We start from the raw sequence: 71,777 nt of genomic DNA, 5'->3' as shown, positions 1-71,777 counted from the left end.
TAGTGTTACCATCTACTCAACTAGTTGCTTTAAGAATCATACTACTTCTGGCATAAGAATAACCAGGTCTAGAAAAATAATATTGACAAGTTTGGTGAAAGATTTTGAATTGTATAGTATGCAGACCGAACATGCAATGTAGCGCAATTTGGTGGATGATTTAAGTACAAAATATGTATAGGTAGGAGGACAAACAACTATCGTAGATGTTGGCATTAGGTTGAAATATTGGAGCAGGGCTTGAACAGACTACAGAAAAAGGTTCTGAGATAAGATAATTAGATAAATAAGTTCACTTCACAATTCAGATCTTTCAGAAAGAATCATGTAATATATGTCCAGAAGTAAATGATTTATTGTTTCATGTCTATTTTTCAATTGAAAAGTATCAAATCATAATTTGAATTGTATTTCATATTTTAACATGTATTTTGTACTAATAGTTAATAGCTGATATGGTGGTTAATTTTTTATATACACTGTTGCATTGTTAAATATACAAATATATAGACTATTTTAAGTGGGAAAATGATAATTCCTCTCCCATTTTTATTATGACACACCACTTCTGATTTTATTATTATTATTATTATTATTATTATTATTATTATTTTGCATTATGTATATGTATGAATTTGTAGAAAAAAAGAAGTGACATTATCAAAGTAGAAATGACAATATCCATATCTTTTAGTGTTCATAAAAGTATTTTTAAAATAAAAACCTAAGAATAAAGAAAATTTACCATGTCATCTCTTCTCATTCTTATTCTTTCTCTTTCCCAGGTGGGATTGATAAAATACAGCATTTGTCACGGCTACATTGAAAATTTCAAATTATTTGGTTTCTCAATAAATTTTTTCTATGTTACACCTCTTAACAAGTATCCTCCACAAAATTACTAAAAAAAATTCCTACCAAAAACAATAAAAAAGATAGAAAACAAATAAATAAACCAATGAATCGTGAGAAGATATTACGGCCTTATCATAGGATTCTTAACTCAAGCTTTGGATATCCAGCCCGAGCTTTGTGTCTTTCGAATAGATCTTGTAGTGCATCCACAAACTGAATAAGCACTTTGTCAACCTATAAAAAGGTTCGAATAATTAAACCGCTCAGAAACTTCATAACTCATTACACAGTAAAAGAATTTCCATCTAAAAACGATTTTGCGATCAGTCAAAGTATGCTAATATTGGTCATCAAGTTACTAGATCCTTGGAATCATATGCAGCATAAAGCGTCTAACTAATCACATACCTCCTCCTGGGTTGGTTCTGGATTTTTGGGAGGTTCAATTGGTCTGCCCACTGCTATATACATTGGACGTCTGAACGGTATTGGTGTTCTGAAAAGGAGTGGCTTTCAAATATCAGTTTCCGAAATTGCTCCATACAAGTATACAACAGCATCTTACATGCTTAACTATACTAGTGCAGTAGCTATTCTACTCAAATCAATTATTCAAGGCTTTTATAAGTATTTTCAATACATATATGGAGTTGCCTATGTGAATCAGGCAATGCGATGCTATTTCGTTACAAGAATCATCAATGTTGATAGAAAAAAATGTTTGTTAACACAGGCTATTCTTAACCATAAATAGTATTCAGCTTCAGCTGTTGTTGAATTACCCTTGGCCAGTGAAAACAGTTCACATATATGCATAAAAGAAACACACACCCGAAAATCCCCCAGTAAAATATTGGGGCGAACTTTATAGCTCTTGAAAGTTTCATAACCAACGTCCCACTTGGTTTCCACCACTTGTAGACATCTGACTATGGCAAAGTTACACCAAAAGGGGGTTAACTTGATTGCATGAGCAAAGAAAATTGAGTGAAATTAACAGATAAGGAAACTATACACAAATAAATTTTGGAGTAATATATAGTTTTATAAAGCCAAAAGTACCTGACCAAAGCAAAAAGTTGGAACCAAGGGATGACCACGCTCCATTGCTATACGAACAAATCCTCTTCTTGTTTTAAGGAAAGCAATCTACAACATAAAAAATCCATCTTAGATTATTAATCTTTATGAAAATAAATATATGAGTATATACCTATTTTGGTCCTCAAAGAATTTCGGACCAGATACTTTAGTCCCTAACTAAAATTAATTACTCGATTGGTACCTAATAATTAACTCCGTCAGACACTTAGCTCTTTTGCTCTGTCAACTCTAACGGAGAACAAAATGGTCCCTAATAACTCTAACAGAGGACAAAATAGTACCTAACAACTCTAACAGAGGACAAAATGATCCCTGACTCCCTTTGTTCGGAAACAACATCGTTCTCCCCCAATTTTCATCATATCTCATATAGTCTTAACATTCGTACTCTCCTTCTTCACCTTCACAGTCTTCTTCTCCATCTTCTCCTTTTTCCTCTTCAACTCCAAGATCAAGCCATTGTGTAACTGCCACTCGTGTCACACCTACTTCAACATGGACCACACACTTTCCAAATATCTGTGATTAGTATATCCACCTCCTCCCCACTTGCCCACCAAAAGCATACACCTCCACATCCTCAATAACAACATCACTTTCAACTCCGACAACGTCCACCACATTCTCAAGATCAAGCTCTACAACTATCCTAAGAGCACGTTCTACTATCCACCAAGCAATATAGATTGTTGGACACTAGGACATTACGAGAAGATTTTCTTTCGACATCATATTTAAATTCTCATTTAGAATGGAGCACAAATGCTTCATTCCTTCTCTTCCCGGGTCCAAGCTAGTAGACAGCTTCAACCATGCATCCAAGCTATTATAACAAGCAATGTCACCGTCACCGCTCATATGGAAACTGAAGCGATTACTGAACATTAATTCAGATAAGAAGATGAAAGAAGCGATCGGAGTGGTGAATAATGTTGTCATGAAAATAACAGGTCAGAGGAGGAGGAAGATGGCGACAACAACAACGGGTCTTAACAAATCGGACTTGTTGTCTAGATTCATGAGATTTATTGAAGACGATAAGTACTTGAGAGACATAATCATTAGTTTTCTGAGTATGAATTGGTTGAAAACAAGTTGAGGATTTTTCTTCTTGTGAATATTGAAGTTGTAGAGTGTGCACATGTTGCTAGAAGTTGCAATGTTAGACTGTTAGGATTATACGAGATAGGATGAAAATTGGAAGAGAACAGTGTTGTTTATGCACAGAGGTTGCCAGGGACCATTTTGTTCTCTGTTAGAGTTGTCAGGGACCATTTTATCCTCCGTTAGAATTGACGGAGCAAAGGACCTAAGTGTCTGACGGAATTAATTGTTAGAGACTAATCGAATAATTAATTTTAGTTAGGGACTAAAGTGTCTGGTCCGAAATTCTTTGAGAACCAAAATGAGTATATAATCTAAATATATAAAAGTGAGTTTCAGCTTGGAAGAACCGTTTTACAGAGGGTCTGTTCTTTGTGCCTATTTAAACAGTCTAAGAAGATTTTCCAACTCTTAAACAATAATTCTCCAACAGTAACAGTTTAATACATACAGTATAATATTCAAGGAGTGCCATCACAAAATTTTTAGTTTACTTTGTGTATTGATTATTGTGCATCAGTCACAATTTTCGCTCCTCTTCTGCTCTACAAGAATTTAGAATTTAGATAAATTCAAAACACAAAACTTAGCAGTGATTGGTACTTCAGCATACAGGAAATACAATATAGAAAGTAGTTTGAAAATTTGTCCTGGTTATTGATCCCTCAGACAATACAAATGGAGTCACAAATGTTTCTCTCTTTACTCACTCTAAATCTGAAGAGAGGTTATGGATTATAATAGGATACAAAAACTAGTAGACTGTTGAAATTTGAAACAAGAAATTCCTAGGTTAATTGACCCTATGTGCTGGCATAGTTATGGAATTTGCCTACGCATATGCATTATTAAACTTGTCATCAGTCACAACTCAAAATCTTGTAGTTTATACCCCCAGTCTAGGTGAAAATGTATATTTCCTTTGATTATTCAAAGGATAAAAATATGATAAAACTACCGAGTCAGGAAAGAGAGACAATAAACGTACCTCGGAGCCATGCTTCATAAAAAATGTTTCTTGCACTCCACCAGGTATTAAAACGCAAGAGTATCCAGCTGATAACTGGGAGATAAAATTTTTCTTTGCTGCGCGTGTGACGCCAAACCATGTCCATAAGTGTCTCAACACCGGTATGTAAAAAATCTGTTCATTATTAAGTGCCAAGTCAAAAGCTTGGAGTGGAATCTTAACATCATTAATCATCAGTTCATTACAGAGTCTCATGTAAAAGAGCCTTACTGCACTGCTAGCAAGAACTTTCAATTTTGGAAGTGGCATCCAACCAATGCTTTCAGCTAGTGCAATGACACCAATTGGCAAAACCGAGTGTGGTTCATAACCAAAAACTGCATTTTGTGCATACTCTTGTCACTACTAACAAACAGAAAGGGCCAAGTAACTTGGCAAACTGAAGTTAAACCATTTTGACTTTCTAATCAAGCAATTTAAAGAAAAACTAAACTTTAATTGACAATAGAATAATTCAAACTCTCAAATCAATTGACACAAACCATAAGCGCGATTAGGATCAAATGCATTCATATCCTCTACATGAAGCGTGACCGGGAAGTAACTACAAGCATACTTGCTTAAGGACCTAGAAATGAATAATGGTACGTCAATCAAAATGTATAGATTTTTTAATACAGCTGAAAATGGAAAATGTTTCAAACTTTCAATCACAAATTCGAAAACCGTAAGAACATTAAATAACAATAATATTATTAAATAAATAAGGAAGCGAAAGCGACGAACGAAACGCGCTACCTCGCCAACCTTCTTCCCAATCTGCTCTTATCGTCCACCGGAATCACCACCAACACAACCAGCAAACCAAAAAGCCTGAAACACGGAAAAGAAAAGGTTATTTAAAAAAAAATACAAATCGAAGTGCATGCAGAAGAAAATGGAAGAGAAGAAGGAACTAACAAGAGTGATTTGGAGAGAGGAAGGAATATCAACAAGAGAATAAAGAGGAAATTGAGGTGTATAGCTCCGAGCCAAATCAACAATGCCAGAATCATTATGAAGATGTTGGACGAATCGGCGGCGAAGATCTCTTTCGCGCTGAATACTTTCTCCGCCATGCTGCGACGTACCGAGAGTGTGGTCGAACGGCGTCGTTTTGGGAACAACTGCGATAGAACGCAGAATGACGCTAAAGTGATAGAGAGGTTGTTAGAGTGTTAACTGTAAGTTTGTTATGGTCATGGAAACAGGGACGAGGACTCGTTGTGTAAATTGGGGATCCAGCGAGGGTAAAAGCGTCACTTAGAGCCTTAAAGGTGGGCCTGGTCACGTGTTCCAAAAAGGCATAAATGGAAGCGGACTGAACGTTCACTTCGTCTTGAGTTTTATTTCGTAAGACAAGCATGATGACCATCGGTACTGCGGTACATGCGGTAGAGATCTTATTGAATGGCAGGATTGGATCGAACCGAACCAGTGGATTCGACCCAACAGAACCGAAACGATTGGTTCAACTAATTTGGATCGATCAAACTAGTGAATAATTGAATATGACTGAATTGAATCGGGTGGTATGATTAGACCGGCAGATTCTACGGGACCGGGGAATATCACCAAAAGATATGAGATTGAAATTTGAAAATGATAGAAGTAGGGCTGAATCTAACCTGTAACTTTTTTTATATAAAATTTAGGGAGATTCGAATCTGCGACCTCTTAAGTGAATATAGAAAGACTATATCATTTAAACTATAACTTATTGGTCTAATGAGTAACTTGTTATAAGCTTATTTTTTAGCATTAAAATCTTGGTTATTATTGAGTCTAGTCTAACTTAAAACTTGTTAAAAGATTTGATTTTTTACAAAAATAAAAATTTAAAAATATTATTTAAAAAATATTTTTTAATAAAAATTACTTATATGTAATATATTAAATTTAATATTTACAAAAACATATAAGCATTTAAAATATTTAGAATATGTAAAAGTTTTTATAATAAAATATAATAAATTAAAAATATCTAATATACTTTTAATCATAAAAATTATTTATGTTTTAACATGTTCAATCAGACTTAATAAGTTTATAAGACATTAAGACTAACTTGTAAGCTTACATCTTACCTATTAACAAATTTAGGTTCTTAAAATAATTTGTCTTAATTAATTTTATAACATGTCAGAATAGGTTAATTACAGGCAGGCCCAGTTATAATGTTTGGGCAGTGGCAAAACTTCTTTTTAGATTGTTCCTGTTAATTAACTCGATCCTAAAGCTAAAGAAATAACAAAAGACTCAAAATTAATAAAAGTCACATGAATTTATGTCACAATAATTTCAACTCAAAAATACACCAAACATAACACATCAAAATAACCCACACTTATCATGCATACAACACATCAAAGAACAACTCATAAAAAGGCATTGTAAACTACTATAAAAGAAAACTAAAGAAAATATGGACCATTGCCACCATAATTATATCACATCTAGCGTCACTCTCTAGTGTACAAAATATAGCCTCTTAGTTCAAACCCAGTGAAACTGAATTAGTATCTAAAATATACAAATTAAAGGAGAGAGGAAAGGGTTGGGTTCAGTAGTAGTGGTCTGAAATGATAATATTTTTCTTTTTTTTTTATATCTTAATTTAAAAAAAATGTTCAAATGGGACGTAAAGATATCAAGTTGCACCTCTAAATTGGCTTATGAATAGTTGTACCTACTCTATATGAATGTGAATGAGAGGTTAAAACATAAATTGAATTTATATTTAAATACATAAATTACAAGGAGAGAGGGAAGGGGTTTGACAATCATGCCTCCCATAAGGAAGATGGTAGGATGAAGTTTACAGGGAGAGTGGATGGACTAGCAGCAAGATATTGGTGATGATCCATTTCCAGAACAGATTTTGGATGAATTTTGAGATAAAATTGAGATAAATTTTGAATAGATTAGAGACAAAAATTTTGTTTCTAACAAAATTGAAACGAATTTTTTTTGTCTCAAAAATCTTTGTTGCTAATTTACATTTTGTCTACAATTTCGTGCGAAATTTTGTCAGCCGATTATGTGATGGTGGATTTCGAATAGATATTTATTTGCTAGATTTTTAACTATTATGATGTATTTTAGATAAATTTTAGATCGATTAACCAACATAAAGATAATGTATTTCAGGCAAATTTTAAATGTAAAAATATTTTATTTTAGACAAATTTCAAATAAAAAATATACTTCATTTTAGACAAATTTAGTCAAATATAACCGATTTTTTTTAAACAAATTTTAAACAAATCAAATATTTCTTTCTAATTAAATTTCAAATAAGTTTATTTTAATATAGTTTACATATTTAAAATAAATCTCATACAAAATAAAAAATTATTTTTACACAAATTTCTTACAAATTTAATATAATATTTCAAATAATTTCATACAAAATAATTTATTATTTAATATATAAATATTTTAAAAAATAAACTGTATACCATCTGTTTTTTATATTAAGACTATTATAATAAATAAATTTTTTATATTATATAGTTAAAATTATAAATCCATAATAAAATCATAAAAAATTTAATTATAATTGTAGCATCCTACCACACAGAGCTTTACGCTTAAGTCGTAAAGTAGAGGTGGTAAGGTATGACAACCTCTAAAAGAAAAGACATATAAATATAGTCGAAAGAAATCATATTTAGGACTAGGAGCTTTGAAGAATTAGCTAATCAAGAACGATAAATAGAAAATTGTGTGACTCTCGCATGGATATTCATTAAACGGATAGGTAAGATGAAAAAAGAAACTGAAAATATATACATATAAGAGTCCAAAATACAGATAGCAAGCTATAGACTTGACCTGCAAAGCTAAGGTCGGCCAGAGTATATAATTATATATTTATATACAACACAAAATAAAACTCAAATTACAAAATAAACACCTGTATCTCCAAGTTAACCTCTAGGAGGGACAAAACACAAATATGTACATGCGGAGATTTTATAAGCATATATACATAGCATAAAACAAAAATATGAGAGTAAAAAAAGTAGCTCTTCGCTTGTAAGGAGGATACCCAAACGCTTAACGAAGTGTCTCTCGACCTGCATCTGAAAAATAACAACATAGTATGGGATGAGAATCGGAGGTTCTCAGTATGGTAAAGGTGCCCGCATAGTTAATATAAAAGGTCCCGAAAAAGTCAGAGGCATTCCTAGAACTTCGACACTCAGACTTCATCTTAAGGATTCAACTAAACCAGAATTAGGTAAGTTATCTAAAGTATTCAAGTTCTGAATCTAAATTTAACCTAACATTCTACTTTCTGTCACTTCTAATCCTCTGAATCACCCGTAGGACAACCCTCTTCACACGTCTGCCAAGAGGAGTTTCTCAGAAAACATACACATACAATTCAAGTAAGGAAACACAGATAGAGAAGCATTTACAGCAAGTAGAACAAGTAGCAGATAAGCAGAATTTAACAGTTAAGCAAACTAAAACAACACACACTCAAGCAAAGCAAACAAATGCATATGATGCATGCTTGTCCTATGGCTGATGAGTCTCATCTGTCGGTTATACAGTCAACCCGACAAGTCCTGGTAGTTAACCATTGAACAGTCCATCTGTGCGCGCATCCCCAAGCTCAATAATATTCAATGAAGTCAAACTCCAAGCTCAAATATAATATTCCATGGAGTCACACTCCAAGCTCAATAATATTCCATGGAGTTACACTCCAAGCTCAATAATATAGTATTCCATGGAGTTAAACTCCAAGCTCAATAATATTCCATGGAGTCAAACTCCAAGCTCAAATATAATATTCAATATTTATATATATATGCATGCCCATGGGGGAATCCGAGAAGTTAAAGTGCCCGGTCACATCTTGCGACAGAGGGTCAACAAATAGTCTCAAATACACAAGCCACATAATAATCTCTTTCTTTTTTAAAATAACGCCTCAAACCAAACCTCTAATTCTTATAGAAACTTTGGCAGTATCTCTTCTAAAACTCGAATTACTGCCACCCTTCAAGGGTCCCAACTATCAAATCAAACTCCTCTCAATCCTTCAAATCATTTCCAGTAATAAATTATTTCAAAATCAAACAAATACCAATATTAAATCTTTTTCCAAAACCAACCAACTTTAGCAGTAAATTATTAACAACAGCTAAACCACACATTCCATTCCACATACACAATCTATCAATTATACATTCAGTTCATTCCTATCTTATGGTCTTCTAGCCTAAGTTTTCACGTGACATTATACATTAACTACGAGAAACCAAAACCATACCTTCGTACGAAATCAAAATATTCAAAGCTCTGGAGAAGCTTTCTGACCGAGCTATCAAAGAAAAAAACGTCCAAAATCGTCTGTGTCTTCTAAAACTTCCGTTGGCCAAACCCAAGAGATAAAGAAGCTACATCATCGTCAACTTCTACCAATTAAAAGTGGTGCCAACGTGTAGAGAAGGAAGATACAAATATTTTTATCGGATTAAATTTTTTATTAGAGTTACGAAGTACAAAATATCAAAGCCAAAAGTTCAAAGGATTTATGTTCTTTCTTTTTCTCTTTGTTATGTTATTCTCTCTCTTTTTTTTCCTTACGGTATTCATATATATATACACTTATCACTTAAGAAAGCCAAGTCTTTATTATATAAATGCACTTTATGAAAGGGAATTATAATAATAAATTATACTTATATTAGAAAAAAGAATGAATTATAATAATATAATATTATATTATAAAACCTAATATTATATATATATATATATATATATATATATATATAACGAAAATGATAAATTTTAGTGGATATATATATATATAATGATTGAAGTATTAGGTTAAATAGTTAATAATAATAATAATACAGGAACGAACTTTAGTGAATAATATATATATATATATATATATATATATATATATATATATATATATATATATATATATATATATATAAACGAAAGCGTAGACTAGGTAATCGGAAATAGAGAAGTCAAATAGTTATAATTATAATAATAACGATAATAATAATAATTTATATATAAAATTAATAATATATGAGTTACTAATTTAAATGATTTTAGTAACTTAAAGGTAAAAGGTATTTGGTGAAGCATTAATAAAGTTAAGCTCGGCAAAGAGTATTGATATTTATTCATATCGGCGGATATCGAATTCGATAATAATATTATTAACTAATCTCTATTTTTAAATTAAAATATTAATTACTCAAATTAAAATATACATATAAGTTTCATTACGTACTTATAAGTTAATAAAATTATAGTTTTAATTATGTAAAATATTTTATCATTATATATATATATATATATATATATATATATAAAAGAATATGTATTTAATTGAATTTAAATAGTTATATAATTAGTTCAATTATTGATAATAAAACAATTTCTAAAAATAGAAAACTCTAATTTATGAAATAAATTATAACTTATTTATATTTATATTTTTAAAACTGAGGTCGCTACAATAATAAACAAAATTTAAAAATATTTATTATTAAAATAATTTTATCTATAAATATAATCAAACTAAAATAAAAAATAATTAAACTAAAACAAAAAAAAATTTTAAAAACAATCACAAATCATGAATAAATTAAAAAGTGGCCTCTCATCTCTATTTTAGCACTTATTCAGTATCACAATAGTTATCAACAATAGTGATTTTAAATTCTAGTTAAACACATAACAGTCAACTCCACTTAACATCAAGCTAATATTGTTGATCAAAATTTGTAAGATAAAAATTTGTTAACTAAAATTATATAAATATCAACCACAGGCAGGGAGGCTCTAGGGATTGAAGGGGGAAGGGGGACAGTCGCCCCTCAAAATTTTAATTTTTGTTAAAAAAAAGTTTTATGGAGATAACCTTTTTTTTATTATTCAGCCTCTCCCTTTACACAAAAAAAAATCTCAAATCATAATAGATAAATATAATTCATTAATAATTTAGAAAAAATTTAGATACTTTTATATAGTATTAATAAGATATAATAGTTTTAGTCCAATTTATTTAAAAAATAAAATATAAATCTCTATTCTCTTTTTAATATCCTCATCTATTCAAAAAATCTTTCACTTTTATTTTTTCTATTCTTATCCTCTTTTATCTTTCTAATCTTTTTTATCTTTTACTCTTTGACTCTTATTTTCTTTTTTTTTACAAATTAAATAAAATATATATTATAATTCAACAAGTAGTCTTCCATTATTCTTTTAATTTAAAAAAACTATATTTTTACTCTCTTTTTTATTTTAAGAGAATCATTAAACTAATAATCAAGACACATAGTTATACATGATAAATTATATATAGATAAATAATAGAATAAATAATAAAGCTTGTTTTATTTTTTTATTTAAATATATTTTTTTCTATTAGTCTTGCTTAATTTTTTTATATTTTTTATATAATTGGTTATTTACTTAATTTATTATTATTTGTTAAGTTTGTAGGTTATTATAAGTTAGTTTATATATATATTTCTATAAATATTTGATTGAAAGTATATATTAATTTTTTTTAAATTTTATCATTAGAAATAATAATATAAAATATTTTTAATAAATTATTAAACATGATTCTCAAATAATTACTAGACTAACTCAGTTGATTGAAGATTATATATAACAATTATTATAATATTCTTATACCTCTAGTGAAAGACGGAGTTAGACTAATTATATTAATTATTACAATAAAATTTATTTTATTTATTATTTATTAATTGGTACAATAATTAATAAATATTAAATAAGATAATAAATTATGATTGTTTTTAGTTAATTTATTTTAGTTATTAAATATTTTTGTAAAAAATTGAAAAACTCCTACCTGTTTTAATTTTTAGGTCAAAGCATTACCAACCCGGTCAATTTTTAACTAAATAGTCAATTGTAGCAAATACTACAGAAGGCTTACCTACAAGAAACAAGATATCACTAAATTATGTTAATATAAGTCAAAACATTCCCATGCTTTTATTAATGTTTCCATGACTTTAATCTTCAACTTTGGTTACAACTTTCTGAAACATAACAACAGCCTCAAAAAGATATGAAATAACTTTATTGCCATCAATAATGCAATTATATATATATATATATTAAAATTAATTAAAAATATATAAAAATATAAAATTTAAATTGTTAATATATCTATATTTATTAATTAAAATTACAAATTTAAAAACTCTAACTAATAATAACCTTAATACGTGCCTTTAACTAAACCCTTGAATTAAAAAAATACATACACAAAAGTATGCATCTATATATAGATTATTACAATCTTTCATTGTGTTTTGAATCTAAATATATTTAAAATTTAACATAGAAAATCATTATTCTTGCTTTTCTTCACAAGCTAACGAAGGAATTAAAAATATTCCTAATTTCTGAACATCCATAAAAAAAATGATGGATTCCTTTTACAAAATTTACGTTACCAGTTTAAGTCTTTATTTTCCTATTATTATATGTTGAAATTATTGTTATTAGGTGAAAACCCAAGTGAAGTCGACTTCATGTAAAGTTGATATATAAGAGTCGGTAGATAAAAATTTAGTCAAATCAGTCAAATCATATCTAACGGCTCTCAGGTATCAACTTCACGTAAGTCGACTGCACCTGAGTTTTCACCTTATTATTATTATTGTTATTTGTTATTATTATTATTTAAATTAAATTTGTATACAGTATCAACATGAAATTATTTTATAATTAAGAATTTCAATTGTTGTTGTATATTTTAATAAAATAACTAGTCTAAAAATAATATATATATATATATATATATATATATATATATATATATATTAATTACATCAACATAAAACTCTTTTTTTTTTCTTCAACAATAATGAACTCACAAAATGGTTTAAATTGATGAGTGTTACTGTGTTAGTTCCAGGCTAAAAGGTAGTTAGTTTGTTATGTATATGTATGACATAGAATCAAAGATTGTGATGTGAATTAATTAAAGTCATGCAGATTATAGATGCATACACATCCCATCACTATTAATTCATTATACACGTATAGGCATCAACCCCTGCATTATTGTTCTAACAATTATTAGGTTCTGTTGCTTAAAAAATATTTGTTTTTATATGTTCATTTCATCATGTGTACAGTGAAACCACGATTTATATATTAATGTATGCTATGTCCATATAGCTATCAATCAACATCATTACTTCTAATATATCGGTTACTTTCTCACATCTCAGTAATGACAAAGATTATTAGATATGCATGTGTCGTGATCATCATACACATTATTAGAGTTCGTTCATCTATATATATATATATATATATATATATAAGGCCACCCCTTTTAATTCTTTATGGTTATCTTTCAGTTTCAACTACGGATTAGAGTAGTGTTAGGTAGTGAAAATATTATAAATAATAAATAAAGATATATAATTAATAATATTTGTGTTTATAAAAAAATATTAATTATTTTTTTAATTTAATTGATATAATTAATTTTTTTATAATTATATTTTTTTATTTAATTATATTAAAAATTAATTCTAAATTTAATGTGAATTAAATTCTAAAAATTTTTCTCTCCCTATTACTACATGCATTTATAATTTTATACTTTTTTTTAAATAAAAATTTTAAATTCTTAATTATATTTTTATTTCTAAAAAAATATCAAATTACCTCAACACATTTTATAAAAAATAAAAACATCTTAAATTTAATCGATATCTACTTATTGAAAATTTAAAATATCTAAAATTATTGGTTTATGACTTACAAAATAAAATAATAAATAATAATAAATTAATACAAATTCATTAATTATGAATATTATGTATATAAAAGTATAAATATTATACGTATAAAAGTATGTATGTTAAATTAAAAAATTTAAAAACTTCTATTATACAATTTATATTTTATATATAGACTATTATAAAATAAAAAATAAAATATAAGCAAAAATTAAGAAAAAAATTTTAAAAGTAATTATTAATACAAGCATACATATGAATAGTAAATAAAAATATTAAAATTATGACCTTTTGGTATATAGGTGAGATAATTTGAAACATATAACAAGACACGGTTTAAAATTTAGTAATATTAATTGTAAAAATTTATTAATTATATATATTATTTATTTAAAATTATGAATATAATGAGTATAAAATTATAGACGTTATTAATATAAAATTTTAGATGTTATGTGTACTTTATTTAATTATGGATGTTATGTGTATGAATTTATAAATGTTATGAGTAAATGTGTTAATTGAATAAATTAATTTAAGTATTTCACATTCTTTTTTTTAAATCTAATTATAGTAAAAATTGAAAATATATGTGAATAGAATAAATTACTTTGCTTTGAAAAAACATGAAACAAATTTTAAAATTATCAAAGATGATGATTTAAAAAATTATACGTTGATTTAAATGTATGATGCTTTTAAAAGAAAAATATTTAAACAATTTGAATCATGATTTATTAGTACACATGTGAAATAATTTAAAATATGTAATAAAATATAGTTTAGAATTGAATAATATTAATTATAAAAACATATCAATTATAAAAATATATGGATGAATATGTAGATGTTACATAATAAATAAAAAATATATTTTCGTTATTATAATGTAAATTAAATACTATAAATATAAATTATATATATTTATTTAATAAGAATGTAAATTGATAAACGTATGTATTTATAATATATTATTTAATATATGTAATCAATGTTTTTATATACAATAAATACTACAATAAAAAAATGAGGTGCGTGAAAGGATAATAATAATTAGACTCATCTCATTAACACTTTGTTTGGATGTAAGATAGAAAATGTGAGGAAAGAAAATAGAAGAAAAGAAAATGAGAGGAAAGAAAATGAAAGGAAAAGTTGATTTTTTTTATATTGTTTGGATGAAGAGAAAATGAATGGAAAGAAAGTAGAAATTTTTTTTATTTTATTTGAATAGAAGAAAAAATAAAGAGAGAGAAAATTATAACCAAGTAAAATTACATTAATACCCTTATTTATATTATATGTAAATTATAATATATTAAAGTATTTAAATTATTTTTTTAATAAAAAAACGATCCTAATTGTATTTTAAAATTTTAATGTATTATCATTGTTAACAATAATATTTTTTTTAAATTGATCCTTTTTTATTTTCAATTAAATGTTATAAATTTTGCTTTGCATTTTAACAATGGGCATATTAGTAATTTTATCTTTGTTTTAAAACTTCGGTGGTTTTCTTCGCAGGTGTGGAAAGAAAACTTAAATGTGGGCTCCACACCATTATTTTCCTTTTCCATCCATTTTCTATGCTCATCCAATCAGAGGAAAACTTCATTTTCCATCAATTTTTCCTCCATGCATTTTCTTTCCTTCTCGTTTCTATTGAAACAAACATAGTGTAAATAAAGTTAGAAATAGAAAGTTTTGACTAGTTTTGATTTCCTAAATTTGGTTTTCAAATTTTTTTTTATTAATAATGATGGGTAAATAATCAAAACGGGATGCTATACATCTATGTAATCATGTAATTAAGTTGGTCCAATATCAAAAAAATTTAATACCATTAAATAAAACGTGAAATACACGCACCCAATATATATACACGAAATCGCCCAGCGCTTCTTTTTCTTTTCACGCTCGTTTATGCACGGAGTGTCTTCTTCTTCGCGTTCCTCCTTCTCCTCCTTCTTCTTCTTTTTTGCATTCCTTCTTCTTCACCCTGAAACCCTATTGTTATTATTTTGTTGTTGTTGCTACTGTATTTTTTTTGTCTTTTTCTCCTTCTCTCTCTAGTGAAAAAGCAGTAGAAGGTGAGGAAGAAGAGTTTTGAATAGTGCAGAATGAACCGAACACAGTACTCACGGTGAACTAAACACAGTACTCATGGTGAACCGAACATAGTACTCATGGTGAATAAAAAATAATACAATTGTATAGTACTGAGTGAACGAAATATAATTCATTACATAAAATCAAATTCAAACAGCTTTTTGCAAAATGAGCCGAACACAGTACTCATAGTGAACCGAACATAATATTCATAGTGAACCGAAAACAATACAATTATAAAGTACTGAGTGAACGAAACATAATCCATTATATAAAATCAAATTCAAATAACTATGCCTACAATTTACATATTATCAATTCAATTCAATTCAATTCAGTACACTTCCGTTCATTTAATTAAATTCAAATTAGCAATTGCATTCCATTCAATTCGATTCAAAATTGAATAATCCAAACTTTATCAGTTTGATTTGTTTCAGAAGAGTAATCCAAATCGCTCTCCTGTTTACCAAAAAATTATGAATCCCTAAACACTAAAACCAGAACCCTGAACACTGAACCCTAAACCCATAAACCCTAAATCCCTAAAACCTAAACCCTAAATCCTACACTCCTAAAACCTAAACCCTAAACTCTAAACCCTGAACCCGAACCCTGAACTCTGAACTCTGAATCCTAAACGCTAAACCCTAAACCCTGAACCCGAACCCTGAACATTGAACTTTAAACTTTAAATGCTAAACCCTAAACCCTAAACCCTAAACCCTGAACCCTACTGTAAATCCTGAACTTTGAACCCTAAACCCCTAAATCCTAAACCCCTCAACCATAAATACGGTGAACCGAAATTAATACACAGGACGAACCGAAAGTTTGAAACACACTGAACCCCTGTACCCTGAACCCATAAACCCTAAACACTAAAACCCTAAACTCTGAAACCCTATCGTTATTCTTTTGTTGTTATTGCTGATATATTTTTTTGTCTTTTTCTCCTTCTCTCTCTGGTGAAGAAGCAGTAGAAGGTGAGGAAGAAGAGTTTTGAATAGTGCAGAATGAACCGAACACAATACTCACGGTTAACAGAACACAGTACTCATGGTGAACCGAAATCTTATTTATGGTGAACCGAAATCTTAATTTCGGTAGGTGAAACAATTATATAGTGCTTAGGAAAGAAAACAGAACATATTGGTCTAATTTTTGTTAGATTCCTTTCTGCGGATCGAACCGAAAACATGAAAGTAAACCACCTCTTTAGTACTTACCAAACCGAAAAATTACTCACATTTACTCAGAGTTACTCACAATTACTGACACTCACAATTACTCACAGTTATATATTATCAATTCAATTGAATTCAATTCAGATGTAGATCACCTCAGTCCATTCAATTCACTTCAAATAAAATTAAAAATTTCATTCCATTAAATTTGATTTAGAATTCAATAATCCAAACCTCATCAAATTGATGCGTTTGAGAAGAATCATTAAAATCGCACTCATTCAACTGATTTGAAGTTGATTCATTCATTATTTCAATTCAAAAGTGCAGATCGAAGAAGAAAACGAAAAAGAAGATGAACAACGAAGATAATTGCGTTGAATCAATCCAGATCCATAATGCAGAGAAGAAAAACGCAAAAGAGGAGAACAACAAATTTAATTAGGTTGAAGAAGAATAAGAAGAAGAAGAAGGAGAACAACGCGAAAGTGATTTACGTGGTATGAAAAAGTTTACGTTGAAAAACGTTGATAACGCAAAATAAAAATTCGTTATATAGATTATAACAAGCGCGTGTAAAATAAACAGGAGTGTGGGACGTGGAGTGAAAGTTACTTAGATATCATCAATGTAATTTTTACATGGACGTAGATTTTACATGGATGCAAAATTTTTTCCTAATAAAAAATGTTTTATACAGAAGATTCGTTTGGTTTAGATTTTGATACAATTATTTAGAATATATTAAAAGTAAGTTTAAGAAAATATTTTGTGTTTGATCAATTAAATTAATTTTTTTAGAGGTGTAATTACAAAACTTAATAGGATTTAAGAGAAAATAAATGGTTGTTGTGAATGTAAAAGTTAATTTTGGACTGGCTATGGAACTGTGTTTATTAATGTAAACAAAACATATGTACTATCTAAATTATTTGACTAATTTAATAATCAAGCCGGGGATACCTATATTATATTTTTTTCGTTTTCTTGAGTGCGACTCTGAGATTCTACGGTTAACGCATGATACTTATACACTAGGCTATCATTAGGAAGAGAGAAATTTGAGTTTAACGTACAAATTTTTGTTTTAAAAAAATACTCTTCATTCTGTATATTGTTAAAAAATATTTTTATCATTTAATTTATGAGATTTGAACTCAAAACTTTTTCTAGTTAAAGTATAAGATATGTATCATTATGACTAACATTATATTTATTATAATTTTATATATTTAATAAAAAAATATGAATTAATAAGTCCTAATTAATACATTAATTTTTTATTTAATAACATAATATATAAATTAACATTATTTCTCACATCATAGGTATAAATGAACACAATCTATATAGAAAATGAATAATGATGATATGATGATAAGGGTGTTCTATGATAAGATGGAAAATACATATAAAAATGAATAAGATAGGATGAGATGACACCAGGGTTAAATTAAAGTTGGAAGAGAAAGAAGAAAAAAAAGCACGTATAAATATGAGTTTAATTTTAATGTATTGATAATATGTAAAATATTTTATATAATCATATAATTATAATTATTATGTTTTTTTGAAGTGATGACCATTTATGTGATCAGTGTAAAAAAATAGTTATTTTATTAATATAATATTATGTGATTGAATACACATATAAAATAAATTTATACTGAAAGTACATTAAAATTAAATTTGAATAAATATCACATAGAAAAATTTTTGAGAACCAGTCACTTTTAATATTTTTTGTCATTATTTGATCAGTACAAATATTAAATTGTCTTTAATAAATAAATTTTATTAAATCATGTGTATAAATTTTAAAAAATTTAAATACAAATTATATTAATTTATGTGTATAAAATTCTTAATAAATAATATAAATACAAATTATATATTTTTTGTGAATAAAATATCTATAAATATATGTACAACTTATTATTAACTAAATACTAACAAAAAAATAATAATATTTATTGATTATATTACATTGCTCTTATTGCATATTCAAGAGTTGGGTAGTGTCAATGTATACGCAATTGATTTTGAACCTAATTTATGATGATTCATACTCCTTAACTTGTGCTTTGGATTGGATGCCTTCTAAGTATTTTTGACGTGAAGAAACATATACATAGCAAACAAAGGCATTTAATTATGATTTCTCATTTGAAAAAAATAAAAAAAAGAAAAAAAAGCTTCTTTTCTATTCACATTCAGATAATAAAAGGAGATCTATCGAATATGAATAATAATCGTATTCCACATTTAATTTGAGTATTGTGTTATTCTGTAACTAAAAAGTGAATAGAATGTTAGGTATGTAAAGATTTGGGGCTGTCCTTTAAGCAAAGATGATGTGATTTAAGATTCCAATAAATGAATATATAGAATTCGATTTTATGGCATCCATCGTACATTATGCTAAATACTTTTGCTAATGAATGCAATTATATTTTCTGTTGTTAAATAATATAGTATCTGATCCTATATAATTTGATTAAGTAGGTACATTGTGTGTATGTTATTTTCATGTAGCGTTAATAATGGAAAATTATTAGATAATAATTTAATTAAATATATTAAATTATTTAATAATTTTTAATTAATAACTTCACATAAAAATAACTGTATATAAATTTCTACGATATTATATATGTTTGGTAAATTTAATTGAAAGTAGTGTACATAGTGGAATAATTGATTAATTAGAATCATGTGGATTTGATGTGATACATAATGGCTAATGTAGATGGTATGAAATTCTGTTTTTTTTTTTTTTTTTTTTTTTTTTTTTTTTTTTTCAAGAAGAAGAAATATTTACACAGTTAGTTTGCAGCATCTATATAAGTTCTACCCCTTCCTTTTTCACACCTTGTTAGTCGTTTGTTCCAATAAATTATTGATGAAATTGGTCAAAGTAAAGGATAAATTTAAAAACGTTTAATTTTGGGTCAAATCAATTATAAGGAAGCAAAATTTTGGAATTCAAATTTGATAGTTTTAAATAACTTATATTAGCAAAAATATACACATGTCAATTTGATAATAATAATAATAATAATAATAATAATAATAATAATAATAATTTAATTTTAATGCATTAATAATATAAAATATTTTACATGATTATGTAATCATAACTGTTGTTCTTTTAGATGATTATTCACGTAATTAATAAAAAAGTAGTTATTTTTATTAATATGGTGTTATGTGACTGAATATATGTATAAAATAATTTCACACCGACACTACTTTAAAATTAAATTTTAATAATAATAATAATAATAATAATAATAATAATAATAATAATAATAATAATAATGCCAACTTATAAGAATAAAATCTAAAAGTATGGAAGAAACCACTCGATAAATATATATGCGATTATTACACTAAATACAAGAGAAATGTATATTATGAGTTTAGTATGTATGTAAAAGTAAAACTTAGATATGCGCCTCTCTATTTTTGTATAATTATAAAAATTTATTAATTATTTACACAACATTAAATATTTAATTTAACTAGAAGAAAATATATATATATTTCACTAGCAATCGTGTAAAGGAGAACGGAGTTGCCTTGATTGTTTATAAAGCGTCAATACATGGCGGTGATTGGTGTATTTTTGTTCTTCACCAATGAACTTCAAAAACCCATTATTAAATGTGTAGACTAAAATAATTAAATCAATAATCTAAATGACGACTACGATTAATGATGCACTCAATACGCCAAAATAATATTTGAGTGATTGAGTCAAGTCAAAGCAACAGCATCTCAAAATTTCAGAACACCAAGCAACCATTATTATTACTTAGAAAATAACATCTCTTTCCTCTTCTCTTTTTTTTTTTAAAAAGACAAATTAAAAACAATGATAAAAACAAAGAGTGGTTAATCACTTAATTAAAACATGCTTGTTTCTAAACCACACATTGCATTATTGCACTAGGTAAGACTTGGGTGTTTCTTAACATTGGTATTTGAATATCTAAAAATTGATATTTCCAATATAAAAAATATAGGATTTAGCTAATATGTGTCTTAAAAATTTATGATAAATTTATTATTAATTAATAAAAAAATTTAAATATTTTTATTTAATAAATATAAAATAAGTGTATTGAAAATTTAAATTTTTTATATTTTTAATAATTTTTTTTTAATTTATAAATTTAACATAAACTCAAAAATATAATAATATTAGGTGTATACTAAAATTAATCACTAATGTATAATATATTTTAAAATATAAAATACATATTAAAAATAATTTAAGTTATACATATATTTATACACAAATATATAGTGACTGATTTTAATATGTAAAAAATAAGTTATATCATAATAGAGTGAGTGTAAAAAAAAAAAAAAAAAGAATTGGAAGTAAATATACAAAATTAAACATTTCCAACCTTAAATTGAATTGGATTGAATGCAATAAATCTAATGAATAATTCCATAAAAAGCTACATTTGGTTGTAAATAAATCATAATATAAGATAAGAACCGAATTAAACTGAAATAAATAATTTCTAATGTAATGAAATTCCATTCAAAAGCCACCCACATGCTAATTACTAATTTTCAATATTAACGGTTTGAGAGGAAAATAACTAATTTTCTTGGTTAGTTCAAAGAACACAAGTCCCTATCTCTCTATCTCTATCTCTGTGTATCATAATCTAAACCTTTTTAACCCACTACTACTCCACGTTTTCACATTCTTTGTTTTCTCTCTTAATTCTTGTTCTTATATATAAACCTCTCCCATTGAATTCTCACACATGACACACCCCACAACTTTGCACCTAAACACATGATTCTTGTCCTGCCTTCTCCTATTTCTCCATCTTGATTTCCCTTTTCTCTGAATTGGCATTCAGTTTCTGCAACCCTTTATCGTTTCATGACCAATCATTAGCCAAAGCTTGGAACTTGTGACCAATGTCATCTTCAAGTCTCTTCTTTTATCTGTTTCTTGCAGTTCTTGCTGCAGAAACTACCTTTTGCTTTTCTTCTAAGGTACTTACATAGCTTCTTATTGTTATGTTTTCTTCTGTATTAATTTTTGTTAATTAATTAACCAATCAATCAAACTATATGGAATTTGAATTGTACGGCAATGGCAGGCTTATGTAGTGTACATGGGAAGCAAAACTGGGCAAGAACCAGAGGATGTTCTAAAGCAACACCATCAGATGCTTGCTGCTGTTCATGAAGGAAGGTTAGAATAATTGAAGCCAGTTTTTTTCTTTCGGAAAATTCTCCCTTTCTTTCTTGTTTCTGATATGTGATTTTTCTTTAACAGTATTGAGAAAGCACAAGCTTCTCATATTTATAGCTACAAACATGGTTTCAGAGGCTTTGCAGCCAAGTTGACTCAAGAACAAGCTTCACAAATTTCAAGTATGCCACTGAATTTCTTCTTTCTTTTTGAAACTATAAGAATTTCTAACATACAAATCAATGGCTTCTTGCTGTTAACAACTCTCTTATGTTCAAAATTATGGCAAGGAATGTCTGGAGTTGTTTCAGTTTTTCCCAATTATAAGAGAAAACTTCACACCACTCATTCATGGGACTTTATGGGACTTGAGAAGGATGAAACCATGGAGATTCTAGGACAATCCACAAAGAACCAAGCCAATATCATCGTTGGTTTCATTGATACCGGTGAGTTTGTACTATGTAGTCTTTACTCATAGTTACCAGATTCTTTTTAAATGAATAATAATTGTAACTTTAAGAAAAGTAACAACTAACAACCATTCAAACTTTCTAGTAACTCTGGTTTTGCTGCTACAGCCTCCTATGATAGAACCTTTTTGGTTACTTTTCCTTCATCACTTACGTACAAATGTGTACCTTTACTTCAATGTCCCATAAACACATTTATTATCCTGTTCACAAGAACTTCTACACTTCATTTATTTCTTTAGTAGCCCAAATTATGTACCTTTTATCCCTCTACTTTTAGGAATAGCAACTAAAAGGAAACTATGACTCATAACACTGGACCTTCACATGGTATCATTGTGTAGTCAAATTCCTACTTATGAACTACTTTAATTAGATCAGCATTCTATTAAAAGTTTGCATTCTGATACATTACACCTAATCTGTTGAAAACAAATATCATCACTGTTACGAAAATTATTTTGGTACAATATCAGTGTGAGAAGGTGTAGCTACTAAATAGTCAGTGCAATGGTGGGGTTTTTGACTTTTTGTCATGGTGTGCATTTAATTTTTTTGCTTACTGGTTATGACTATTCATGAAGGAATTTGGCCTGAATCACCAAGTTTTAGAGACACCGACATGCCAGCAGTGCCACCAAGTTGGAGGGGCCATTGTCAATTAGGAGAAACATTCAATGCATCTTCTTGTAACAGGTTTTGTTTTGTGGTTGGAGTTGAATCACACCCTCAAAAGTTTTTCACCATGTTGACTTCATTGGTTAATTATTATGGTGCAGGAAAGTGATAGGAGCAAGATATTATATGAGTGGATTTGAAGCAGAAGAAGGGTCAGACAAGAAGGTCTCTTTCAGGTCCCCAAGGGATAGCACTGGACATGGGAGCCATACGGCCTCCACGGCGGCCGGCCGCTACGTGTCGAACATGAGTTACAAGGGGCTGGCAGCTGGAGGAGCCAGGGGAGGTGCACCTAGGGCTAGAATTGCTGTTTACAAAACTTGCTGGGATTCAGGTTGCTATGATGTGGACTTGCTAGCTGCCTTTGATGATGCCATAAGAGATGGTGTTCACATTATATCATTGTCTCTGGGTCCTGAAGCCCCTCAAGGAGAGTATTTCAATGATGCCATATCAGTGGGGTCCTTTCATGCTGCTAGGCATGGAGTTCTAGTGGTGGCATCAGCTGGGAATGAAGGAACTCCTGGTTCTGCTACTAACCTTGCACCTTGGATTTTCACTGTTGCTGCTAGCTCCACTGATAGGGACTTCACCTCTGATGTTGTACTAGGAAATGGTGTCAACATCTCGGTAATGTTTAGATTCTATTTTCGTTCATTGTTTCCATTTCTAGTGTTTTCTGCTTTCATGTTGGACTGAGCTATTGTTTCTCCAATGAATGGAACAGGGTGAAAGTCTCAGCATCTTAGAAATGAATGCCTCCAAAAGAATAATATCTGCAGCAGATGCCTTTGATGGATATTTTACTCCTTATCAATCCAGGTGAAGCACAAGGTACTTGATAGAGAGAACAGTCTAAATCAATGTGCATGGATGGCTTTTTTAAGTTTGGTATTGTTTCGATTCTGTTTTTTGCAGTTACTGTGTAGATAGCTCCCTGAATAAGACCAAGGCCAGAGGGAAGGTTCTGGTGTGTAGACATATAGAGAGTTCATCAGAATCAAAGTTGGCCAAAAGTAGGGTAGTGAAAGAGGCAGGTGGTGTTGGAATGATACTCATTGATGAGACAGATAAAGATGTTGCCATACCATTTGTGATTCCTTCAGCTATTGTTGGAAGGAGAACAGGCGAACATATTCTATCATACATCAATAGAACAAGGTTTGTTTTACACCTGAGAAAATAGACACTGATGTTAAGTATGTTGCTTGTTTTGCCATTATCTGACCCTGCATTCTGTTGTGCCGAACAGAAAGCCTATGGCGAGGATATTTGCAGCCAAGACAGTTCTAGGAACTCGACCTGCACCCCGAACAGCGGCATTCTCTTCTAAAGGCCCCAATTCCTTAAACCCAGAAATCTTGAAGGTGATATTCTCATAAGTTCATAAACATGCCCCTTCTCAATTATAAAAGATTTCTCACTGTACTGCTATGTAGCCTGATATTACAGCTCCCGGATTAAACATTCTCGCAGCATGGTCTCCGGCAGCCGTTGGAAAAATGAAGTTCAATATTATATCAGGAACTTCTATGTCTTGTCCGCATGTATCTGGAATTGCAGCATTAGTCAAAGCTGTTCATCCTTCATGGTCGCCCTCTGCTATCAAATCTGCCATCATGACAACTGGTATCAAATTTTAGTCAAACATTACTGTTTGTAATCAATCAACTGGTTTTTCCAAGAACATAACTAGATTAACACAAAGTTTGGAATTATTCTTAATCAAACATTAAATCATAACTCCTTACCAGATCAAAGTTTATTGGTCATCATATGATGCCTCAAAATGTATAAAAGTTAAATATATCACACATAACACAGTGAAAAAGTAGATCATTGAATATACAGTCCATACAGTCCACAAGTTTCAGTGATTATATTCAAGAAACTAATCATAAATTCAATGTGCAGCTACTATTCTGGATAAGCAGCACAAGCCCATTAGAAGGGACCCTGATGGAAGAAGAGCTAATGCATTTGACTATGGATCAGGGTTTGTGAACCCCACAAGAGTTCTAGATCCTGGCCTTGTCTATGATTCACAGCCAGAAGATTATATTGACTTCCTCTGTTCAATTGGTTATGATAAGAGGTCACTCCATCTTGTTACAGGAGACAACAGCACATGTGATGGGGCATTCAAGAAACCATCCAGCCTCAACTATCCATCTATTGCAGTGCCTAATCTTGAAGACAACTTTTCAGTAACACGTGTTGTCACCAATGTTGGAGAAGCAAGAAGTGTATATAAATCTGTAGTGGTGTCTCCTGCTGGAGTTAATGTCACTGTTGTGCCAGACAGGTTAATCTTCGGAAGAATTGGACAGAAAATCAAGTTCACATTGAATTTCAAAGTGGCTGCTCCTTCAAAGGGCTACACATTTGGGTTCTTGTCATGGAAGAATGGCAGATCTCAGGTCACAACTCCAATAGTTGTCCGGGCTTCATCATCAGGCTTTGGGTTGGTCAGATAACAGTGTTTGTAAATAACTACATTAGCTTAGGAGCTGTGAGAATATTGCAGTCACTATATGCCTATCACAACCAATTCTTCTAAAAATCCCTGATGCAGTCTAGAAGATCACTGCCAAACATATGTTATAGTTATATGCTCAGTGTAGCAAATATTACCAAAACACAGAATTTGAAGAAATTATATCCAGGAGTCCTGAAATTTCTCAGATTTATTTTCAATATAGGTTCTTCAGCACTTTCCATGTGTGATGTGTTTTTCCTTCCCCACCAAAATGGGAAGTTAAGAAGGTGTATTAATTATTTTTAATCTTTAACCTTTATAATAATAATTTTTGAAAAAATAATATACTAAAAAAGAGTATGGAGTTGTTTTATTTTCCTAAATAATAAAGTTATCTTTCCCTTCAAGCAAATTGAAAACTATGCAGTAAAATTATAAAAGAGTAACTCTAATCTTAGTCTTACATTGGCAATATTTTTTTTCTTCCTCTTTCATAAAGGATAAATGTGATTGGCAATCATGTTGTATTTCCTGATGATCCACATGTTTACTTTTGTAAGGCTCAATTCATTAGTTGCAGAATACTCAAATGGAAAAACTCTATGATGTCAGGGAACAACAATATAGAACAACACTTACTCTGTAATTAATCCCGAAGTAAATTGTCTAAAGTTAAAAGTTTGCTGCTTCTTAAAACATTAAATCATATTTGCATAAGAAACCATAGAATTACAATGGATAACCTACCACAATGAACTAGAAACAATACCTTACTATGACAAAAAAACATTAGATGATCAAAGTATTCCAGAAACATTCCAGACAAAGAACAGAAAGGTTGAATTTTGACTTATATAATTTCTACAAATGTGTTTTTAATCCATCCAAGTTCCAAAGAGCTACCTAAAGGACTCAAACCTTAAACTTTGATTTTAGAGATTATATAACAACATATAGATGTCATCGTCAGAAGATGAAATGACATACAAGTCTAGGAATCGCAGACACTAGGAGTGTATCTCTGACGGGTCAACAAGACCTTCCATTACAACAAGTTGATCCAGCAGTGCAATTTTCTCATCTTCAAGAGTCTTTACTTCATCTTCAATCTCTCTTAGCTCTTTCCCTAATAAAAAGCTCTCATCCTCCAGCAACAGATACTTCCGCCTCAATGCCCGGTACTCGTTTCCAGCTGCAGAGGAATCTGGAAAAGAATCTGAGTTGGAACCCTCTTGTTTTGCAAAAGGTGGTGAGACTTCAGTCATCAAATGTCTTTTGGAACCCTTCTGTCCTGGTTTTGATGATATAGGAGCATGTACCTCTTCCTTGGTATTATTCCCTTGCAATTGAAACAAAGATGCCTTTTGGTTTGAGAATTTTTTCTTCTTTGGTTTATTTTTCAAGAACTCCTCTGACAAAGGAATCCTTTGATCTTGCATTTTTCACCAGCCACTACAGAATAGAAAAGAACAAAGAAAACATAGCAGGGATTACTTTCAGTTTCAGGTAAAAGAATTTACCATTACTCCTAAAACTAAAAGAATGAAAAGTTCATGGTTCATCAACATAAGTGCTCAACAAAACAAAAATCACCAGATCAATGCAACAAATAAGAAATTCACTTCTAATCACAAGTGCTTTGGGTGCTCTTCAAACACACAGAAGCATATGAATTGATCGATGGCATAACGAAGTAACAATCCAAAACTTAGTTGGTATTATTCATTACTCAATTATTGACCACCAGAATCAAACTTCCTTCTTGACCAAGAAATTCGAAATAAATCATGAATTGGCAGCACCAACAGTTAAATTAGCTGTATGAGAAAAAGGATTTGGAAAAAAGAACAATCCTGATATTGGGAAAAAAGGAAAGCAAGTAATGGTCCCAAATAATCCCTAAGAACTGGAAAACACACAAGATATTCTAAAACTGAGAAATATACACAGTCGCCCATTATCAAAAGCGAAATCCAAAAGTACAACCCTTTCGAAACAGAAAAGGTTACATGAATTCACCCACACACAGAAAGTCCCAAAAATTGGTAAAATTTTACATGAACGACGAAAATAGTTGGAGATGGATGAGAAGCAGAAACAGAGGGACAAACCAGAAGAAGTCAAATTGAGGAAGGTCTTGTCCTTTTCTCTTGAATTCCACAGCCGAATGAAGAATGGAGATTGAAATTTGAAAAGGAAAGCAAAATTTAGGGTTCAATGTGTGAAATCGTTGCTGTAGTTACAGAGAAGCATTGGGTTGTAGTGGTGAACTGGTAACCTTGTACAGTACCGACCTTTTTTGTTTGACGTGGCGACTTATGATTGGATGCCAAAAAAGAAATCATATTCAGTATCTTCTTCGAACTCAAAAAAGATTAGCTCCTTTCCAAAAAAAAAATAAGACTAGCACTAGTGATAGTCTATATATCCCCAATTAAATTCTAAGCATCAACAAATACAACTGAAATTTGAAATTAGAAGCAAATTATAAAGAGAAATTTTGTACAATAAATTATCTAGAAAAATTTATCTTTCTTATTTTAAATTGATCTTTTGGTTGTTCTTTTTTATTTTTACTTGTCTGCTATTTTGTTGGTTAGTTATTAATTAAAAAAATTGACTATTTAACAAATTGATTATTTAAATTATATGAATATATAAAAAATAAATTATTAAACCAAATATTTATATAAAATATACATTAAAAAATTATTAAAGTATTCTTCTATCTTAGTCTATCACAATATTAAAGAAGTTTTTGTGATTCACAAATTCATTCCAACAGAATACATAAATTCAGTTACAATTTTAGTGTTTATTATTTTATCTTATCTTATCTTTAGTTGTTCTTATCTTATCTTTATTTGCTTTTATTTTTTTTAGGTCAATGCTCTATATATATTTAGTTTTACTTTCATAATTCAATCAATTAACAATCAATACAATTTCTTCATTTTTTCTTTTCCTATTCTTTCACAATTTTATCATGATATCAGAGCTATTGTCCACAAACAATTCAATTCCACATTCGAAAATGAAGAAGTTCGTCACCAAATTAAAATCGTGCTACTGTCCATGTCCAACTACTAATAAGAAGAAGCTATCGAAGTCTCTGCCGTCCAGTGGCCATATCACAAAAGATCGTCGTGACAGCAATGTCGACCACAACGAGATTGTTGTTACCAAATCAGAAAAGAAACCCTTACCCTCCGACGATTACAGGAACACCAGGGAGTGGTGGAAGTCAATGCCGATAGTGTCTTTAGGGTTCGCTTTTTCCATGTCTTGAACTTCAGATTTGTATAATGTTTAAGTGTTGTGATGTGTTTAGATCTGTGTTGATAACTAATAGTTAAAAATTTTTATTCTATTGGAACTGCAATTGTATATAAAGGAATAATTAGTTCGACTTCTATGTTTATACCATTTTATTTCTGGTGGATTTTTTCTTAAAAAAAATATAATATTCTTCATTTTTTTATTTCATTTTTTTATAGTTTTATCTTTCCGGTGAGAAATTATCTTACTTTTTTAACCTCCTCCTATGATGAATAATCAATCTTTTAATTTAGCTCATAATCCAACCAATCTCTGTTACATCCATCCAAGTAAAAATTCAATATCAGTCTTGGTCACCCTGTTTTAACAGAAAACAAATATCATTCATGGAATAGTCATTATGGCCTGTCTGCGACTTTTTATGCCAGTTTCACGCCTTTGTCCGGCAATTTCATCTGTTTCAGGAGTTCAATCTACATTTTATTTTAGCAGTTCCATCTGCACTTTTATTATGCTCCACACGCCCTCCTCTTTTTTATCGCGCTCTGCGCGCTCTCTTTCTAATTGAGTTATATGATTTAATTTTTTAATTAAATTGGGTTTAATAGTACATTAGTATTTATTAATATAATAATAAAAAAAGCTATGAATCATGCATTTTAATTTGTAAATGGAAAGAATTCAATAATAATAATTATAAGCAAGACCTTAACTTTTGTTGAGTCTTTTTTTTTTTTAACTACAAACTTTCATACGCTACTAGTCAACCTTAATTATCTTGTATTATTCTTCTCATCTTAACCATTTTTGTTTGTCTCGACTCTCGATCAAATTATAGTTATGATTGCTTTAAAAATAATAAAATAAGAAACGTGTTGTTTAGGTCAGACATACATAGTTTCTTTAAGTACTAGAAGTTTAATTAATTGTCATAGCTAGTAACATTATTCTTATATGCCAACTAATAATGATAACAGTGAAAGACAAAAAACAAGGGAGGTAGCTACTTACTCTTGATGTGGAGGCAATAAGCCAATAATCCATGGTCAGATATATCAGTTTATATTAATTACAACACCATGTTTCGATTGACTTTAGCTAGCCAGAATCATGGTGGTTAATTAATTTATGTCCTAAAAAGCATACTATTTTATAATTTGTAAATTATTAGATAATTTAATATATTAATCATTTATAATATTATTTTTAATAAAAATATCTAATTACTAAATAAATAGGGTGTCATTTTAGAATAAAAGATATTGGTCAACACTTATATATATATTTCATTCAATATTATGCATGAGAAAATTATGTTGGTTCGTTGGGAAACAAATGTATAGTACCGATGATCACTAAAATTATATTTGTAGTACATGCCAAATTGCCAACCATTAATAAATAAATAATTAAGAGATTAGTTAAATCATGTGAGCCTTATCTTATCAATTTACTGTATAAGTTAAAATTCAGATAAAAATTTTAAAATTATCTTTATTTAAATATTCAAATTCATATATTAATTCACATCATCTAGCCGATTCAATCGAAAAGCACTGGATTTTTTTTAATGTTATACGATTAAACATTTTAGTCATCAAATTCAATTAAATTGGTTTAATAATTTCAAATTTATTAATAAAAAATTTTAGTTAAAAAAAAAGAAAGACATGAAAAGAAAAAAATAATTAGATTTAGTTAAAACAAAATTATTTATTTAAAAGTGATTGTTATGATATTTAAAAAATTAGTGTTTAATTACTAAAAAATTAAAAATTAATATTTAATTAAAATATAAAAATAAATAATTTTTTAAAATTTACTATAAAAAATAGATTAGATAAAAATTAGGTACTAATTCAAAGAAACAAATGCACTATTAAAATTCACCTCGTTTAAATATATTTTACAAAACCATTATAATATATATTTTTTTATTTTAGTTTAACTGAACCAAACATCTTCAGCCTTGACTAAAAAAAATTTATTATTAAAAAATTTATAAATAAGTTTAAACATTAAAATTTATAACTAAAAAAAGTTAAAATATATATAAATAATAAATACATAATATTTTATTATAAAAAATAATAAAATATTTTAATTAAATAAAAAATAATATTCATTACAAATTATAATCATCGTTAAATATTTCAAATTACATCCGACTAACAATAACATAAATTATACTTTTAATCAAATTTTGGATATACTCTAACTGCATACAAAAATTTTGGGATAACGATTAGCATCGTTAGTTGACATGCAACTCATTTTTTTTCTTAATAATAATAATAATAATAATAATAATAATAATAATAATAATAATAATAATAATAATAATAATAATAATAATAATAATTTTTTTTTTGTGTTCGTCGTCGTCGTCCAAATTGTCCTTTCTAACAAGTTAAAGGAGTCAGTTCAAAGCTCATTTGCATCTCCTATTTATGAGTTATAATATATTAAAAATGCGAAGTCAATTAGATCATTTACTCAAAAATTTAATAATGCATATAGTTTTATACAATTATTATTGTTATGTGGAATAAGATTAGTATTAATTAATATGTTCCTTTTTTTAGTTTGGACTTTTATCTTTATTTCAATATTTATAATATCAGACTCGTTATACATTTAAATTTTTTTGATAATAAAATTTAATTAAATTAATGTAAAATCAATAAAAATCATTCTCATTATATAGAGGATGTAGACACACGCTTCACATAAACGAAATATCCGCTCCCCACTCAGAATATAAAAAACGATTTTTATCTTCATGCATCTTCTCATCTTTCTTCTATTGGTACTATTAGTTTGTTTTATTTTTATTTCTTTTTCTCTTTTACTTTTTCAATGTTATTACAATTATTTATTGTTTTTTTCTTTTTTTAGTTTTATTTCTTTCAAAAGAATAAAACATAAAAAATTATAATAAAAAAAATAAAACAAAGAGAAGATAAAAAAAAGAAAAAAAAAGAAAAAGAAGTAGAAGATGAAAAAGAGGAGAAAGAAAAATTTTAAATTGTGCAAAATTTATTAAAAAAAATAACATCAAATTTTAATAATAACACATAAATATCTTAATTTTTATAAAAAATTTTGTTATAAAAGTATAAAAATATCTTTTTTAATGTTGTATTTATTCTTTTTTTTTTGCTCTTACGTCTTTTTTTGGTAATATTGCTTCTCATATTAGACTTGAATGAATATGTTTATACTGTATTGTAATCTTATTTAGTTGAATAAATGTAAATTCACATTTATTGAATTGAATTTTTTGCAAAAATGAACCAAAATTTATTCTTCTTTTTTTTGTTTTATTTCTCTAAAAAAATAAAAAAAATAATTATGAGAAAATAAAATAAAAAGGAGAAGATAAAAAAAAAAACAAAAAGACGAAGCAGAAAATGAGAAGGAGGAGGAAGAATAATTTTAAATTGTGTACACCTTATTTAAATTTAGAATGCACCGAAATTTCTTAATTATGACGACACACAAAACAAATTCAGTGTAAAGTAAGCTCAAATCAGAATACATCAAAATTAAACTTAGAATGTACCTAAATTAAGAACAAAAACATATTTAACAAAAAATTCAAAAATCTTACATTACATTCAAATTTAAATCTTTAACCATGAAACCAATTTTCACAAACAAAAACGAAATTATACAACTAAAGAAACATCAAATATTAATGAACTACATTAACGAAGTTCGAACCAAACATCATCCATTTGATTCGTTTTAAAACAATAATTCAATTCGTCTTAGTTTAACTCACCGTTTGAACTTTCATCATTCATTGACTTTAAAAATAAAATATTTGTTTAAACCTGATTTTACACTTTGATTTTTAAAAAAAATTGATCTAAATCTTTAAATCAGATCAAAGAGTATTAACCGTGAACGAAGAGACGCAAAGAATAAAGAGAACACAGAACAAAAGAGAACGTATAAAAGGAAGAAAACACAGAGAAGGAAGAGAATGCAAAAAACGCTAAAGAAATTTGAAAAAAAAAAACAAAATCCGTATAAAAAAGGTAGTTATACATAGTTGCGCATTAAATTAAAATTTAAAAGGTTGTTAGAGATAATACGCCTAGAATTAAATTAGGTTATAACAATTTAATTAGACTTAGTTGGCTAAATAATTTATTTAGATATAAAACTTTATTGTTATAATATAGGTTTAATTATTCTGTTAGTCCCTATAGTTTTGCGAAATTTTCAATTAGGTCCCTGTATTTTTTTTCTTTTAATTGGATCCATGCACCAATTTTTTTTTTCAATTAGGTCCTTCTTAATAATAATTTTTTTTTTTTTGGTGACTACCTTCTTAATAATAATTGATTTAATTATATAAGGACCCAACTAAAAAAAATTGGTGCAGGAACTCAAATAAAAAGAAAAAAATATATATGGACTCAATTAAAAAAAAAAGGTGTAGCGGCCTAATTAAAAAAAAATATAGAAACCTAATTAAAAATTTTGCAAAACTATAAAGACTAACAGAGTAATTAAATCTATAATATATATCGATTATGCTAGCTTTTATTATATATATATTCCGGAAATATTGCTTAAAGTAATATGAAATTTATGTTAAACAAAAATATATAAAATAAAACTACGATATATAATATGCATGGGAATAAGTTAAAGTTATATGATCATAAACTATTGTCAAGTTGCTCTAAAGCGATAAAGATAAAAAAGTGTAGGTCTAATAATAAAGATAAATAATGATTAATAATGACCACCAGCTGTATATATTAGACCATATGCTAAAAGTTAAAACATCATATGCAAATATAATACATCAACGTTGGCACAAAGGCTGTCATATTCACCAATTTTAAGTTTATGTTTATCTGTTGAATGTGTCTTTACACATAGAAGATACTGAATATTTTAAATAATATGTTTAAAAATATTAAATTAATATATTTTATATTTATTTTAATAAAAATATAAAAATATTAATAAAAAATATAATTTATTTTTTAATTTTTTTAATTTTAAATTTTTTTAATTTTAAATTTTTATTAATTTTTTATAATTATAATTTATTATTATTATATATTTTTTTAAATTTTTTGAATAAAAATAAATTAGATAACTTTCATAATTTATTAAAGATTAATCACAAACAAAAAATTTGTTGTAATTTATACTTAAACAAAATATAAAAATATAAATTTTTATATTTTTATTTTTTATATTTTATTTTTAGTATTTTATCTTATCTTCTCTTGTTCTTAGAACCAAATCTAACCTAAAACATCTCTTTTTAATTTCTTTGCTAAAGGGCATCTATCCTTTTTAATTTTTTTTCTCTCTCTTCCCCCTCTCAAAATTTATTTTAACATTACTTCGTTGACAAAAAAAAAAGGCTAGCAATATAAAGCTAAAAGCATCCGAACAGAATAATAATCAGTGACGATGGATCACGGATGAGATCTTAATTAAAATCTAATTAATAGTATAGTTTAATTTATCATCGTAAATAAATATAACGAAATCGAAAAACCATATATCTTTTATTGTTAGATTTTTTTTGATAAGTTATTGTTGTTAAATGTGAACGCGAAAGAAAAACTTTGAATTATGAGTAATTATCCTTTATGGAAAAAGGAAAACAAAGGGTATTTAGAACATAGTGCTTTGCACATTCCTTTAACAAGATTTAGATTCGTACAATGTGCAGAAGTTTAATATTATAATTTTTTTATACATAATTTTGTAGATAATTAAAATAATAATAAAAGAGTTTTTTTATTTTATAATTAGTTATAGAATAATTTATATAATTTTTAAAATAAAAATTTATATCATAAAAATTTAGTGAAAACTCAGATGCAGTCGACTTTACGTAAAATTGATAGCCGGGAGTCGTTAAATGAAAATTTAGTCAAATCAATAAAATCATCTAACAACTCTTAATTATCAACTTCACGTGAAGTCGACTGCACCTGAATTTCTATCTAAAAATTTATACAACAACAACAACAATAATAATAACAACGACGAAATTAACAATAAAATTATTAGTTAAAACACAAATAAATAAAATAAAAATAAATAAATTTATTTATCATAAAAAACACTTTCCTATTAAAAATAATTCAGATATTCAATAATATATTTTTCAGATAAGATAAAATTATGAATTATTTTTTTCCTCTCTCACTCTAAACCTTCTTCTATTCTTCTTTCTCCCACACTTATCCTAAATCCTTGCACCTCTTAATGCACAACCCTTTGCAATGTTTTACTCTAACATACTCTCATCGTAAGTGAAACTTTTGCTTCTTAGCCTGCGTTTTGTATTTTAAAGACCCGTTTTAGTACTTTTTTTCTAACACGTGTCGTCCATATCATTAGAGAGCTTGTCAATCGTAATCTGCGATTTACTACTACCATCTGTCAATTATAATCTGCGTTTATAAAGTTTTAAGATATTCAACATGACTGATCATGTCTGCATGCAGAGGACATAAAATACGTTTTGAGACATTATTTTTCCTCCCTGTTAAACGCAACTTGCTGCATGCTAATTTTTTGTTTTTTGTTCCATTCAAAATATTATCTACATTTTGCATATAACTGAACATGACAAATCAACATATATAAATAATACATCATACACCAATATATTGAATAAATAAATATTACCATTTTTTTATCCATTACTAAATTAATTTCTGACCTTTTTGTTAAAATAATTTTTTTTATGAAATATAAGAAAAGAATCGATTTTATTGCCCTATTTGATTTTGATAAATTAGTTCAATTTTTTAAAAAAATTAACATATGAATATAAAAATAATATATCTTACTTAAACAAAAGTCTATCTGGCTCATATAATTTCTACTCCACTAAAAATATTTTTTATTATCGAATAAAATTCTATAATAATTTATATAAGTAAAAAAAAATATAAAAAATTCAAATAAATTCAAATATTTTTTATAATAATTTTTTTAAATATCATTAATATCAATTGATTTCATAATTTATCAGTCATTCTTAAACTTTAAAAATATATTAAAAAATATAATACATAATTTATTTTATTTATAACATAAAATATATATAAAAGATAATAACAAAGAAATGAGAGGTTAGTCTTTCATAGAAAATATATAACTTAGTAATGATATTAAATTCATTAATTAAAAGATAAAATTAATGAAAGTTGTTGATTAACTTTATTATCAATATTAATTAGAAGATAATATTAGTACAGACTATTAAATGAAGAAAAACAATTAAAAAAATAAATTCAAAATTTTATAAAAATTATAATTTAAAAAAGACTTATATAACAATAGAATAATAAATAAGATGTCAATCTTTAGCTATGGTAAAATTTATGTTTTAACGTTTTATATATATAAAATTGATTCATTTTTGAGATTATTGCAATCAACTAATCATCTTAAATTATTTTGGTTTTCTAAAGGTATATATTAAACAAGTTACAAATGAAATTCAAGAGGCTAAATTAAATTGTTATTTGACTCTTGTCATTACATTTTTTTTTTTCAAATTAGATTCCAATTTATTTTAATTTTTGACGTGAGGTTGCCATTAGTTTATACAAGAACTGAAACTAAAAAAAGAACAAAACTAATAAATTTATTTTATAATAAGTCCGTACATGCCATTAAATATGGCCATATTTGTTTGGACGTGCAACGCATATGATAATGATAATTAGTCCTTTGTCAAATTGCCAATATAGTTTTAGTTTGGTTGTTTTTGTTTTTTGGCCAATAGATTTAATTCTTTTTCACGATGTAAGGATCACATATATTCGGACAATTAAAGACATGTATGATGGGGTCACAACTAGTGTGAAGACTCAAGGTGGTGTGACAGAGGAATTCCCTATTGGTATAGGATTACACCAGGGATCATCCTTAAGTCCATACCTTTTCACATTAGTCTTAGAAGTACTCACAGAGCACATCTAAGAGCCTGTGTCATGGTGCATGCTTTTTGCCGATGATATCGTCCTTATGGGAGAGTCAAGGGAAGACCTAAATAAGAAGTTGGAGTTATGGAGAGAAGCTCTAGAAGTGTATGGTCTGCGCATAAGCCGTAGCAAGACGGAATATATGGAATGTAAGTTCAGTCTGAGAAGGGAAAACTCCAATATAGAGGTGAAAATTGGAGAGAACACCCTACGAAAAGTTAAAAGTTTTAAGTATCTTGGGTGCATCATACAGGATAATGGAGAGATTGAACATGATGTAAATCATAGGATCCAAGCAGGTTGGTCAAAATGGCGGAGTGCATCTGGTTTTATATGCGACAAAAAAGTGCCTTTAAAACTTAAAGGTAAATTCTATCGCACCGCTATAAGACCGGCTATGCTTTATGGTACGGAGTGTTGGGCGGCTAAAGGGGAGCACGAACATAAGCTGAGTGTGGCAGAGATGAAGATGTTGAGATGGATGAGTGGTCATACGCGATTGAATAAAATAAGGAATGAAGATATAAGGGAGAGAGTTGGAGTAGCACCTATTGTGGAAAAGATGGTTGAATCGCGTCTCAGGTGGTTTGGACATGTGAGAAGAAGACCGATAGAACATCCAGTCAGGAGGGTGGATGAGATGGAAGATGGACAAAGGGCGAAAGGCAGAGGAAGACCTAAGAAGACCATCCATGAGGTGGTCAAACGAGATCTACATGTAAAACGGTCTTTCTGTAGACATGATACATGACAGAGCACAATGGCGTCGTTTGATTCATGTAGCCGACCCCACTTAGTGGGACAAGACTTTGTTGTTGTTGTATTACATGTATATTATTTTTAAAATATTTAATTAATAATAATTACTTCCAATTATTTTCTCTGCCACTAAATAAATTGAGGATATTTTAAACAGTAGCATTTAGAAGAGTGACAAAGACTAAAAGATTGATATTGAGAGACAGAAACTGAGAAACAGTCTCAGTATTGTATTTGGTATAAAGTGAGAGATAGATACTGAAATAAGAATGAAACTCTAATTTAATTTGCACAAAAAATAAAATTAGAATTAATTAATTGAAATTGAGATATTTTAGGTATAAAATGTTATTAAAATTTTAATTTTCATTCCAAAAAATTTCAGTCTCCTGTGTCTTTATTTTTTAGAAGTATTGAAATACTGAAATTTTGAAAACAGAGACTAAAAATTTAATACCAGTATTAAGACTAACAAACATGATACTGAGTCCTAATCTCCCAATTTCTATCTTAATACTTCAAAACAAACACTATCTTAAAACATCTTAGTAAGTAAATCTATTTAACTAACTCAAATTCAGTTAAAATTACTTACATAATCTGTATGTGAATTACACATATTTTTTTTGTACGTTTCTTCTTTTTTTTTGTTCTTCTTCTATTATTGTTATTGTTGCAATATTGTTTTATAAAAATAGTTACACAAATCATTTCTTAAGAATTTTAAAATTATACGTTTTAGTTCCTCAAATTTTAAAATGTATAAAATAATCTTTAATATTTATCTTCGTTAGATAATACAATTTTCATCTACTTTAATTCAAATAGTAAAATACAAATAGTCCTTAAAAAATAAAAAAAATTCAAAACAATCCTGACAAAATCTTAAAATTAAAGTTTTAAAGCAGTCATTTTAATTAAACGAATCAAATTGAAAAGAGACTAAAATAAATGTTAAGAATTATTTTGTATATTTTAAAATTTAAAAGATTAAAATATTCAATATTAAAATTCTCAAAATTTAATTTGAGTAATTATTCCATTTTAAAATTTCTTTTCCCTTCTCCTCTTAGTGTTATTGTAGATTTTTTTATTTCTTCTTTTTATTTATTTTTTTCTTTTATTGTTTGTATTCTTTTGAAGTGGACAAAACAAGAAAAATTACAAAAAATAAAATAAAATAAAAAAGAGAAGATAAAAAAAAAGATGATAAAGAATAAAAAGTACATAAATATTTGTTAAAAAAAACAAAAATTTATCCATATAACATTTAAATTTGTGCACATAGCAAAAAAATAAAAGTAATAAAAACACTAAATGCCAGTACTTCATACTAAGTAATTCGAATGATGAAAAAAAAAATCAAAACTCCTCTTAAAGAATTCAAAAATTAATAAAACTTGATAGTCACGCACACAAAAATTTATAAAAAACAAAATTCTTAAACTGGGCCATATTATCCACTAAAATTTTTGTGTTCAATAAATTTGTTACATAGCTAGAAATTACTTCTATTATCTTTTTTGTCAATACTAATTTAGTTTTTTTATCTAATAATTTTTTGTTAAGTTTTGATAATATTTGATACTTTGAATATATTTTGTTAGTTGAGTGAGTTATTATTCTTATTTTGTAATCCTTTAAAATTTTTAGTGTTAATTACTACAAAATTTTTATATTATGTACTAAAATTTTTGTACTTAATAATTTCTGTTGAACATATATAAAAGAAGGAAGAAAAAAAAGACAAAAAAAATTAAATAAGAGATGAAAAAAAACTATAAAAAAGCATATATACATAAATATGTGAACTTAGTTAAAAAAATGTTAAGTATTTCTATATTTTAAAAGAAAACTGCTGGATAACACAATTTTTCTTTGAATTTGTTTTATATCAATTCTAATTAATTTTTTTCTAAAATTATTAGTCATTTGACCCTTTTTTTTTAAATAATTAGATTTTGATAATATTCAGAAATGAATTTGAATCTTCTAAATTTTAAATTTATATTTTAGAGACTAAAATATAATCTTTTATCTTTAAATAATTTTTCTCTTATATTTATTTTTAATCTCACTTATAAAATAAATAATAAAAAATTATATTTTATTATCTAAAGTATAATTCAAATTTTAAAAAATTCAAATTCTTCATAAATGATAGAGGACAATCCTTTATATATGTGTTGAGTCAACATAGTGGAGGACAGACTTTACTTTGTTAATTAGTAAATTAAAGAAAATTAACGGTTCAATAACTTATAAAGATATACTAAGAAATTTTGATGTTCGTTGTCAACTACTGTGGAAGGCCAATGCCCTCGTTTAATCAACTAATATGGATGGTTGCATTTGTTCATAGGATCAGGATACGGAGATAGAAATATAAATTGCATTTGTTTATAGAGATAAAATATTAAGATAAAAATAAAAGACGTAAAATTATATTTAATAAATAAAATAAGAATAAAAATAATATGTATAAAAATATTAAATTAGTGTATTTATGTTAATTTTAATAAAAAATATAAAAATACTAATAAATAATATAATTTTTTTATTATTTTTGTTAATTTTTATAGTTATACTTTTATTATTATATTTTTTTCAAAATTTTTAAATAAAAATAAATTAAATTTTTATAATTTATTTTATTTTATTACTAAACAAAATATAAGAATACTAAATTTTATATTTCTGTTATTTATGTTTTATTCTTAGTATCATGTCTTGTCCTGTTCATAGAAACAAACGTAATCATAAAAACACAAAATTATGTTTGAGATATGTATAGAAATATTGTGTCTAAAAATACTGAGTTAGTATATTTTATATTCATCTTAAAAAATAAAACATAAAAATACTAATAAATAACACAACTTATTTTTTATTATTTTTATTATTTTTTTATAATTGTATTTTTATTATTATATATATTTTTTAAATTTTTAAATAAAAAAATAAAAAAATAAAAAATTCATAATTTATTTTAATTTATCATTAAACAAAATACAAAAATACTAAATTTTATATTTCTTATTTTTTATATTTTATCTTATTCTATTCACTCGAATAAACAACCTTTTTTTTTTTGCACTTATAAAAAGTAAAAACAGAAAATTCTTAGCATTTAGCATCATCCAAAAGGTTTCACGTCAATGACATCACAACACACCATCACACCTTAGACATTTTCTCTCCTTAGTAATAACTTGATTCGCTTTCTTATTCATTTATTCAAAACCTATCCATTATTCATCTTATTTTATAATGATGATAAGATTATCAAAATTACAAATATACATTAGATAAATAATTAGTTTACATGGATTTTATAGTTTTGGAATTGTGAATGTACAAAAATCTTTTAGTTAATATATTAACTGATTTTTATTATTTCTAATGTTATATAACAACTATCTTCTATTAATTCAATACATAAAGATGCAAGATGTTCAAATCATATAAATTCATATTTTGATAATAGAAAAGAAAATCAGCACTTCTCATTTTATTTTATCCTTCTCATGCAATAGCCATAAACTGGAGGAAACTAGCAAGAAACAGAGTGAAACAGAGTCAAATTTGTCATAAATAATAAAATAATATAATAATTAACGTATAAAAAAGACCCTCCATCGCTTCCTTCTTTTTAATTTGCATCAAAATTTCACACTAATAATGCACCACCAGCACCACCGCTAGCCGCCATTAAAAACTTTAACAGCACTGACATGTCTCCACCACACTCGCCACTCTCCGCCGCCGCCATCATCTTCATCCTCCTGGTCATCCCGGCGGCCACAACCACCATCTCAGCCGCCACCAACTTCAAAACCGAAAAATACACCTGGGGCCCCTTTGACGCCTCCTACTACGACAACTTCTCCGTCATCAACGGCAACATCAATTTCGGCGCCCTCCAGGTCACACCGGAGAGCGCCGGCGCTGTCAGCCTCAACAACATCTCCGGCAGAGTCTTCAACGACGAACCCTTCGCTCTCTGGACCGACGATTCCACACTCTTCTCCTTCAACACCTCCTTCCTCGTCAACGTTTTCCGCGTCAACAACACCATCCCCGGCGAAGGCATCACGTTCCTCATTGCGCCGAATCTCACTATCCCTAACAACAGCTACGGCGGTTTTCTCGGCCTTACAAACTCCACCACCGACGGCAGCTCCGACAACAAGATCGTCGCCGTTGAGCTCGACACCGTGAAGCAGGCCTACGATCCAGACAACAACCACATCGGTCTGAACATCAACTCCGTCAATTCCACCGTCACCGTTCCACTGTCCAAATTCGGTTACGAGATCTCACCAAACGGTACAGCGTTCTACGTGATCTGGATCGACTACGACGGTTCACGCAGGGTCATAAACGTCTTTATGGCTCCCCAGGCCGATAAAGACAGTCCAATAGTGGCAAAACCGTCAAAACCGGTGTTGAATTCGACACTAGATCTTCGAGATTTCGTTAGCCAGAAATCCTTTTTCGGATTCTCAGCTTCAACAGGGAAAACCATTGAATTGAACTGCGTCTTGAGATGGAACGTATCAATAGAAACCCTTCCCAAGAAAAGTAGCGGTAACGGAAACAATAAAGGGATCTCGATTGGGCTTGGTGTGGGCGTTCCTATAGTGGTTATTGGTGTTGGTGGTGTAGGTGTGTTCCTGTGGTGCTGCGTGTTGAGGAAAAATTGTGATAATGGTTCGAATTCTGAAATTATGGGCGCGCTTAAGAGCTTGCCTGGAACACCGAGGGAATTTAAGTTTCAAGAATTGAAGAAGGCTACGAATAATTTTGATGAGAAGAACAATAAACTTGGACAGGGTGGGTTTGGTGTGGTTTATAGAGGGACTCTTCCAATGGAGAAGCTTCAAGTGGCCGTTAAGATGTTCTCTAGGGACAAGATGAAGAGCACTGATGATTTCTTGGCTGAACTTACAATCATCAATAGGCTCCGCCACAAGCACCTTGTCAAATTACTTGGTATGTTTCTAAATTAATTTCTTACTTGTTTATTAAATTACTGCTTTAATGATAATAATCTAGCAGTCACTGTCAGGAATAAGAAGAAGTTAGATTGAACTTGACAGTGTTAGGATCTAGATTCGTTATTGTTTTGATTATGACGATGGTGATGATGATCAAGGGATCGAACTAGGAATATTTGAGACCTAGAGAGTGATCCATGGTGTCTTGTCGAATTAATTAGCGGCCATGATTGATGTAGTTGCATTTAGTGCAAGTACATATATTCGCTGACAATTTTGACCATCTAATAATAGAATGGTTGGTGATGGTGTCATAATTAAAATTACGAGTTTCTCCTTCTTTTCCAGTTTTCCTTTGATTAGAGATATAATTGGAAAAAATTGGTTTAAATGGTAGATGTTTTATTCTTTAAGGTGTAAGCTATATTTTTTTTAAGTGAAAAATGAAAAAACATTGTTGAGAGAACTAGTCTTACTATTTTTTATATGAATATTTTCCCTCAAGTAGGTCGTGTAAAGAATAACTAAAAAAGAGAAAATGATGAAACATAGTTGCACATGGCCAAAATCTGATGAGTTCTAAAATGTTCATCCATCCCCTTTAGTTAGAATTGACCTTCTTGCCGTTCTTGGAGGCTTGATCAACATATATCTTCAGATTTGGTATCCTTATTTTGTCTTTTTTTTCCTTCCCTTTTCATTGGTTCCACTAAGGCACTAATTGTCTTTTGAAAGTGACCTTGTATTCCTTATGTACTTGGTCAATATCAACCCTTACCATAGAGCCAAAAAAAATTTTGTTACCAAATTTCATTATTATAATGACAAATGACCTCACTTTTGCGTGGATATGTAGAATTTATCTAATTATTATATGAATTTAATTTTAATGCACTATCAGTATAAAATAATTTTATACGTGCATCTAATTATGTAAAGTTACATCAGTAAAAATAACTACATTTCACATTGACCGCGTAAAATGGTCATTCAAAAGAACAAATGTGATTGCACGACGGTGTAAAACACTTAATACTCTCAGTGGATCAAAATTAAACTCTTATTATATTATAAAATTAAATTGTGACTTTCACTTTGATTAATATAATGATATTTATACTTCATTCGACAATAAGAAATAATAGGGAATTTTGAATAAACATATATAAAATAACTCACCAACATTTTTGGTCAAATTATATTGTCAATACGAGTTTATGACTTTCTAATTCATGACAATGTCAAAACTTCCTTCAGGCTAGCTAGCTTCCCATAAGGCCATAAGCCATTATTTTATTGGAAAAACTCATCAAGTCTTATTATAGCAAGAGCAAAGATCGTTAAGTCACCAAAAAAAAAAAAATTCTAAGGTCGTTATCTTCTTATCGTAATACATATCAATTTTGCTTATCTTGACTTACAAGTAAAATTAATTAGGTGTAGTAGCAGTAGTATATAACTATATATAATACTAAGCATATCTCTCTATATATGTGGTCAACGGCATTGGTTTATCAGCAGTTAGCACCATATTAATGTTTCTATTTAGATGATTGACTTTGTTGATCTAAAATTTAATTATTCAGGATGGTGCCACAAGAACGGGGTGCTACTCTTAGTGTACGAATACATGCCTAATGGAAGCTTAGACAACCACATTTTCTTTGAAGAAGGAACAAGCAAAACCCCATTAAGTTGGCATCTAAGATATAAGATCATATCAGGGGTAGCTTCTGCATTGAACTATCTACACAACGAGTATGATCAAAAAGTAATCCACAGAGATCTTAAAGCAAGTAACATAATGCTAGACTCCGACTTCAATGCACGGTTAGGCGACTTTGGTTTGGCCCGCGCAATTGAAAACGAAAAAACATCATACGCGGAGCTAGAAGGAGTGCCAGGAACAATGGGCTACATTGCCCCAGAGTGCTTCCACACGGGCAAGGCCACGCGCGAATCCGATGTGTATGGATTTGGCGCGGTCTTGCTGGAGGTGGTGTGTGGACAGAGGCCATGGACAAAGAATTTGGACTATCAGTTTCTTGTGGATTGGGTTTGGCACTTGCACCGCGAGAGACGGATACTAGAGGCAGTGGATCCAAGGCTAGAGAATGAGTTTGAGGCTGAAGAAGCAGAAAGGGTGTTGAAATTGGGGTTAGCATGCTCTCATCCCATTGCAAGTGAGAGGCCTAAGATGCAGACAATTGTTCAGATCATATCAGGGTCAGTTCCTGTTCCTCATGTTCCACCCTTCAAGCCATCTTTTGTGTGGCCTGCTGTGGATCTTGGAAGCTTTGCAAGTGATCTCACATCACTAGCAAACACTGAGTACACTCCAATTAACACACATTCCTCTATGAATCTTGAGTTCTCAAGTAACAGTTCCTTGGTCTAATAATGTGGCCTCTTTTTTCTAAAATAGATTTTGCTTCAGTCCTGTTTGTTCACACATCCAAATCAATTTTCGTCCCTTGGAAATGTGGAAGAAGTTCAATTCAGACTTTTTCCACTTCTTTGTTTTGATTTGACTTGATTGATCAGTAATTAAGTATATATTCTTTAATACATAGTCCTTTTTTTTCTCTTTTCCCTCTAATTTTTATTTGAAAGGAAAGAAATTGGGGAACTCTGTGTATGTATGTATGTATGTATGTAAATTTTGATGAAATATGTTGATTCAGCTTTTGATTTTTGTACTCTTTAAAAGGATAAACTAGTGTTATCTCAAAATCCCCACAAATTAATCATAAGAACATTCACTTCCGTGCACAAATATAGAATTGATGATTATAGAAGTATCAATGCTAATACAAACCAGGGCTTCCCCCTTATTGATAAAAAAGTTGCTTAATTATTTGGCAAACAATGGCCTTAATAACTCAAGGGCTTCATTAGTGCGCATCTTGTTGGACATTATTCTTAGCTTTCTCTAATCTTCATGAAAAAAAAGGATGATAAATGCATTTGTGATCATGGTCTACCAATTCTTTTGGGGCCTCAACATTTCTATTCCTAGATGCTAACACACATGTGGCAATTGACCAACGAGTTTTTGCTTCCTTGCATTGTACCCTGTGCTTCACATTGCAAAACCTTCCATTTCTGTCACTATTCCTTTTGTTACATGCTTTCAGTGAAAAAAAAATTAATACGATCGTATACATTGATTTACGAATAGTCTAAATTTCCATGGTCACCACTATTAACTAACACAGAACAGTTCATAAATATCTATTTTATAAACTGAAGTCCAATTAGAGAAGTGGTTGACTATACTACTCCTCCTTCTCATAACAGTTTTGATTTAGTTGTACTAATTAATACTTTAATAGTGACTAATTCATAAATAATTTTATGGGCAAATCACACTATTAAATTATAGTGGATGAGAAATTACATGATTCTACCAAAGCAAAAAACGTAACATGGATCAACCAGAATTCGAATCAAACTAATTCGAATTACAAATCAACAGTAATTCGAAGTAAAATAATGTAAAAGAGTTTTTTATTTTATAATTAATTCTATAATAATTTATATAATTTTTAAAACAAAAATTTATATCATAAAAATTTATACAATAATAACAACAACAATAATAATAAGGGAAAATTATTCTAAAGGACCGTTAGGAAGATTTAATTGTTAAAAAGGATCTTTAATACCAAAATTATTAAGAAGGGCCAAATTTTTTTTATATTTAAAAAGAAGAACCAAATCTTTTTGTAAGGAAAAAAATATATCCTTAATTATTTTTTATTTATTTTTATAATCTTTAATATATGCTGTTTAATTCTCAACGCTATATAGATATGTATGAATATTCACTTGGAATTAATTAGTTAATTAATTTAAAACAAATTACTCTAAAAGATCATTAGAGAGATTTAATTATTAAAATATTGATTCTTAACTATTTTTTATTTATTTTTTATAATTTATATTAACAATTTTTATTTTTTCTAAATTTTTAGTAATTTTGATTATTTATTTATTTTTTACTTTTATCATCTTTTGCTTTGTATTCTCGTTGGATAAAGATCACAAAAAAAAAATAAAAATAAATAAACAATTAATAAAAATTACTAAAATAAAAAAAAATAAAATTTATCAACATAAAGATTATTAAAAAATAAATAAAAATAATTAAGGATATATTTATCTTTTTATAAAAAGATTTGGTTCGTCTTCTTAAATGTTATAAAAAAATTTCATCTTTTTTAATAATTTTAGTATTAAAAGTCTTTTTTAATAATTAAGTCTTTCTAACGGTCCTTTAGAATAATTTTCCCATAATAAAATAATACACTTGTCCTATAAAGCATGGCCATTACTCCGATTCTGCTTACTGTGTTCTAATAAATAATTTTTTTTAAACATATTTAGACACATTTAAATATTATTACATATTTATTATTTAGTCTTGTTTTTAACATATATTTTTAAAATGAATTAAAAATAATATATTATTAATTATTAAAACAACAAATATTATAAATATTTTATATAATTAAAAAATATTAAAATAATTAAAAAATTAATTTATATTTTATCAATAAAATATTAAAATATTATTATAATTTATTTAAAAATATTTTTATATTTTAAATATATGTTGTATTTTTTTGTATTATAAAAATTTTAAATTTATATATTCACATATTTTATATAGTGTCATCTCGTATGTGTGGCACACTTGTCAAATATCTAACCATGAAATCCTTAAATTACCCCGAAATTACCCAAACCCTAATGTACTCCCCATCATAGTGGTAAGAACCGGATCGGACTGGCCGGTTCGACCGGAAAACCGGTAATCGAACCTATTCGATTTATAGTTTAGACCGAACACGCAATTAAACCGGTAAGAACCGGACGATTCGTCAGAAACCGGCCAGTCCTATAGTGCTCCCAACATTTCACAGGTCTACGGTGCTCTAGCCGTCCTCGAAAAACCAGTAAACCGGTAATTTGGCCGATTCGATTTATAGTTTAGACCGAACACGCAATTAAACCGGTAAGAACCGGACGATTCGTCAGAAACCGGCCAGTCCTATAGTGCTCCCAGCATTTCACAGGTCTACGGTGCTCTAGCCGTCCTCGAACATTACTTACTCCTGTGCAGGACTCGAACTCATGTCTCTCTTGTTGCACTCAACAAGGTATGCCACCAAGCTGCTTTGTAACTTTTATACTTTATGTGCTAGTTAATATATATATATATATATATATATATATATATATATATATATATATATATATATATATATATATACTTTATGTGTATATGTATATACACATATACATAATTGAATTGTTTTATATTTATTTAATTTAATTTTAGTTTTATACTCACTTTTTTTTAATATATAATACTTTAGGATTTATACCATTATTAAAATGTTAGTTAATATATTTATTTTAAATTTTTTAAAATATTAAGTTAAGTAGTATGTCTTCAAAGATTTTGACTTAGGACTAATTAATAGAAATATATAAGCATCACTATTAAATTTCACATAATAAATTGATAGAGGGACATAACGTATCCATGGTTTACTGTCGTGAAAGACCAAATTGATACTTTACTTTTTTCAAGGGCTAATTAATCTGAAGTCAAAAATTTCAAGAACCTAATTCTCACTTTACTAAATTTTTTACTATTTTATATTTTTTATTCATGTGAAACCGATTTTATCAGTTCAACCAGTGATTTATCAATTGAACCAGTAACCTGACCGGTTCGATCACCGATCCGATTCTTACAACTATGCTCCATACTCCATTACACAGAACACACACGTTCCTTCCCCCCTCACCCAGCGCCACAAACTCTCCCACCAATCCAGACCTCCTCACAGCCCCGTCGTCCTCCCTCTCCTCCGTCTACCGCCGGACAACAGCAACTCGTACCAGCAGCCTTTTGTCTCCCTCTCCTTTCCTTGTAGCACCCCTCCCTCTCCGTCGTCCTCCACGGCTCCACGCAGCATCAGCAGCCGCCGTGGTCCTCTGCGTACAGTAGCAGCACGCACCAGCACTCCCCGTATCGCCCTTCACTCCGCCGTCGCTCAAGCTTCAAGGTCTTGCAGCGCCTTCCATCCGCACAGTCCCTGTTTTTGCCGTCCAGCCCCGCCGTGTCGTCTTCCCTGCACTGTCTGTTTATCTAGAACGGAGCCCTAGGTGTTGGGATTTTTCTGAACTTTTTCTTTTCTGACTTCTAATTGGTTTTAGGTTGTGACTTGATAATTTTTCTGTTCGTCATGATTATTGGTTCTTGGTACTGATTTAATAATTGCGGTTATGATGATTTTCAATTTGTTATGATTATTGGTTCTGATTTTCCATTTTTATTCTGATTATTTGTTCTCTATCTTTTTTTATTCTGATTTTCTTTGTTATGATTCTTTGCTGTTTTGTTCTGAAAAGAGTGGTAAAGCTGTGAATTTTAAATGGTAAGAAATCAATGAGAAAGTTAGTAAAATCATAAACACAAACAATATTGTAAAACTGGACGCGTTTAAATAACAATACCCTAGACCTGGTTATAATAATTTGCACCAATGACAAGAATTTTTTACCAGACTAGAGAAGCAAATGCAAACATGGTTGATAACAACTATTGGTCTAAAACTAATTCAATGCAAAATAAAATGTCAAGGAGCATGAGCATGTGATAATCAAAAGTCATTAATTTGCTAAAGAAAAAATTAAAAGACTTGTGTTTTAACCAAAGTAACAAATAGGAATAGAAGGTCCCTTGTCTTGTCTCCAACACATCATTGAAAGCAAAACGGTCTTTTATATTAATGAAAATTTGATGCCAACCATACACAGTGGAGAATCAACACTCCACAAAATAACAATCAAGTATATAACTAGAAAATATTACTATTCAGAATCATCAATCTCTACAGTCTCGCTCTTTTTGAAATCACTGATAGCCTTATCAAAAGTGCTCCTTACATGTTGGCAGATAAGCATCAGATCTTGACATGCATCCTTTAAAACTTCTCGTGCCGGATCCCCTACAGTTGCATAATGATAAAGCAATGAACACAATAAGACCAAATGAATGATAATTGGATTAAATCAATAAATTTTATGGGAATGCCTGCGGGTATTAACATGTCCTCAATCTATCTCCCAGTCAATGCTATATATATGACTTTTGAACATTGAATAGGACTTAATTCACCACACTTTTCTCAAAACAATAATTTCAGCCTCAAGTTCAATCATGCATGAGACAACAAATTAGACTTTACTCATATCTTCCTGAAATGGCCAGAAACCACCTTAAGAGGAGCAGCTAAAATAAAGAAAAGAGGATCAAATTAAGACCACTTGAATGATAACAAGATGAAATTTGAAATGCCAAGAAAGCAATAGGATCAGGCTTGGAAAATTGCCATAGATATGAGATGATGAAAAAAAAGGTGCTGTGAAAAACTTTGTAGAAAAGCAATCATGATTAATCATTGTCCTCTCATCTTTATTAGGTGAAGAGATATAGTTCACATGATGATACCTACTACAGTTGAAAGGCATGCCATATGTTACCTGTTGTCTGGACTCTGATGTTAACGCGGTTATCAGACGGATGAGGAATGCTGTACCCACAAAATGTAACTCTTGGACTGCAAGAAACATTACTGATATCACCTCATTAGGATATATAGTACTAAAAATAAAAGCTATAAGTGAAGGAGTGAAAAAGAGAGATGCAAAACCTAAACTAATGGATAATTAATTATGTGCCACAAAAAATACAGAGAGAAATCAAAAGCAATAGAGATATTTGGCTCAATCCCCGTCCTCTCCTCACAGATATGTGGGAGAAATTCATGCTTCACAATAAGGATTCAGTTTAGTTTATATTTATTTATTTCAAGAATTCATTAATTCTTTTGGTGAATTTTTACAAAGTCTTACACTTGTTACCATTGGTCTAATGCAACCCTCCTCTTTATCATGTATAAGGACCAAGTATGTAAAGATTTATAGTAAAGCAAAATCTAGACAATGTTTGATTGGTCATTATAAGGAAGACATGAATTTAGAGCAGCATGCTGCTTACTTCTTTATTTTGGTGGTTGGAAAGAAATGCCTCAAATTCAAAGGTATTTCCTGGTACTAAATTAATTGTTGGATACAGAGCTTTTGCATTGCTATTTGCTAATGGATTTTCCTGACATGGTTGCTATAAGGGAACCTTGTATGATATCGCTTACACTTAGGACATATATTGAATTCCATTGACTGATTTTGAAAATATTTCTAATATAAAATCAAGGGCTAATAGGAACCAATTGAAATTGGGTCAAGCGATGACTTCTGCAGGGAAATGTAAAACTGAAGGGATGCGCCACTTATGTGTCAAGTTTGTTGTAACTAGTAAGAAGGGAGAATATGGAGAGCAGTTAGGCATCTAAATTGGGAGATTCTTGGGGTGTGTAACTGCTTAATGCTCCAATAAGGTTTCTTTCATTTCAGCTATATAGCTATAGCAATATATACTGCTTCTTTTATTTCTGTGTCATTTTATGTAGTTTCCTCTCAAAATGCAAGAATAAATTCCTAAGATTAAAAACACATGGCTTTCACACTACTTACTCTTGATTTAATGTGAATCTCATAGAATTTGCAAATGTATGATCCTCATCTGCCAGAGAAAAAGTTGATTTACTCTGATCAGAGTGTGACCCATGCTCCATCACTGACAACTAATCTGAAACCTGACAAAAACAAACAAAAAAATAAAAATTAAGTGAGCTTCAAAAATAATAATACTGAGTATCCGTCAGAAAATAGGATAGCAGCTACTCTGGCTAGGGGTGTTTGGTTTGCAGTCTGGTTCGGATTTTAGAAGAAAAAAAAAACATCCGCACAAATTATACATAAAAATTCGATATGGTTTGGTTCGGTTTTTTTGTGAGGCCAACCAAACCAACTAGAAATAGATTGGTTTGATTCGGTTTTTCAATTTTTACGCTAATTAAAAAAATATGTTCTAAAGGAAATTTATCTTCATGCTTAATGCCATCTTTACCACTCTTTTCAGAACAAAACAACAAAGAATCATAACAAAAAAATTCAAATAAAAAAACAGTAGAGAACCAATAATCATATTTGCTATGACTGATTTATGATTTATGGCCAGAGATTCCACTTTTCTTTTAAAGCACAAGTTATAACAACATGCAATATCTTGAAACCAGGATCACTCAATGGGTTGAGCTTCTTTAATCAAACCAAATCTTCTAAAAGTACTAGCTTCTAATTTCCTTTGGCAATGGGTTTAAGTGGCAAAGTTCGTTCTATAAATAGTAGAACCTGTGGCTAGTGTTTAGTGGTTACTTAAGGCAAAGGTTACCAAAATAAAAAAGAATAAAAACAGTGAAGTGAGTCAGCAAACAGAAACAAAAAATTACACAAGCTCGCAAAAGAGAAAAGAAAAACAAAAGTAAAGAAGAACCAAAACACCACTCAACTTGATTCACACAAAGGAAAATAAAGTGAAGTTCTTTGATCTAATCAAATCTTTGGTGTTAACCCAATCTTCTTTCCATCCCTCCCAATGATAATTATTGTTCTTGTTCACATTTGCTATGAGAGATCAAGCTTGCTAAGCATTGAATTGACATTGATACACGCATAGATACATAATAAACCCAGAAGATGCCCATGGCCTCATTAACAAAACATGCAATAAATTCCAAAACTTTTTAACAAACAATTGAGGCCCATGAGTATCATCAGGAGTTCCTCACTTAATTAGTAAGGAAGGTGATAGATCTGCATATTCAAGCTTGCCTTTGTGAAATTTATCTTCATGCTCAATGCCATCTTTACCACTCTTTTCAGAACAAAACAGCAAAGAATCATAACAAAGAAAATCAGAATAAAAAAAGGTAGAGAACAAATAATCAGAATAAAAATGGAAAATCAGAACCAATAATCATAACAAATTGAAAATCATCATAACCGCAATCATTAAATCAGTACCAAGAACCAATAATCATAACGAACAGAAAAATTATCAAGTCACAACCTAAAACCAATTAGAAGTCAGAAAAGAAAAAGTTCAGAAAAATTAGAAAAAAATCCCAACACCTAGGGCTCCGTTCTAGATAAACAGACAGTGCAGGGAAGACGGGGCTGGACGGCAAAAACAGGGACTGCGCGGATGGAAGACGCTGCGAGACCTTGAAGCTTGAGCGACGGCGGAGTGAAGGGCGATAGGGGAGTGCTGGTGCGTGCTGCTACTGTACGCGGAGGACCACGGCGGCTGCTGATGCGTGCTGCTCTGGCCTGCTGCTGCGTAGAGCCGTGGAGGACGACGGAGAGGGAGGGGTGCTACAAGGAAAGGAGAGGGAGACAAAACGCTGCTGATATGAGTTGCTGTTGTCCGGCAGTAGACGGAGGAGAGGGAGGACGACAGGGATGTGAGGAGGTCTGGATTGGTGGGAGAGTTTGTGGCGCTGGGTGATAGGGGTGTCAATGAGGCGGGGCGGGGGCGGGGCGGGGGCGGGGGCGGGGATGCCTCCTGCTCCCCGTCCCCGCCCTCAAATTTTGTCCCCGTCCCCGCCCCATTCCCCGCTATGGGAGAATAATTGCCCCCATCCCCATTCCCCACGTTCCCCGTGTTCCCCGCGGGTCCCCATTCCCCATCTGCTTATGTTGAACATTTATATGAAAATTACCATAAAAAATTTAAAAAAATATAAAAAAAACCACAAAATGTCAAAACAACACACAAACATACATATCACAAACATACATATCTTATCCAAGATTACAACTTGCAAATAAAGAAATATAAAATCAAGTGATCATAGTTCATAAAACGAAATTTTAAAATACAACATCCATTCTTAAAAAAAGCCATAAAATAAAGTCTTCAGCTTCCAACAAACAACTCCATGTTCTCTGTTAAGGGGAGTTTTCTCATCTGCTTATGTATTACTTTCTTCCAACCACATGCAATCAATCACATTTTGCACTACAAGGGGAGTTTTCTCAAATCCGTGTACATACATATTAAAGTCAGAAACTACAGCACAAAACAGGTGAAAACCTAAGTTTAGAACTAATACTATAGTGAATAGAAAAGAAAGAAGACCAGCAACGTGTGTAGAATAATAAATAACTTTCAAACCCTACAATGGAACTCATGCATGCAACTAAATAAAGCTTCAGGTTAGATTGTCAGATACCAAAAGCCTGCAAAATTAAGCTAGTTTTCAATAGAAAATCCAAAACTGAAGTAGAACCATTCATCTTCTAAACCTGCAACAACCTCAAACTCCTTAAATCCTTCCAAACGTTTGTAAAAGGCCCTAGATTCCACTTAGTGAATCCTAATTGCAATCAAAACTCATAACTAACTTACTACAACAAACAGAGAACCTGAAACTTGAGGCCTGAAACACACTTAATCCTTGTACTAAAGTAGCTCAACCAATAAATTAAGCACAATAAGAAGGTGAATCAGCTTTATGTTTAGTCGATTCATGTATCACCGTTTTGGGTTATAATTCAATATATAAATGGTGCAGCAAATCAGAATTTTTCATTCTACAAAATATAAATTATTAATACAGAATAGCATAGCATAAACTCATCAACAGGCAACAGCTAATAAAATCAGAATTCAGAATTAATGGAAAATAAAAAAAATTAAAGTATGAAAAAAATGAAAAAAACAGCCACCAATTATCAGAAATTCATAGAACAAAACATCCATTAACAAAAACAACAGCCACCAACTTCAAAAAATCAAAATCACCATCAAATTCATGAATAAAAGCAAAAACCTAAGCTGAAATCCCAAAATAAAAGAAGAAAAGGAGAGAGTAGTGAATCTTACCAGGGATAAGAGAGAAATGGCTGAAGAGGTCAGAAACGCCGGTGAAGAGAAGAGCGGCGAACGACGGGAAGAGAGCGTACGAAACAGGGCGCACGGGGCGGGGCGGTGATGATGCAGTGTGGGCCGGGTGAAACGGACAGTGACAAGGCCGTGACGATGGTGGTCGGAGGTTGCTGGCTGGGACGACGGAGAGAATGCAGAGGAAGGGTGCAGAGAGAGACGAAGGGATTCGCGAGGAGAGGAGCACTGTCGAACAACAAATGCGGCGCTCTATGTTGGAAGTGGGAAGTGGAAATTGGAAAGAGGAGTTGGGGTTAACTTTTCTATATATATGCAAAGTGAAATTACTTAAAAACTAAAATAAAAATTAAATTTATAAAGATATTTAAGTAATTTAATATATTCAGGAATGGTAGAAAATACGGAGATGGGATCTCCGTTCGGGTCTACTTCGGGGAATTTTATCATCTATCCTCGTTTCTGCAGAAAAAAATTTTCGCTATCAAGATCTCATTCGGAGCGGTCTCTGCGGAGATTCCCGGTTCCGGGAGGTTTTTGACATCCCTAGCTGGATGAGGGGTGAAGGAACGTGTGTTCTGTGTAATGGAGTATGGAGAGTACATTAGGATTTGGATAATTTTCAGGTAATTTAGGGATTTCATAGTTAGATATTTGATAAGTGTTCACACGAGATGATACCGTATAAAATATGTGAATATATAAATTTAAAATTTTTATAATACAAAAAAATATAACATATATTTAAAATATAAAAATATTTTTAAATAAATTATAATAATATTTTAATATTTTATTAATAAAATATAAATTACTTTTTTAATTATTTTAATATTTTTTAATTATATAAAATATTTATAATATTTGTTGTTTTAATAATAAATAATATATTATTTTTAATTTATTTTAAAAATATATATTAAAAATAAGACTAAATAATAAATATATAATAATATTTAAATGTGTCTAAATATATTTAAAAAAATTATTTATTAGAACACAGTAAATAGAATCAGAGTAGTGGCCATGCTTTATAGGACAAGTGTATTATTATGGGAAAAATTATTCTAAAGGGTCGTTAGGAAGATTTAATTGTTAAAAAAGATCTTTAATACCAAAATTATTAAGAAAGGCCAAATTTTTTTATATTTAAAAAGAAGAACCAAATATTTTTATAAAAGGATAAATATATCCTTAATTATTTTTATTTTTTTAATAATTTTTATGTTGATAAATTTTATTTTTTTTTTAATTTTAGTAATTTTTATTATTTATTTATTTATTTTTATTTATTTTTTATTTTTGTAATCTTTATCGAACGAGAATAAAAAACAAAAGATCATAAAAGTAAAACATAAATAAATAATAAAAATTACTAAAAATTTAAAAAAAAATTGTTAATATAAAAATTATAAAAAAAAAATAAAAAATAGTTAAGAATTAATATTTTAATAATTAAATCTCTTTAACGATCTTTTAGAGTAATTTGTTTTAAATTAATTAACTAATTAATTCCAAGTGAATATTCATACATATCTATATAGCGTTGAGAATTAAACAACATATATTAAAGATTATAAAAATAAATAAAAAGTAATTAAGGATATATTTTTTTCCTTACAAAATGATTTGATTTTTCTTTTTAAATATAAAAAAATTTGATCCTTCTTAATAATTTTGGTATTAAAGATTCTTTTTAACAATTAAATCTTTTTAATGGTCTTTTAGAATAATTTTTCCATAATATTTATATGTTTGACAAATATTTATACTTACGGAAGAATTTCACCTGTGTCATTGTACTTTATTGGTACACCGGTGCATAATGAATCTGCATCGTTAAAATATTAATTTTAAAATATGAATGAATGAAATTTTTTATGTAACTTCTACTTATAATGGAGAGCATCATCAAGTTTGTACCCAATTTTGCGTTAACAGAAGTATAATTGTACGAAGAATTGAAGATTACACCTGTTGCCCCCTTGGCGCAAGCTTCTCGTGTTAGTGGCTTGGTGGCTGCTTTCTTAGATGGCTTAACCTTTGTTTTGGTTTGACTGATTTTTTTGTTGTGCCACCATTTTTACCGCATCGTCACATTTCATCGTGCCATATTTTTATTGAGTCGTAATTTCTATTTGTAGTGTTTCTTTTTATAACTCTGTCGTCGTGTTCATTCTCTGTCGTCGCATCTCTCACTTTATCCATTGCTTTGTCTTTTGACTCGTCGTTACGTCTTCCATTACGTTATTTTAAAAGAAGTTATCATCGTGTCATTTAAATTTTTTATATAAAATCTTATCATTTTTGTATAAAATAAATACTTACAACTCTATTCGTATAAAAATTAATAATTAATTAGAATTATTAGGTAGATGGAAAATGGATCTCCACGGAGAATGAGACTCTGGAGAATGGGAATGGTAAGTAATATTCTTCCAGAATGGAAAATAAAAACGGGGATAGAAAGCAAATCTGATGGCGGAGCAGGGAGGCATCCCCACCCCACCCTGCCCCGTTGACATCTCTAAGCGACCGAAGAAAGTTCCCCGAAAATGTCAAAACGCGTTCAGAGTCTGAAGTTGTATACACGGCGCTCATATTGACTACACACACTATGTAATATGTTTTAATTTGATTTTGAGTCAAATTGGCAGTCAGCTTGTTAACATGGATTCACGGCGATGGCTCTACCTTGGCAGTGCAACCACATTTGCTATTTTGCCACTGTTCCTGGTAGTGGTCCTGTCCCAGGAGACAGAGAAATATAATTTTGGGCCCTTCAATCACTCCATGATCAACAGAGAGTTATATGTCATACCAATGGCATGGCTGAATTTCAGTGACCTTCAACTGAGTCCATATTCCGCCGATGGGGCCCTCCGCGTCAACTCCGGACGAGTGTTCATCAACAAGCCCTTCAAGCTGTGGGATGACACAAGAATCGCTTCCTTCAACACCTCCTTCCTCATGAACATCTATCGCGTTCGCAACAACACTCCCGGCGAAGGTATTGCCTTTATCATCGGACCTTCTCTCTCGATTCCACCCCTCAGCTATGGCAATTACCTGGGCCTCACCAATCAATTAACCGACGGCAATTCTTCCAACCAAATCGTTGCAGTGGAGTTCGATACCGTGAAGCAGGACTTCGACCCCGACGACAACCACGTGGGACTCGACATCAATGGCGTCGTCTCCAAAGTTACCGTTCCTCTTTCCAAGTTTGGTTGGCTCCAAGTAATGACACGCGGTTCTACATGGTGTGGGTGGAGTACGATGGTGTAAAGAAGGAGATGGAGGTGTACATGGCGGAGAGTCAGTATCATTACGATGGCCCCATAGTAGCGGAAAAGCCATCGAAGGCAGTATTGAGTTCGCATCTAGACCTGAAAGGTTTGGTGAATGACATGTCATATTTTGGGTTCTCGGCTTCCACCGGCAATTATTACGAGTTGAACGCAATATTTAGATGGAACTTGTCGGTGGAGGTTCTACCTAATTATAGTATGAGTAGTGCAAGAAATGATAATTACTGGTGGAAGACCGGCGTAGGTGTTGGTGTGGGAGCACCTCTTTTGGCTTTGCTTATTACCGGTGTTATGCATTTCCTACGCAGGAAGATAAGGGAAAGTGGATCGGACCCGAAATTGTTGAGCACACTGAAGAGATTGCCAGGGACTCCCAGCGAGTTCAGGTTCCGGGAACTCAAGATTGCCACCAACAATTTCCATGACAGCAACAAGCTTGGTCAAGGTGGCTTTGGCATCGTTTACAGAGGAACACTGCCGAAGGAGAAGCTGCAAATGGCAGTCAAGAAGTTCTCAAGGGACAGCATCAAAGGCATCAGTGATTTCTTGGCTGAGCTCACCATCATCAACTGTCTCCGTTACAAGAACCTTGTGCGCTTACTAGGTAATTGGGTCATCAGTCAAAGAAACATGCTAAGCAATCAACTCAGCTTTTGATATAATTTGTTTTTGTGATATTACATAATTTAAATTGAGTTTTATTTTTTTTGTGATATTACGGAATTAAATTATAAAAATATATGCAGGATGGTGCCACAACAAAGGGACACTACTGTTGGTATACGAATACATGCCTAATGGAAGTTTGGATAACCACATTTTCTTTGAGAAAGGGACTACCAAAACCCCACTAAGTTGGAGTCTAAGATATAAGATCTTATTAGACGTGGCTTTTGCACTAAATTACCTGCACAATGAGTATGATCAAAAAGTGGTGCATAGAGATCTCAAAGCAAGCAACATTATGCTTGATTCCGACTTCAATGCACGATTAGGTGACTTTGGCTTAGCTCGAACGCTTGACAACGAGAAAACCTCGTATGCCGAGGGTGTACCAGCAGGGACTCGGGGCTACATTGCGCCGGAGTGCCTTTACACCGGTAAGGCCACGTGCGAGTCCGATGTGTATGGATTTGGAGCTGTGTTACTCGAGGTAGTGTGTGGTCAACGACCATGGGCAAAGATTGGGGGGCATCATTTCTTGGTGGGCTGGGTTTGGCAGTTACATGGTGAAGGGAAGATTCTAGAAGCAGTGGACCCCAGACTTGGGAATGATTTTGTGGCTGAAGAGGCAGAGAGGATCTTGACATTGGGGCTAGTATGCTCTCACCCCATGGCTCCTGAGAGGCCCAAGATGCAAACAATTGTTCAGATCATATCAGGGTCAGGTTCCACCCTTCAAGCCACCTTTTGTGTGGCCTGCCGTGGATCAAGGCCCTACAGCTGCCACTTTAGAGTGCTCTCCCATTAACACAACCTTCTTTGCTCGTTAAATGTTACTGATAGCCTTTACAAGTCTTGAGAGTTCCACTCATTTCCAAAACTAAGTTCATTAAAAGAGATGTTCTAAAGTCTCAAGTGTATATTTGTAAACTTTTGAGTACTATATTTAGGAAGAATAAGGTATACATTAATATTTGAATGAGTTAAAGATTAACGACACATATACAAGATTCAACTATACAGAGTTGCAATCTTGGAAATTTAACAGATGGCATTCCACTAGAGCAAAAACAAAAATACAAAAAATGACAAATAGAATGACAAATATAATTTAGAGGTATATATAATTTAATCACATTAACAAGCCAGATTGAAGAAAGTTCCCGGAAAATTGTCAAAAGCAGTTGGAAGTGGATCGGACCCGAAATTGTTGAGCAGACTGAGGAGACTGCCAGGGACTCCAAGAGAGTTCAGGTTCCGGGAGCTCAAGATCGCCACCAACAATTTCCATGACAGCAACAAGCTTGGTCAAGGTGGCTTTGGCATTGTTCTATTATTAATTATATACGACGATGAATGAACAACATTGTTTCTTACCTTCTTGTTATATATCTTCATACATTAATTTGCACTAGCTAGTATCAAATTCAATTCGTCAAACAATTTGTTATATGTACGTCATGCAGGAATGAAGTATGTATAGTGTAAATGTTCACGTTTATCTTAAACTTTGGAAACTAACGGTTTATTAATTTCTTCTCAACTCACAAGTTATGAGTCTTATCCACATGAGACTTCTCTGACAGTATTAGTATTATTCCACTCAAATGAATATTATTCATCACTAACATTATTGTTTGTCGAGTCCTTCTTGTTGTATCCACATTGTAGTTAACGACATAAAGTGAGACAAATACATTCTTTATCTTTTAATTTCGGCAGGGCAATATTTTAATACATTAATTTCAACTTCAGATACAAATTAAAACAATAAAATTAAACCATGTTTGATCACTTTATTGGTTTCAATTTTCAACACTCCAACGACATGGCGCATTCACTGATCCCTCTGTATATTGTAGTGGCTGTTCTAATACTTGTAACCATAGGTATTATCAGCATCATTCGTAGATTTGTGTATTGCCTCAAATGCATAAGCAAAATGATAAGCCAAAGTGGGTCAGACAAGACGCTGGTGAACACATTGAGGAACCTCCCGGGAACCCCCAAAGAGTACAGGTTTGAGGATCTGAAGATGGCAACCAACAACTTCGATGATGTCAAGAACAAGCTAGGACAAGGTGGTTTTGGTGCTGTTTACAGAGGAACACTTCCTAAGGACAAGACCCAGGTGGCTGTCAAGAAGTTCTTGAGGGACAAGATCTCTAGCACACATGATTTCCTGGCTGAGCTCACCATCATCAATTCTCTTCGTCACAAGAACCTTGTCCGCTTACTTGGTCTCTATATTGAAGTTGGTGGAAACTTACACAGTTGTCTTGATGTAAAGTTGATAGTGAAACATTATTAGATGACATGATTAGATGACAATTTAATCAAACATGTCTAATCATTTATTGGTTATCAACTATCAACTTCCCAGGAGAATTGCATGTGAGTCTCTACTATTGAAGTTTCATTTAGTAATAATTAGCTGAGTATATATTATATTGCATTGCTTTTTTTTACTAATTTGATGATAAATATGCAGGATGGTGCCACAAGAATGGGATACTACTTTTAGTATATGAGTACATGCCTAATGGAAGCTTAGATCATCACCTTTTCTTCAAGGAAGGGACCAACAAAACCCCATTAAGTTGGCATCTAAGATACAAGATCATATCAGGGTTGGTTGCTGCTTTGAACTACCTACACAACGAATGCGATAAGAAAGTGATCCACAGAGATCTCAAAGCAAGTAACATCATGCTAGACTCTGACTTTAATGCACGCTTAGGCGATTTTGGTTTGGCTCGTGCAATTGAGAACAAGAAGACATCTTATGCAAATTTGCATGGTGTTCCTGGAACTATGGGCTACATTGCACCAGAGTGCTTATACATCGGAAAGGCCACGCGTGAATCCGACGTGTATGGATTCGGCGCAGTCTTGCTGGAGGTGGTGTGTGGACAGAGGCCATGGACAAAGAATTTGGACTATCAGTTTCTTGTGGATTGGGTTTGGCACTTGCACCGCCAGGGAAGGATACTAGAGGCAGTAGATCCAAGGCTAGAGAATGAGTTTGAGGCTGAAGAAGCAGAGAGGGTATTGAAATTGGGGTTAGCATGCTCTCACCCCATTGCAAGTGAGAGGCCTAAGATGCAGACAATTGTTCAGATCATATCAGGGTCAGTTCCTGTGCCTTATGTTCCACCCTTCAAGCCACCTTTTGTGTGGCCTGCCGCGGATCAAAGCGGCGCTTCCTCGGGTGATCCTTCTTCAAGTGAGCCTACAGCTGCAACTTTAGAGTACTCTCCCATTAACACAACCTTCTTTGCTCGTTAAATGTTATTGATAGCCTTATAATTATAAGTCTTGGAGAGTTATACTCATTTTCCAAAGTAAGTCCATAAAAAAAGATGTCCTAGATTTAAGATGTTATCCACACCTTATCTCTTAAGTGTATAATTGTATACTTTTGAGTACCATATTTAGGAAGAATAAAGTATACATTAATATTGAATGAGTTAAAGATTAACAACATATATACAAGGTTCAACTATACAGAGTTACATCCCTCCAAAAAAAAAAAAAAATTATACCTTACAACCTATTTATAAGCACATGCAACCTTGAAAATTTAACAGATGACATTCCAATGAAGCAAAACCAAAAATACAACAAATGACAGTTCCTATTTTCTTAGAATTGAATAATAAATAGTTACTCTACATAGAATGGCGGCCATCAATTCTATCTCTAGAAGGTCTTACATCTTGAATTTCTTCTAAATCTTCATCCTCCCCTTTTCTACCTGCTTGTTCCTTCCAATAAGCAACTAATTTTTTCAACCTAGCTATCTCTTTTGAACTAACATTTTTGCTTGGATCATTCACAATTGACCTCACCCTTGATGCATACCTAAATTATCATTAAAACATAATGCAATTTTGTTAGGCAATTCTTTTTTTATATATGAAAAAAAGGATAAAAAAAAACAAATAGTTGACATACATAAGAGAGTTATGAGTCTCATCCAAGCTAGACTGTGCTGGAGACACATTCACAAACATGAGAGTTTTAGCATTTCCCCCCAATGAATCACTCATCAACATAGTTAACTTGTGATTCCTATAAGGTATGTGTTGTCCACCAGAGGATAAAGCACTAATAACATCTCCAAGTGCTGATAATGATTTATTGATACTTTGTGCTTCTTTAAGTTGACTACCTTCAGAACCTGATTTTTTCACTCTCTCTGAACCAGCAAGGTCCACAAAACTCAGCTGTATTTCAAATCAACATAAAAATAGGTTAACATCCACAGAACAGCACAACTATATTTCAAAATAACCTTAAAGAATAGTACTACCTTTCCCCTTGCAGCTGATTGACTTTGAAGATTAGTACTTTCAATTACTATTGATAGAATAAGATGAGATCTTGAGCTTTCTTCATTCATTTGTGTTTCCGAAGTATGTCGCCTTTCAGATCCTTTTTGTATTATGCTGTTCAGTTCGTCCATGGTAGAAATTGACACGGTCGTTACATTTTCCACAGCTACCATTCCCTAGCATCAATTGAATAATTCTAAATACTTTGGATTCTTAAAAATGATCTGAGATTGGAAATTTACAATCAATACAAATGTTTACCTTTGAGTCCTTCTTAATATCCAATCTTAAACGCTTGGCATTCTTTGGTAACAAAAGATCAACAAGTGTATCTTGGTATAGTTCCACCATGTATGCCTGCATCATTGATGCACAAGAAGTATTATGATATTATTACACTCACATGACAAAGGAAAAACCTTAATCACCTACTTCAGCAAGATCATTGTACATATATTCAGGAGATAATGACATATTTTTTTAAAAAAATGCAAAACAGTTATTAATCTGAAATTTAAAATTGTTACCTTCAAGGAAAATGAAAACTTGTTACTGTCTCTCCTTAAAATTCTAAAAAGTTCTGCAGTGGCACGTGGGGTAAGGCCAGGGTTGCTTTCAGATCCATAAATTGTAAATGTCTTTCCGGAACCAGTTTGACCATAAGCAAAAATGCAGACATTATAACCATCTACGGCCGATTGCACCAAGTACTGCAATGTAATGGCCAAGATAATGACAATGTTAAAGAGTGATGATGTAAGAAAATTTTAATGTTCATATATATCTAAAGCAAGAATTTGCCATGATTTTACTTACCCTTGTATCCTCAAATACATCTTCTTGAGTGGCATTGCCATCAAACACACGATCATATATGTGTTGTTTTGGTTTATCATCTTTCCATTGATGTTCAACAGTAAACTCATCTACAGTAGTAAGAGAATCTCCATCTTTCTCAGCAATTTCTTTGTCACTTAGAGGCCTTAACCGACAATACACTCTTATCTTGCCTTTCATATCTGAAATAGAGGCCAAAATTCCAATGTTCTTATTATGTCGATTAAATATGTAAATTCACAAGTCAAAGACATAATTTTTGTAATTAAAACTTTATCCTTGCCACCTTCTATTGTATTAAAATATCGCTTCCTCAAAACTTGTTCTTCTTTATAAAGCAACTCCATGTCAGCTAGTTGAGCTGCTTGCATCTTCAATATGGCAGCTGTTTGTTTGTCCTTTCTATCAATGTCCTAAATGAAGTAAAAAGAAATTTATAAGTTGCTTTGCATCTTAAATTTAACACCATAAGTTGAGACAAGAGTATCAAAACCTCTTTCATTTCTCTCAATTCTTCAAGCTCTCTCAAATTGCTCTTCAATGCATTCAATTCAGAGTCCTTGGCTGAAAGTGTAGACTCAGCAGCAACTAACTCTTGTCTGAATACTTCTACTTTTCTTTCGAGGTCATAAACTTGACCTTTCAGAGTTTTGCGTTCTTGTTCAAGTTTCAATTGAATAGAAGAACTCTGCATTATAACCACCACCATGATGCTGATTGAACATCTTAGAATTATTTGTTTTAAAGTTAAATAACTAATAGAGTCTCAATCTTCTTTACCTCTTCAGAATTTTTCTTCTCAAGGCTAGACAGCCTCTGCTCCAAAATCAATTTGTCAGTTGTCAGGCTTTTGATGGTTTCTTCAGCTACACGAAGCTCATCTTTACAAAGTTTTAGCTCAGCTTCAAGCTTTTGTAAAACCTATCAAGTACCAGACAAAGTCCACAAATGATATGTAATTAAAATAAATTATATCAATAAGAAGAATGACGATGAACAACTACTTTCAAAAGGCATCTTACTTGCTGATTTGCTCCAATAGGCTCATTTTGGGTAGTGTTCTCTTTCTCTATAACCAATTTATTCAACTTGGTCATCCTTGTTTCCATGTTCCTTTTCTCTAGAATTGCAGCCTAGTAGATTGTATAATCATTGAGATAGGTCAATAATGTGAAGATGTTAAGACCAATTCAATTAAGTTAAGAACTTTACCTGAAGAGCCTTATCTTTTTCATCACATAATGAGATAAGCCTATCACGGTCATTTGTAACTTCCTCAAGACTAAGCTTATCAACATTCAAGGATTCGTTCAAGCTCTCCAACTCTTGTAGCATTTTCTCTTCTTGTTTTCGCTTCTCGTTCAATTCTTCACGCAACTATTCAACATAATTTAAGATATTATATCAATTGACCGAAAAAATATGCATTGGCCTAATGCTTAAGGCTTCAATCATTAAGGATTTAGAGTTTAGGATAAACCTTAATTTTGCACAGCATATCATAACATACATTAGAAATTAGAAGCTTAAACTTACTTGATCAGCATTTCTTTTATACTCTTCAGCAAGCTTTGATAAATCTTGGACACGCTTCTCATATGATTCCAAATTAGGAGACTTGAAATTACTAGAGATATCTTCATTCAAAGAACCACCAGCAGTAGTCCGTGCTTTTGAGTAGCGACGGAGCATTACATCATTTATATGTGTTTGAAGAGCTACACAAATTTCCTCACCCTACAATGAAGGATGAGATACCAATGACATTCAATAACTCCAAACTGATAAAGATATTAGTCAAGTAAGAAGGACCAAAATCAAGAACTTGAATAGTTTATGTCAATCAAAGCATCACCTGCTTGGTTTCAAATTGGAATATGTGGAGAACACCTGCAACTCGCATTTTAAAAAATACTGCAGTGTTGCTGCTTCCGAATTGCATTATATCTCTCAACTCAGCTGAATGCAAATACTCCTTGGGAACTGGACGGAAAAAGTGGACCTGTATACAATATGCCAGAAGAAACATTTAACTAAAAGATCAACTCATTCCTAAAAATTTAAGTCTAAAATATTTTATCACACTATAAATTCTCACCCCTCTTTTGTTAATTCCTAATATTATTCGTCCAGGTAAAAGCCCGATTGGATCGTCAATCTTGCGCACATTGAAGAAAACAGAATTCCCATATGGAAGTGTCCTGAGTATATGCAGAAATTGCTGTCTTGCATCATCTTTTGTCAAATGCTCCTATGAAAAAAGGAATGCTATATTAAATGAGAGAAGAAAAAAGACTACTATTAGGTGCAGACTTAAGGGTATCAATAATAATCAATGACACAAACTACAACTGGAAAAATGATAAACAGATGGTGCAGGCTCTTAGCCAGTATCAGAGTCCCATACCAGTGAATGGTAGCACGAAAGAATGTCCAGCTCCCATTCCCGTCTTGCTCGTGTCATTGCAATTTGTCTAGGCAGAAATCGCTCAAGAAATGAGCTCCAGTCACTGATAAATACAGATATTTGAGTCAGTTCTGTAGATTAGAAAATTCCAATTTCAATCAACAGAACATCAACAATAGCATGCTAAACACTGTAGGATGATAGCTTGCAACAAGATGATAGTTGAAAACCACTTACGAGCATGATTCGGGTCTCCTAACAAATCCAATCTCAGCTAAAATTTGCAATGCAGATAGCTGGGATGCTTCATCCCTTCCAACCGGATAATTTCCAAAAATATAATCATGTTGCAACTGTAATAACACATCCAGCATCAGAAAACCATATACCTTTTAAGGCAATTACAGTTAAAAGTTAGAAATTCTTTTTCATTAACAAAAAAGAAAATAAAAAAGGCATACTTGTACATAGGACAACTGCATAAACATTGGATCTGTCACAGCTTCATCTGATTCACGAAATAATTTCTTCTTGAAGATCAATTTACAATGCAAAATTTCTCCTTTGCTTCGATCTTTTGCTGCCTTAAATTCTGCTAGTAGATCCCCAATATGTTTATTATCATCTAGCCCAACGTACTCCTCTAAGTAACAATAAGAACAGTTGTGAGACTATTGATTTCAGATAGCTAGATTAACAATATCAACAAGCAACGAAGCAATGAGGGGGAAAAGGAGATTATGTTACCGGAATCAGGTGATTTCGAGGTAGTAACAGCTTTGCGACATTCAAAGAGGCTAAAGCTAGAGTATGTTGACAACTTGATGATCCCTGCAAGTTCCTGAAGCAATCTTGATAGAATGAACACAATTGATTGAGGATATCAAGAAATTGAAACAAAAGGAAAATAACTATGTCTAAGACAGCAGTAGATAAGAGTTTTAAGAAAACCTCAACAGCATCAGCAACCGTTGTTGACATGTCATATGAAATTTCTTCAAAAGTTTCATCTAGGAAGAACACTATAGTTGTAAGCTTTTTCCCAGTCAACTGAGCTTCAATCTCCTTGGGCCCTGGAATTATATGTCTAGGACCAGCCTTGACAGAGCGCTTCAATGCACTCAATGTATTCAATGCAAGGGCTCGAATCTCGGGGCCGGTATTCACACCATTTACTATATGATGAATATATTCTGATAGATATCCCCCAATGTCTTTACTAGGAGGCATGCAAGATACACATAAATACATTAACTCCCATGCTTTAATCAACGATTCCCTGATTTAGATAAAGACCAACAAAGATATTAACCACTACAAGAAAACATGAAAGAATGAAATTAAGTACTTAAGAAATGTGCATGCCTATCCGGGTTGTTCCTTGTTTGTTTTGATATCTGGACAAAAAGTTCATCTCGGAGTTCTGAATGTTTCAAACTTTGCTTGTATATTTTGCCTACAAGCTCAACTCGTTCGTCTAAGCTAATTGGAGATACACGATCAGATGAATCAACACCCATATATTTCAAAACTAGCTGGAATAATTTTGTTGAACGACTTGCCAAATCACTGTTCAGCTTAAGCAACGATGTTGGAATTGGATCCTACATGAATTTTCAACTTAGCTCTTCAATTGTGTTTGATATACTTAACTGTGCATTATGGAAAATTGAGCATTTGATTACCTTCTGGAAACAAAGCATGTCCTCAAATGTAAGTTTCTCTCGAACTTGAGGTCCCACAGATCTTTTAGAAAAAAATCCTCGTTTGCCGGCAGATTGAATTTGTTTATGCATCAATTTTAAGAATCCTTCTACCTATAACAAACAGCATCAAGGAGAACTTGATGATTTGACATGAACATGCACATAAACCAATCAATTAAATCTACCAATGACACATAAACTTAGTTGGACAAAGATCATTGAGTTACATAATAAAGAGGGAAGAATATTACTCAAGCAAATTACAATTCTAGATAGATAGAAATATGTATTCCGCACCTGGAATCTATCAATCAAGGGTACAACTCCAGCAAGTTCAGCTGGAATAGCTGTTGATAGAGTGTTTGGTGTGCTGCAACAAATGAATAAAATCATTAGGTCACAATCAGAGAATTCGTTCTTGCATTGCCATAAAACTAGCCACTCAAATGGGGGAAAGGAGAAAAAAGTGCATAATATGAAAATTATGGTGAGCAGCAGCATACAATGTTTTCAGAGAACACCAAGAAAATTGTGGAAGAAAATCCATAGGTTCTTTGGTAAACTCTACTAATATAATTCAGAAATTTCAGCCTCATTGATTTCAGGTTTGAACATTTGCCAACACACCAAACACATAAAATTCCAACCTTTTTATCCAAAAATACTTATCAAACACTTGCATTAATATAATGCAATGAAACTTGAAACAAAGCATGATACTCACGGTGGTGCAAAACTTGAGCTATCACTTTCATAGCCATCACCATTACTAACAGCAGAATAGTGGTGAAGAGGGGTATTATCCTCATGGCCAAAGCTTGAACTAAATGAAGATCTATTAGTCCTCACACTTTGTGCCACAGATGGTGGCATATCAATGGTCATTTTTTTTTTCCACTTGCAGCAAAAATTGCTCTTCCTTAAGCTCCTTCAGAGTTCAGACTTCCACTGCATAGAAAAGTAAAAAATTGAATTTGCATACATCATTTCAGTTTCATTGCCTCAGAAACATTTCAACCATTTGGAGTAAAGATTGGAGCTTTCTGAATTTGCAGCATTGAAAATATGACTGAATAAAACCGAGCAATGGAGAATCAAGACAGAGACCAAAAAGAAAAGGAAAAGAAATAATAATAACATAATGAAGAAGAAGAAGAAGAAGAAGCATGCATTGAAATTCTGCAGGTTGAGCAATGATCTAAGTAGTTGAAGATCCAGAAGATTAAGAAACAAAACCGGACACACATTCCAAGGTATCTCAGCTAAACAGAACTAAACAAATAAAATAAAAGACAACCTTAAAGTGCAATGAGAGAGAGAGAGAGATCTGAACTCTGAAGTATGAAGTGAATGGCAGTAGATTTGGTTGCAGATGAGATGTGTGTATTGGTTTAAAAATTGAAAGGTTTTGTTGGTGATGAAGAGAGAGAGAGTCACGAGAGCATTATTAAGCACCAAAACTTTTTGGAAATCAAACACAAACACGGTTTTCTTTTCTTTTTCTTTTACTTTCTTATTACTTTCTTCTTCTTCACTCACTCAGAAACTCAGAATAATGTTGCCATAAATAAATGAATTCATGGTTTCATATATTAATATTAATTACACCTTAATTAATTCATAGATAATGATGATACTATGCAATATTTTGGTGACCTATTAGTCAGGCATATATGTAATATATTTTATAACAATAAATCAGCTACTAAAATAAAATATAATTAAAATATAAAATATATATTAAAAATAAATTAAATTATATATATTTATATAAAAATATATAATAATTAATTTTAATAATTAATTTTAGTATGTAAATAAATTATTTTATTTTCTAAATTATGCATTGTAGTTACTACTTAATAGTACATTCATTTAGTTTATTCCATTTCTGAATTTCTAATTCCAAAAGTCTTTGGATCCCCTTTTCTTACCCTTTCTCTTGAAGAGCTTGAATTCCACCGAAATGAAATAAAATAAAATAAAATAGTACGGCCGAATAATAATCTTTCATCAAATTTTAAAAAAATATAATAAATACACAAGACATAGCTGCACGATTCTCTCTCTCTCTTTAATATTTATGGATTAATACTTTAATGGTGAATTCAATGGTATTTTTGTTATGGTGTTTAAATTATTTAAATTATCTAATTTTTTTAAATAAAAAATAAATATTTAAAATAAAAATTAAATCATATAAAAGTTATTAAATATTATTTATTTATTTTTTTAGTAATTTAGGTACAAAATGATAGACACCATAATATTTACCTATTTTAATAGTTAAATCAATTTTTAAAAGATGATTCATTTTTTAAATTTATTCTTAAAAAAAATTATTAATTAAATTATTTTTTTAAAGATTATAAATTAATTATTTTTGCTCTTTAATTACTGGATTAATTGTTTTCATAAATAATTGATGATATAAAATGTTAATTCACATTATCATCCATGATATTTAACATATCCAATTAGATGCTAGATAAATATATTTATGAAAATTTACCAATTTAGTGTCGTTAAGTTATATTAGGATTAAAATTTATATAATTAAAAAAATGGACTAAATTAATAAATTTTTAAACATATTTGTTTAACGTGTAATAATTAGACATAATAAGTATTACGTATGCTACCAGTTAATATTTTATATCATTAATTGTTAACAAAAATTATTAATTGAGTGATAAAAGGACAAAAATAATTAATTTATAATCTTTAAAAAATTAATTTAATTAATAAAAATTTTTAGAGATAAATTTAAAAAATAACCTATTTTTTTAAAAATTAATTTAACCATTAACTTAATAATATATTCACAAACAGATGGTATAAGAATTTACTTTAATATACTTTCAAAAGGAAAAAGGAATTTACTTTAATATACTTCATTTCCTGATGATTGACAGTTTTATACAAAATGATACACACATTTTATTTTATTTTTCTATTTGCAGTCTTAATTTTGCAATCAGCAATGAAATTCATTGTACATATACATAAATAGTAACTAATAACAAATTATAATGATGTCACAATTTAAAATAATAATGGAATTTAATTTATATAACCGTGTTTACAATTTGAATTATAATAAAAGAAACGTGTTTAAATAGAAATATAAAAAACTCTAAGTACATTAAATTAATTGATACAACATTGTTGCACATGCATGTTCTTTATTATTATAAGAATATGGAAAGTAAACTATTATCTTCTATAGTTTGCTCGTAGGTGAGTATACAACTCCATATGTATACTATCATTACTATCTATTATTATGATTATTGGAGAATGTATTTATAACCATGTCTATGTAACAACTAACAAATATTAATGTCTAATGGTGATACTAATATGTTTGTTTAGTGGTAGTAGGTATTATTTAAAGGGAAATTGTCAAATTCGTTTTGAAGAATTATTATTCGTTTTTTAAATTAAATTTTTAAAAAAATTAATTAAATTCGTCTTTTAAAAATTAATATGACACGTTAAATGATATTATAATACATATAAAAATTTTAATTAACTATTAACATGATAAATTTATAAAATTATATCAAACCAAAATTTAA

At 30.3% G+C, this 71,777-nt stretch overlaps 7 protein-coding genes, 1 long non-coding RNA gene and 1 pseudogene across 18 annotated transcripts in view; 5 read left to right on the top strand and 4 right to left on the bottom strand.

The window, feature by feature from the left end:
* LOC112747619 (protein FAR1-RELATED SEQUENCE 5-like) overlaps positions 1-473 on the top strand; it is a 3,954-nt gene extending 3,481 nt beyond the window's left edge. For both annotated transcript variants that reach the window (XM_025795729.3, XM_025795731.3), the window contains one exon: positions 1-473. This exon is cut by the window's left edge and continues 335 nt beyond it. The gene's annotated coding sequence lies outside the window, so the exon portion shown is untranslated.
* A 270-nt stretch (positions 474-743) lies between these two features.
* LOC112747618 (diacylglycerol O-acyltransferase 2D-like) lies at positions 744-5,440 on the bottom strand. The gene is made up of 9 exons (XM_025795728.3): positions 4,994-5,440; positions 4,832-4,906; positions 4,576-4,661; positions 4,304-4,410; positions 4,052-4,207; positions 1,918-2,004; positions 1,687-1,784; positions 1,264-1,351; positions 744-1,089 (listed from the first exon to the last, which is right to left on the bottom strand). The coding sequence occupies exons 1-9, from the start codon at positions 5,149-5,151 to the stop codon at positions 988-990; spliced, it is 957 nt and encodes a 318-aa protein (XP_025651513.1). The 5' UTR covers positions 5,152-5,440; the 3' UTR covers positions 744-987.
* Positions 5,441-21,829: 16,389 nt separating this feature from the next.
* Positions 21,830-26,253, top strand: LOC112747616 (subtilisin-like serine-protease S). Of its 2 annotated transcripts, XM_025795726.3 has the most exons (11): positions 21,886-22,187; positions 22,295-22,389; positions 22,474-22,571; positions 22,680-22,838; positions 23,447-23,558; positions 23,642-24,170; positions 24,268-24,362; positions 24,459-24,701; positions 24,793-24,907; positions 24,980-25,169; positions 25,455-26,253. In XM_025795726.3, exons 1-11 carry the CDS (start codon positions 22,110-22,112, stop codon positions 26,015-26,017), a joined length of 2,277 nt encoding a protein of 758 aa, XP_025651511.1. In that variant the 5' UTR covers positions 21,886-22,109; the 3' UTR covers positions 26,018-26,253. The 2 variants fall into 2 exon arrangements, with proteins under 2 accessions (XP_025651510.1, XP_025651511.1); XM_025795725.3 differs by having other exon boundaries at positions 21,830-22,187; positions 22,474-22,838.
* Positions 26,254-26,706: 453 nt separating this feature from the next.
* Positions 26,707-28,422, bottom strand: LOC112747617 (uncharacterized). Its single transcript, XR_011873102.1, has 2 exons — positions 28,131-28,422; positions 26,707-27,471 (listed from the first exon to the last, which is right to left on the bottom strand). It is a non-coding gene; the product is annotated as an uncharacterized lncRNA (long non-coding RNA).
* A 13,016-nt stretch (positions 28,423-41,438) lies between these two features.
* On the top strand, positions 41,439-45,744 carry LOC112747615 (probable L-type lectin-domain containing receptor kinase S.5). The gene is made up of 2 exons (XM_025795724.3): positions 41,439-43,040; positions 44,632-45,744. The coding sequence occupies exons 1-2, from the start codon at positions 41,780-41,782 to the stop codon at positions 45,441-45,443; spliced, it is 2,073 nt and encodes a 690-aa protein (XP_025651509.1). The 5' UTR covers positions 41,439-41,779; the 3' UTR covers positions 45,444-45,744.
* A 4,083-nt stretch (positions 45,745-49,827) lies between these two features.
* LOC112747614 (uncharacterized) lies at positions 49,828-55,263 on the bottom strand. 7 transcript variants are annotated; one of them, XM_072218465.1, is made up of 5 exons: positions 54,918-55,222; positions 53,162-53,719; positions 51,662-51,783; positions 50,609-50,685; positions 49,828-50,073 (listed from the first exon to the last, which is right to left on the bottom strand). In XM_072218465.1, exons 3-5 carry the CDS (start codon positions 51,760-51,762, stop codon positions 49,937-49,939), a joined length of 315 nt encoding a protein of 104 aa, XP_072074566.1. In that variant the 5' UTR covers positions 51,763-51,783; positions 53,162-53,719; positions 54,918-55,222; the 3' UTR covers positions 49,828-49,936. The 7 variants fall into 7 exon arrangements, with proteins under 7 accessions (XP_072074566.1, XP_025651505.1, XP_072074568.1 ...); XM_025795720.3 differs by lacking the exon at positions 53,162-53,719 and adding an exon at positions 52,862-52,904 and having other exon boundaries at positions 50,609-50,700; XM_072218467.1 differs by lacking the exon at positions 53,162-53,719 and adding an exon at positions 52,862-52,904.
* Positions 55,264-57,472: 2,209 nt separating this feature from the next.
* Positions 57,473-59,956, top strand: LOC114924051 (probable L-type lectin-domain containing receptor kinase S.5; annotated as a pseudogene).
* Positions 59,957-60,418: 462 nt separating this feature from the next.
* Positions 60,419-62,267, top strand: LOC112747613 (probable L-type lectin-domain containing receptor kinase S.5). Its single transcript, XM_029292770.2, has 2 exons — positions 60,419-61,149; positions 61,401-62,267. The coding sequence occupies exons 1-2, from the start codon at positions 60,693-60,695 to the stop codon at positions 62,195-62,197; spliced, it is 1,254 nt and encodes a 417-aa protein (XP_029148603.2). The 5' UTR covers positions 60,419-60,692; the 3' UTR covers positions 62,198-62,267.
* A 75-nt stretch (positions 62,268-62,342) lies between these two features.
* On the bottom strand, positions 62,343-69,761 carry LOC112747611 (kinesin-like protein KIN-14E). Of its 3 annotated transcripts, none has more exons than XR_011873101.1 (24): positions 69,494-69,735; positions 68,921-69,144; positions 68,494-68,566; positions 68,176-68,307; positions 67,856-68,094; positions 67,442-67,769; positions 67,238-67,331; positions 66,952-67,133; positions 66,728-66,843; positions 66,491-66,593; positions 66,182-66,334; positions 65,939-66,085; positions 65,620-65,820; positions 65,296-65,460; positions 65,106-65,216; positions 64,864-65,004; positions 64,577-64,771; positions 64,370-64,496; positions 64,063-64,265; positions 63,774-63,956; positions 63,508-63,603; positions 63,225-63,412; positions 62,867-63,138; positions 62,343-62,773 (listed from the first exon to the last, which is right to left on the bottom strand). XR_011873101.1 is itself a non-coding variant. In XM_029292769.2 (24 exons), the coding sequence occupies exons 4-24, from the start codon at positions 68,284-68,286 to the stop codon at positions 62,581-62,583; spliced, it is 3,558 nt and encodes a 1,185-aa protein (XP_029148602.1). In that variant the 5' UTR covers positions 68,287-68,332; positions 68,494-68,566; positions 68,921-69,144; positions 69,494-69,761; the 3' UTR covers positions 62,343-62,580. The 3 variants fall into 3 exon arrangements, 2 of the variants coding, with proteins under 2 accessions (XP_029148602.1, XP_025651499.1); XM_029292769.2 differs by having other exon boundaries at positions 63,225-63,422; positions 68,176-68,332; positions 69,494-69,761; XM_025795714.3 differs by having other exon boundaries at positions 63,225-63,422; positions 69,494-69,761.
* Positions 69,762-71,777: the final 2,016 nt, after the last annotated feature.

The sequence above is a fragment of the Arachis hypogaea genome, chromosome 15 (assembly GCF_003086295.3).
Source record: "Arachis hypogaea cultivar Tifrunner chromosome 15, arahy.Tifrunner.gnm2.J5K5, whole genome shotgun sequence".
Classification (NCBI taxonomy): domain Eukaryota; kingdom Viridiplantae; phylum Streptophyta; class Magnoliopsida; order Fabales; family Fabaceae; genus Arachis; species Arachis hypogaea.
This window is presented reverse-complemented; position numbering and strand designations above follow the sequence as displayed.

Bases quoted from the DNA above. Each gene is read 5' to 3' on its own strand.
- LOC112747618 (XM_025795728.3), bottom strand. From the start codon at position 5,151: ATGGCGGAGAAAGTATTCAGCGCGAAAGAGATCTTCGCCGCCGATTCG. The intron at 4,907-4,993 runs GTTAGTTCCTTC...TCCGTGTTTCAG, and splicing joins CCTCTCTCCAAATCACTCTT to GCTTTTTGGTTTGCTGGTTG. The intron at 1,785-1,917 runs GTACTTTTGGCT...ACTTTGCCATAG, and splicing joins CAACTTTTTGCTTTGGTCAG to TCAGATGTCTACAAGTGGTG.
- LOC112747616 (XM_025795725.3), top strand. From the start codon at position 22,110: ATGTCATCTTCAAGTCTCTTCTTTTATCTGTTTCTTGCAGTTCTTGCT. The intron at 22,839-23,446 runs GTGAGTTTGTAC...CTATTCATGAAG, and splicing joins CGTTGGTTTCATTGATACCG to GAATTTGGCCTGAATCACCA. The intron at 24,702-24,792 runs GTTTGTTTTACA...TGTGCCGAACAG, and splicing joins TCATACATCAATAGAACAAG to AAAGCCTATGGCGAGGATAT.
- LOC112747615 (XM_025795724.3), top strand. From the start codon at position 41,780: ATGTCTCCACCACACTCGCCACTCTCCGCCGCCGCCATCATCTTCATC. The intron at 43,041-44,631 runs GTATGTTTCTAA...TTAATTATTCAG, and splicing joins GCACCTTGTCAAATTACTTG to GATGGTGCCACAAGAACGGG.
- LOC112747614 (XM_025795717.2), bottom strand. From the start codon at position 51,762: ATGGAGCATGGGTCACACTCTGATCAGAGTAAATCAACTTTTTCTCTG. The intron at 50,701-51,661 runs GTAAGTAGTGTG...AGGTGATATCAG, and splicing joins AGATTCACATTAAATCAAGA to TAATGTTTCTTGCAGTCCAA. The intron at 50,074-50,608 runs GTAACATATGGC...ATGCAACTGTAG, and splicing joins CATCAGAGTCCAGACAACAG to GGGATCCGGCACGAGAAGTT.
- LOC112747613 (XM_029292770.2), top strand. From the start codon at position 60,693: ATGTTTGATCACTTTATTGGTTTCAATTTTCAACACTCCAACGACATG. The intron at 61,150-61,400 runs GTCTCTATATTG...ATAAATATGCAG, and splicing joins GAACCTTGTCCGCTTACTTG to GATGGTGCCACAAGAATGGG.
- LOC112747611 (XM_025795714.3), bottom strand. From the start codon at position 69,081: ATGACCATTGATATGCCACCATCTGTGGCACAAAGTGTGAGGACTAAT. The intron at 68,095-68,175 runs GTAATCAAATGC...AAATTCATGTAG, and splicing joins ACATGCTTTGTTTCCAGAAG to GATCCAATTCCAACATCGTT. The intron at 66,594-66,727 runs GTAAGTGGTTTT...TGTATTTATCAG, and splicing joins AGGAGACCCGAATCATGCTC to TGACTGGAGCTCATTTCTTG.